Genomic DNA, 72,089 nt, shown 5'->3' with positions numbered 1-72,089 from the left:
TCTTAAAGAGAGAGGCAGAGAGAGGGAGGGGGAGTTCATTAGCAATGAAACAGTGCAATTTATAACAGAGTTTTATATGAATCATTTTATAAATAAAATGATAGGATTTGGGAGAAATTTTTGAATCAGAAGACTGAAAATAAAAACCACTTCATTTTTTTTTTCTTTTTTGGGGGGACAATTGCCACTCTAAAATTTGGAGAAATTGGCCAAGAGAGGCAATAAGAGACGCTTCTTTAAAGAAGTGGGGTAAACACTGAGAATCGTTCTCAAGAACCTTCTAGAGGATGGGGAGGTACCTGTTGCAAATTTAAAACTTCTAGATGCCCTTGTCTGAGGCAGCTGTAATCATTCATGGATTTGCTTCCAGAAGCCTCACCAGGTTCTCACTTTAAAGATTAGTGGACAATTCCCTCTGTGTCTAGAGCCTGACTTCCAAAGGCAGCGACTCATAGGCCTCCTCTCTGCCCAAGGAAACTGGTAACGGGTGGACTCTCACTACCTTTAGTTTCTTATCACCAGAACAGGGAAGAAGAAGCAAAGTTGAGGACCAGTGCTGAAGACTGCAGCTCAGGAGCTCAGACCAACTGCCAACAGGAGATTTTGCTGTCATAGTGATGCATGCAATTCCATCTCTGTGGAGACAGAGGCCAGGAGATCACCGCAAATCCTTGGCCAGCTTGATTTACAGAATGCATAGCACAAAGAATGAGCCCTGGTGTAAACTGTAGACATTTTCTGATAACGATGGGTCAATGTAGCTCTACCTATTGTAATAAACATAGCATTTGGGGCACAGGTGCTGTAATGGAGAAGGCATTGATGCAATTATGGGTACATGGAGAATATGAAAAGTCCATGTATTGTTCTCTCAATTTTGCTGAGTAGGTTTTTAACCATGCTTTAAAATAAGGTATATTGAAAGTTTTGAGGCAACAGTTTTCTTTAATTCAGTCCAGTAATAATAACACTGACATAGTCAATTATATCACATGGGAGAAACAGAATGTTCCTTTAGGAGAAGGTAGGCCTTCTCCTACCTGTAGAGTGTCATGGTGGGTTCAGATATCATCTGTCTCTACATATTGAAAACTTGAGAAAAAGTGAACTGAATGCTATTGCCAGACTGAAAATGAGAGAGCGGGCCAAGATAAGGTACTCTGTTAAACTCCTGCATCGCTGGTGGGAGTGAAAGCTGGTACAGCCCCTTTGGATGTCAGTGTGGTGATATCTCAGAAAATTGGGAAACAACCTTCCTCCAAACCCAATACTACCACTTTTGAGTATATATGCTCAATCATACCACAAGGACATGTGCTCAACTATTTTCATAGTGGCATTGTTTGTCATAGCCAGAACCTGGAAAGAACCTAAATGACCCTTGACTGAAGAATGAATAAGGAAAACATGGTACATTTATACAATGGAGTACTCTACAGTAGAAAAACATAACAACATCCTGAAATTTGCAGGCAAATGGATGGAGCTAGAAAACATCATATTGAGTGAGGTAACCCAGAGACAGAAAGGCAATTACCATATGTACTCACTCATAAGTGTTTTTTAAACATAAAGCAAAAAAATAAAAACAGCCTACAAATTACAATCCCAAAGAACCTAGACAGCAATGAGGACCCTAAGAGAGACATACATGGATCTAATCTACATGGGAAGTAGAATTGGGAGCATGGGGACCATGGGAGAGGGTTGAAGGGGAGGGAAGAGGTTAGGAGGGGGGCAGAGAAAAATGTAGAACTCAATAAAATATACTCTGTTAAAACCATGGAAGGCAGAAAAAAATGGGAATAAAAGAAACAGAAAGCTGCAAAAAAAACAAAAAAGAATTATGAGTATATAATATAAAGATACCATTGAATCATATGAATCAATTGAAATGTGGATGTCATAAAGGAGATTGTGAGAATAGATAAGAACTAAATGAGTATTGTCTACAAAACGCAGGCAGGTTAAAAGTGAAGGAGTAGAAAACAGTAGACTAGGTCAACTAAAATCTAAGTTAACTAAATCAAAGTTGTGTAGTTGCCTTCAGTGAGGACAAACAGACCTAAAGAGAAGATTGTCAGTATAAGGAGCGGCATTGGCAAATGATCGGAGTCAGGATTTGAGTTTCTAGAAGCCTAACAACTCCTTTGGGTAGGTTCCTAACATCAGAGTTTCCAAAGATACAAGGCAGAAACTGTTATGAAGAAAAAAAAATTATGAAGAAAAACAGGGGTCAATCTTGTGCAAGGCCATTGATCATCTATTCCACAATATAATCTCCATCATCGGGGAGGTGACCAGCAGTGAGATACCACATCACCCTGGGAAAAGAGATGAATCCAGAGCATGTGGTGCCTCGGGAATCAAATTCCTTTTTGCTAGCATGCAGAGTGACACAGACACTTGGGACAGCAATTTCTTGTAGCTAAGCACAGCTCAGTACTCAAGCAGATACTACACTTCTGGGCATATGCATGATTGTCCACTCAAAAAACATTCACTCAAGTGTTTTTAGCAGCTTTATCCACAGCTGTTCTAGACTAGAAATCATCAAGATGCCCTTCAATCGACGAAGCTCTGGGCATATTTGGGTTCACTCATCTGATGGAATATTGCGCACAGATGAAAAGTTACCAATTAAGGAACAAAAATATAGAACCTTCAATATGTAGTGCTAAATTTTTTCTTAACATACAAAAAATATTTCTGCCTGAAGAAAGGGATGAGCATAGACAGGAGACTGTGAAATGAAATTTGAAGCCACAATTATTAAAACACAAAGTGTTACTGAGAGTATAAATGGCCCCCCCAAAAATCAACACTACAATGGTCACAATTAACACAAATTCCAACAATAACTTCAAATATTAACGATCCAGTTTTCTGATCAAAAAGCAAAGGCTGGCTGAATGGAGCAAGAAACTAAATTAATCCATCTATCTTTTTAAAAATAAGAAACACATCTGAGCTTTAAAGGGAAATACTCTTCGAGTAAAAGGGTGACAAATGTGCCCTAATAAATGGAGCAAGGAAGCAAACAGCTGTCACTATCCTACTCTCTGACCAAGCAGATGTCAAACTAAAATTAAATCAGAAGAGATGAAGACAGACACTTTTTAATTAAGGGAGTAGTTAACCAAGACATAACTAATCTAAATGCACTTGGGCCAAAGTATAGTGTACACAGTGTCATGGAATGTACTATTTTATTTAAACATACACATTAATATCAACTCATTAACTGCAGGGGATTTCAGTACCCCACTTTATCCATCAGGAAAGCCACTCAGACAAAAAAAAAACAAGCATCAGAATTAAATATTATCACATATCAAACAGACCTAATAGATATCTACAACAAAAACAAAACAACAAAAAATACAAATGCTTCTCAGCAGAATGTGGAAGCTATTCTTAAATAGACCACACGCTGGAACCCAGAAGTCTTTACAAATTCAAAAGACTGAAATACATCTTTATAATTTTATGCTCTATCTGACCACAATTCTATAAGATCTAAATTTGATAGCAGACAAATCTCTAAGAAACACACAAACTAATGAAGATTAAACAACTTATTACATGTGTGTGTGTGTGTCACAAATACAACTTGATCAGTCTGTATAATGTTACCTGTATTATATATCTTTTCAGGAATGAACATTTGGTACTGGATAACCAATTGATGTGCTCTTCTCTGAGGAAGACTGCTTCTCTGGCTCGCAGTATCTTTAACTACCTGTAGTTCTCTGTGTAGGCCACGTGATAAGTCTTACACCTGGTGCTCCTTTCCTCCTCTACCCGGACATTCTGTATGTCTTTCCATCCATTTGTTCTTTGCCACTGCAGACCTTGGTAAGAATGATCCCTAGTACCTATGTGACAAGGTCAATATTACACTGCCTTGACATCTCCTCCACCAAAGAAATCAGTTCACTAATTTTAAATTGAGCCTCAAGCAAATTCTTTGGATAGGGTGGAATGCAGTCTCCCCTTTTGTCAAGCTATCTCAAGAATGGTCTCTAGCCCAGTTGCTCATAGTGTTTCCCTCTGAAACTTCTTGAGGTGGCCCTCAGAGTTCACATAGCTCTCAGCACGGCTGTCTTCTAAGCTCCTACTAGGCTATTATATTAAGTATATGACAGCATTATTAATTTTAAGCAAAATAAGTGAAAACATAAATGTGGTCACTTAAATAATTTTAATGTAATTAGGCAACATGAATTACATTTACAAGTTTAAACTGTGAATTAAAGGCTTGATGCCCAGTCTGGAGCTGTTAGCAGGTAATGGAGCCTATAGGAACCAGGACCTGACGGAAGGAAGTTGAGTGACTGGGAGTGTGTTGTAAAGGGAACACTGGGAGTCATGTCCTGTCAAAACAGTCCAGAAATGGAGTCCTGTGAGGAGAATTTCGAGTGCTTGTGAGAATACTCCAAGAAAACAAGAGTCTTGAGACCCAAGTTTCTTCAAAACATGGAAGTGTTCTTGGAGTGTGTGTTCATGCTCCTCCCAGGCGTAGCAAATAGGAGTGAGTTTACTTTAGATTACTCATTAGTGCTTGCTGTTGCTATTCAATTAATGTTTAAACTATCCTTTATATGGCTCTGTGTAAAAACGTACTTCTGCTGCGTGAAGCTTGTCATGTGATTGTATACAGGTCAGACTCATGAGAACTTTACTCTTGAGACCTTTCTTAACCCTCAGAATGTGAACTGTCTAGGGCTCTGAATACACATGCCTATTTCGTGAGACCTTAGTTTGCCTCATTTGCCTGATCTGTTTTCCCAGATCCCACACTGCCTCTAGAGTGGTGACAAAGTCTCTCCTTTCTATTTTTCTTCCAGTTTACAAGATCAATGTCTTCTACCATAAGCTTCTGTCATAATGATCCACCTTATCACAGGCCAAATATGTCATAGGAGAAGAAGCCATGGATGGTGTGCTGGCTGGTCTTAGGTCACCTCGACACAAGCTAGAGTTAGCTGAAAGGAGGGAATCTCAATTGAGAAAATGCCTCTATAAGATCAAGCTGTAATGCATTTTCTTAATTAGTGATTGATAGATGAGGGCCCAGCCCATTGTTCATAGCCCCACACTGGGCTGCTGGTCCTGGGTTCTCTAAAAAAGGAGGCTGAACATGTTACGGGGAGCAAGCCACTAAGCAGAATTCCTCATAGCCTCTGCATCAGTGCCCACTGTAGATTCCTACCCTGCTTGGGTTCCTGTCCTGGCTTCCTTTAGTGATGGCCTACAATGGAGAAGGATAAACTCAATAAACTGTTCATCTCAACTTTTATTTTGGTCATTGGACTTTGTCACAGTAACAGAAACATTAAGGCAGATGACCTAAAAAGGAAAGAAAGCAAACATTCATTTTGACTCACTTGTGGGAAGGTGCATGCACAGGCAACGCACACATTTTTAAAGAAGAAAAAGGAAGAAGAAGATGAGGAGGAGGTATATGAAGAATGAGCTGAAACAACAGCAAAGCAGCCTGTCAGCTCCATGAAGGGCTGGCTAAATCAGAACAATCATCTGTACTTTGTCTTCATTTAAAAACCAGCCTCGAAACAATTGCTCCATACACTATTCTTAGAGGAAGAAGACAAAAAGTCTGTAAGTAGATGTGGTCTAGAAACACATGATTGATGTGTTTCTAGGAGGCAAGTCTCTGACCAAAAGTCCAGCTTGGTAAAGTAATGAGTTAACTGGGCTATTTACAGGAATATAGGTGAAGGGGATACTTACAGGAGTAGAAATGACCAAAGACACCAAAGCCCACCCAGCACAGGTGACAGTCCATAAACCTGGGAACCTGGAGCTCCCTTCAGAAGCTCAGTAGTTTGAGAATGTCCTTTTAGGTAGTTCGGTTTTTGTCTGCGATAATTAATATTAAGATAAATCTTAAAATTGCTGTGTCTGAGAGCCAAAAAACAATGCCTCTGACATGTAAGTCCTTCCCTTGTATCGGCTGTACACAGTCAGCCCACTTCCCTCTTCCTGAAATAGCTGGACTGTTCTTAAAACCTATCCAGCCTTGCAAAATTCTCTTACTACTTCAGCTATTCTTGCAAGACAATGAATGGGTTATGCTTAGCTACATGCTAAGTTCTGCTTTTGTATAAAATGCTTGCATGCTCATCAGGATAACTGATATATCTGTGTACATCTGCTATGAAAAGTAAGCTTTGCCTGCATGCAGGCAGGATATGAGTTAACTTGATCCTCAAAACTATAACTTTGTGGTTTTGCCTTTATAAGCCCTGGATTGATTTGACCAGATGCTGCATCTTGGCTAGATGCAGGCTCTCAGATGCAGTCCTGGTACCAGGTGCCTGGTTCCAGTATCTAATAAAAGCCTCTTCTTATTAAATTTATTCATGGTCATGGTGAATCTCTGAGCAAGTCCAGACCCATAACATTTGGAGGTCATACTGAGATTTGTCTTGTTGGTCCCCGGGGACTCCTAGCCTGAAGTTTACAGGTAAAATGGAGAACCCAGTGCTTAGGGGCCACCAAGCATTCAGTTCAACCAGATTCACCATTTTTTCAGGTCATGGGTCCCTGTGGTCTCCCAGCCTGGGGCCAAGAGATTGAAGACCTCAGTGCTTAGGGGAACCACTGGCAGGTACCCAATGCCTAGACTTCACAAAGGAGCCATGAGTCCCTGAGGGCTTCTGGCCTGGGAGCTGACACATAGATCTGAGAAGTTCCATGTAGGGTTAAAGGTCTGAACTAACTTCCTGGCTCACTCATTTTGAAAACCCACCCAAAACTCACAAATCCCTGAGCTCAAAAATGTATCAATCCCTGATCTTAATATCCCACCAATACCTGGGCTTGTCCCCAAATCAAGACTTGAAATCCCACGAATCCCTACCCTAAAAATTTCTATCCTGGAAAACTCTACCTCCCAAGAAACCCTTTATAAACCTGTCTCTTGCTCAGTTCCCTGACGCTTGTCCCACGAGTAGAGGCAGCCACCATCTTTGTGTCTCTCCCAGTAAATCTTTTGTGTGAAGTTTGTGGTGTGGTATGACTTTGTGGTATTCCTTGACTCCTGACTTCCAGGATGCTTTTCTCCTCAGTGCTGTTAACCCAGAGTTTGGGGAAGCCATCATGGGGTTTCTGGCCTGGGGTTGAGTTGTCAGAGAAGCCCAGTGCTTGGGGAGCTACCAATAGGTTCTCAATGCCAGAATTGTGAAAGGGGCACCGGAAAACCTCTGGAGGGGAGGGTAAGGACCCTGTCTGCTGAGCACTGATTTCTGAGACTCATGGGAAAGGTTGGATGTAGCATTAATTTCTGAGTCAGTTAGGAACAGGGCCAGCCCTTGTTTGGCCGGGTAGGGAAGGAAATAGGAGTTAGTTTGTCTGGGTGGCTGCCAAAGTGTATGTCTGCTTCATGTTGTATGGGATGTTAATTGTAACTTCTTGGTTTTGAAAGAGACATTAAAACAATGGGTCAAGATCTTTGATTCAGAAGATCTCACCAGTGTGTATCCTGTAGTGTGGGCTTCATTTTTTTTCTGTCTCCGTTTCTTGTACGTGTCCATGCTCCTCTGTGTCCTGCGATGCGGGCTTTATTTTTGCTCTCTCCATCTCTCGTACCCATTTGTACTCCAGTTAATCTTTTCCAGTTACTGAGGTCATGGGAGCCAGACCCAGCAAGTGAGGAAAGGGGGGGAGCAAGTGTGGCAGGCCCATCTGGCTAGTACTTCTCTCAGCTCCCTCCTTCTCCCATCTATAGTCAGGGCTGAAACCTCCTGTGCCACTGGGCTGGGGCTATGCATGCACCCCTCCCCTCACCCCAGGCAAGCTGCCCCATAGACACTATAACACACACCGCAACTTCCTGTGGGTCTAAACACTCCTGCCTTACTGGTGCCCAAATCCATGGCTCCTGGGCATCTCACAATGGGACTTGGCAATGCTTTGTTGTTGTTTTTAAACAGTTGGATTTCCCTGGTCAGCACCAGTTCTAAGTAGGTCACTGAATGCCAGCAGAAGAGGCTTCATGGAAAATGGGGGCCACTGCCCCCATGGTCACTGTTCAATAGACAGGGTTCAGAAGTTCTTATCTCTGAGCTGTCTTTGTTCTCAGTTTACTCTGTTCCTTTCCCCTGGGCACTGGATTGATATGGACAATGCTGAAAAATGTTTTGTGCTGTTCTACTTTATTGAAAAGTGGCTCTGGAGTTGGGTATGGCTCCCTCCCCTAGACTTAAACATGTTTGTTTAAAAAGTTTTCTCTAAGCTCTCTGTCCCATGTCAGCTGGGCCACCTGGCTTTGAGACAGGGAAAGCTAAGAATAGAATTCTTGTTTTATTTGGCCCTCTAAGACTTTTGCTAAAATATATGCTTTATCTCAAGATTTCCAAGGCTATTGTGTAACTTTTCATACCTCAAGATTTGCAAGTTTATCAGATACGGCTAAAGATATATAAAATCTATAACAAAAGGATAACATAAAACGTATAACAAAATGGTTGATAATTAAAAATCTACACATGGGTAATCTTAATTTACTACAACATATTGTGTATGTAACAGTTATGGAGAAACTAGGAGCTATTCTCCAGACAGGGGAGTGGTTAAATAGAACTGGTATGCAGGAGACAGAGATTTCCGTGTCCTTCTGCAAAATGGTGATCGTGTTGCTCAGTCTGTGGAGAAGGCTGTGGCCCAGAAAAGGGAAGGGATAGTCTAGAACCAGCAGAAAGGAATGGGTTAGTTGCTTGGGATTCAGGTTGACTGTGCACTCAGGCATGACATGATACTCCCTGACGGCTGATGGCCCCTGAATAGGACTTTTTCTTTGGAATAATGGTCCCGGTGGGGCTTTCACAATGGGGAATTTCACCCTGGCATTCACCAGAAATTGGGCTGAGTGGCTTCCTACCTACTGATGCTTTAACCAAAGGCTCCTGAAGGACTAGGAGAGTGGAGCTCTAGCCCTTTAGACTGGCTTCTTGTGGCTGCATCTGTATAAGCCTGTCTCCTTTTAGGAGCAGCTGGGACAGTTTTTCAATGTCCTTTTTTTTTTACAGGGAACTTTATCTAGTAAGCACATTGATATTTATCTAGTGGGGGCTTCCCTATTTCCCCCTTATTTTTCTTGTTGGGCTTCCCCTTTTTCCCTTTGGACTATACCATCCTAAGTTCCAAACTGGTGAATGGAATGGTGCCAGCCTGTCTTCATGTTGTGCAGTGTTTGGTCCGGGAAGCCCACTTTTGTTTGAGAGCATTTCTCTTACTGAGTAATCTTTTGGACTACTTCTAGAGCTGAGAAATCTTTATGCCTGTGAAACCCTTGAGTTTCTGAGTTTTTTTTTTCTGAATGTCTGTGAAATAGAAGTCAAATTTCAAACTTGGGTATTGTCTGGGGCTAGAGGGTCAAAAGGAAAGTATGTTTGAAAAGTTTTCTTTAAGTATTAGTATGTCTAGCAGAAGTGTTAGGGTTCCATTTTGGTCAGGTGGGAAAGAAAGTCTCCTTCATTTTGAGTTGGTTTTTTTCTTGCATTCCAAAAACATGGCCAAGAAGACCTTTAGGACTATTGTCCTGAATATGTTACTGTTCCCCAGAGGTGACCAGAGTTTAAAAACAATTGTTAGTCATCAGTCCAAGTGGGTTGGAGGGTTAGTAAAATGGACTCTCTGTTTTCAACATGATTCACTCTGTCAATGGAACTTTTCACTAAGGTTTTAAATTGGTTTATTAAGTTTTTCATTTCCAGCCATACTCAGCTTGACTTTCTTAAACAATTCAACTTTATTTTTGTGCTTTTGATTGACTTCCATGTCATGTAACAGATGAACTTAAAATAACTCCTGATAAACAACCCACAGTAAATAACTGCAGGTACAACAGTAAAACATGGCAGCTTTACTGGGAATGAGCTTCATTTCAGGTGAAAATGAAATTTTTTTTGCTTTTCGTAGCTTTTGGATGTATGCATGCTCAAGAGACATACTCCACAAATACTGAAATACATTCTTCGCTACTCCTATGAGCTGTGTGATTATTTTAGATCCTAGAAACATCAATAATGCCTCTTCAAGTCTAAGTTCATGACTTCATTTGCATATGCAACATGACATTTCCCGTTATTGAATATTCAATAGCTACCAGTAGAATTAGACCCAATTAGACCTGCATCTGTAAAGTTTGAAATGTATTCCTCCCATGCAAACAAATAAACAGGAAAAATTGCTACTCTGTACACAAAACAAGAAAGGAAATAATAACCACGTTTAGTCTAATCCATGTGTTTCAAGTCAGCTTCCTGTACTATCCTCAGATATCTCTATTATTTTTACATTTTGAGCCAGAGTCTTTATCTAGTCCAGCTGGACCTGTGCTCACAATTCACCTACATCAGCCTTCTGAGTGTTGGATTACAATCATGTGGCCCCACGCCAACCTGTTTCTCTTCATTCTGTCATCACTTTCGTATTTGGGTCTTCCTCAATGTCACTGATTCAAACTTACCATGCATATACTCACACATACCTACACATACATCTGTAAACCTACATACTTACCTGCTATATACACACACACGTCTATACACCTACACACATGTGCACATATATGCACAAACATAAGTACCTGTACTGCTTTCAAACTTCCCTTCAGGATAGTTAGATGTATTCTACTGTTTTCAAAAGATATAGAAGTGATTTTGCTGTCTAGAAAGTCCGCAGATGCACAGATTAAAAGATGCAAACTGCTAGGCTGTGGGCTCCTTTGTGTTCACTACTCATGGCTCATCGCCTGTGTTTCTATCTCATGGAGTTCCTTCCTGAGCGGGCTGGCATGTCCTCCTTCAACTGTTTCCTGATTCCCAGCGCATGCTCTGTCCTGGCTCCATGTTTCAAGTCCAGTCACGTGGTAATCCTTATTTTCTTCTTTATAGCCCAGCTCAAAGGTTATTCATTCTGCAGCAGCTCCTCTGATTCCTTCAATATTTGAGGCCTCCTTCCTGCTCTGTTCTAGACTCAACATGCTATAAAGCAGGATGCCCACCTCTCTCCACTTCTCAGCACACAGCATGAGATGCCTTTTCTCCTCCCTATAGTGCAGTGTCCACCATGGCGTCTGTATATGGAAGTGCTCATTCGGTGAACGTCGTGGTTGAATGGAAAAATACAGCGCTTACTAATTTTGTTTTCAATGTAGACAATACATAAAGGTCAGAAGCCCTAACTTGACTACTTACCACGTCTTTGAATATAAGCACCACACACATGCATTTTCTGAGTGTGGGGTATGATGGTTGGTGGTCCCCTTTCACTGCCTTGGGCAGTCTTCATAAGAACTCAAGGGACGTCAGTTTCCATGACCCCCACTGAACCTTACAGTTTAGGCCTGAATTCAAAACTGGACCTGCTCAGATTCTTCTTCCCCACTCCTGAGCCTCACTTCACTAATGAGATAAAAGCAGAAGACAAACTTTAGGGACCTAGAAGCATAAATGAGGGCCAGGCCTGTTGCATTTTGGAAGAGTGCTTTTTAAGGTTTATGGACACTGAAATAAACATGGAGGTAGACAGTTCTCATGGCATTCTTGTCCTGACTACTCGCTCCTTCTGTGGAGGAAACCTGAGCTGCAAAGGCAACAGCAAGGAGACAAAATGGGCAAAGCTCTTCATGGCACACAGACATGCTGGCGAGCCTCTCTCTCTTTCACACACACAGACACACACACATACACACACATCATGGCAGACATGCTGGAGAGCCAGTCATCTCTCATAGCGAGATTAGTTCTTAGAATCACCAGAAGATCTCCTCAGCCCGAACGGAAGCTTTTCCTTGGGGAACCTCTTGGCGGTAGTTACTTACACACCTTATTTCTCAGGAGTCCACTGTAGAGTGACTGGACCAATTTTCAATTAAATTGCTCTGATTTTAGAGTCATGGGAGAATGGATGCCATTTGTTTTAAAAGGAACAGTTTCCTACCTCATGAATACCTGTCACCCTATGAAATTTAGTAGTATTTGTGGCTCTGTACATCAAAAAGTAAATTGCAGTGTGTAAAGTTAACAAATTCTCGGTGTGGATGCTGCCAGCTCCCTCGTTTCTGAAAATGTCTGGCAGCGACAGACTGTAGAAGTGAGGAGTCGAAGGCTGCAGATTCCACGGCAGACTAAGGAGGCATCTAGCACAGGCAGTCGTGTGCCCCCTAGTGATGGTGGAGGCCTCCGTCCCAGCTTCCTCTACGTTTATGTGTTCCGGCACGTGATTGTGGATGTTCAGATGTGAAATGTAACACAGACCATAGCCGTAGTCACTATGCCAATACAGTGATTCTGTTGGTTGTATTTCCACAGCTTATGTTGTGTCTGCTGGTGACATCGTGTGCACATGTTGTGTGATTTCACTAGGAGGCTGTGTGCTCCTTCCGAGCGAGTGCCATTGCGTTAGTTAGGAGAGCATCACAACCACGCTTTGACGTCGTCAGGTGTCGTTTTCATAGTTAGGGTCTCGTGATATTATTCCAGTTCATCTCATGAGCTCCAACGATCCTCCTGCCTCAGCCTCCTAAATAATTGGTACTCCAGGTACCTGCCTCCATGCCTAGCTTTATTTTCTATTTTTTTTAAATGTTTGAATGAACAAATAATGATATTTTTGGTCACGTAAAAAATCTCTTTGCCTGCCTGGCACTTCATGTCTCCTCCTTCTAAAAGTGCTACTTCCCTTACATTACAGGGGGCCACCCCTTCTCTATGCTCAGCTCACGTGGTTTGCTGGGATCAAAATGAAGTGCATGGAAAGATGACTTTGACTCTAGCTTCATGATCCAGCAAAATTGTCTAGTTCCTTCATTTGGTCGTGATTCACAGATAGGTTTATAAAGCAAGGTATGTTCAATGACATGAATCTTAAGAATTTTGCTGGGCTCACTGGGGAAAAAAATCAGTTTGGAACTGGGGATGATGGAAAGGTCAATCTGGAATTCCTAGCAGAAATAATAAAGCTACAAGGGCAAGAACGGAGTCAATGGAGAAGCTAGGATGCTGTGAAGAGATGTCATAGACAGGGTGGATTCAGATCATTCCTTACAGTCCTGGAGACTGCGAGATCAGCGGTCAGGTTTCACCTGTGGTGAGCATCCTCTTCCTGGATTTCTTGCTGTCTCCTCACATGGAGAGGCCAGAGAAGAAAGCACGTCCTCTCATGCCTTTCTTTTAAAAGGGTCATTAATCCTATCAGGAGAACTTCATCTTCACAAGCTACCTCTGAGAGCCACCCCCCTGCAAATCCCCTCTTGGAGGGTCACAGGTTCCAGAGTGTGCAAAGACAGACATAGATAATACACAGTCCCGAATAAAGAAGAATGGCCAGGGAATGGAGCCCCAGGTTAACAGTGGGGGGCTCGTTCCAGCTCTTCCTGAACTCCCATGTGGGAGCTTATACATTCCCAATTATTGAGCCAGTTTGAGTAGATTTTGTGACTTTGACTTAAGTACCATTTCTACTAAGGTTTGACTTTGAATGTATTTTAGAATAGACTCCAGTGAAGCTCTGGGATGCTGGAGGAGACAGATGGCATTCACCACTCTCACAGACGCTTAATGCCTAAGAACTGATGGATACTCAACTGCTTAAATAAAGAGATGACAGACAGCAAGGAAAGGTGACAGACAGATAACAGATCATTTAACCATGTTCCCTCAGACTTATCATCTGACATGTGGCTCCGAGGGCCCAGGCTGTCTTTCTGAGTATAGCTTGGTACCCTCGTGCCTTCGGTTGTTGAATTACCTCAGAGCTCTGCACACAGAGACTCTTTATATCCAAATCAACAGGTGACCTCTTCATTCTACTCCTAGAAACAGGAAGGTAGCTATTTCCCAGCACCTACATCAACTGAACTTTTGAGAAAGTCGACTTTCATACCAAATTCTCTATTGAGGGGAAAGAATGTTTTGTTGTATGTAATAAAATAGTCATTTTGTGTTAAAACTCCAGGAATAATTTCATTTTTATTATTTTGTGAGGAGACAGAATACAGAACAAAGCACTGAAGGTCTCAGTGACATTTCAGGCCTTTGCCTCAAAGTTAACTACCTATTATGGGCTGTGACTGTAAGTCCTCCTAATAATTTTACTGAGGGACTGACTGAGGAGACAAGAAGCAAGGCTGAGGAAAAGAATTCAAGCTTTCTTTAAATAAGACAAGGGAATTTGGGGTCAGGGAAGCCAGTCAAACTTGCCTGAAGAAGCAATAATCAATATTTTTTTAAAAAGGTACAAGGAAAACCAGAACCTCTCTTCATTTGTCATTTGTTTAATAAAGCTGAGTTTTATTAAATATATTTTAAAATTTTAAGCATCTGAGTTAAGAGAAAGAGGGGTGCCCCAAAACATCCAAATCAGTCATTAGACCATTTGGGAAATACACAACAGTTTTGGGTGTAGACCTACAAATATAGAGTTTTATTAGGATAGACTCAAAACAGGACTCAGAGATACTCATTTTTTTTTTGCAATAGCCTAGCTAAAGAGATAGGGAAGAGGCTAAAATCTTAGTTATTGTAAAGTGCAGATGACAAAGACATTGATATTTCACATCAGTGGCTTCAGAGTTATAGTAAAATATGATATGAGCATGAAAGAATGAACAGCATCTTCACTGAGGACCTGCCAGAGACTGGCACTGGGCTAAGAGATAAGCAATGTGACCTCATGCAGTCCTCAAGGCAACCTTGTAAAGCAATGGCTACCATTGCCCACATTGTACAAAATAAGAAAATTTTGCAGGGGTTGGAAGGAAGATGCCATATATACAGAGGTATGTTTCTAGCTGAAGGCATCCCTCCAGGAAGCAACTAAACAGGCTTTTCACTGAGTTAATCGAATCGAGAATTCTGCAAGGTCTTAAGAATTCTTGGTATTGCTTTTCTCTCTGAGCAGAGAGTAAAACTCAATATAAAAAGTTCAAACCAAATTACCTGGACATGACAGCAAGAGAAGATGCCTGCAGATCTCCTAAATGAGAACATAATAGAGTACAGACACAGCTCATCCCAGGCTCCGTTTTCACAAGTATAATGCAATTTAAGGCTGCATTCCCTAGCTCTAGTCTAGATTCACAGCTCGATCCAGTTTCTTCTTCTTATCTTCCCTGACTTCTTTCTCCGGCTCCCTGACTCGTGTCTTTCACTTTGAGATGGAGTGGTGGGTAAAGTCATGATGCAGTTTCTGCTCAGCACTCCCCCTTCATCCTAAAATGTGATCTGTGATCATCCACTCACTGAGATGTCTCTGCACCCAGCAAAGTGGCCTGGGCAAGGGTGCCAGTTCCAAGTGTGCGTGGAATCTGATCCATTCAGAGCCGTTCTTGCTGCATGGACAGTCAGTAGATGACCTAGATCTGTCGCTCGCAAACTTATGAAAGACTACAGCCTTTAAAATATTAAGCAGGATCAATGAGAGAAGTGGCCTGGCTAAATACTAAGTCATCCAAACTAACACTATTCAGACTAGTGTGTGGTAAAGTGGACTGAACAATAGAACAGAATACAGAGATAAGAAACGACCTAAATATAGCATGTAATTAAAATATAGTAAGCTGACCAAAATTAATAGATGGTAGATGAATTGTTTTATGAGCACCTTCCAGAAAAATGGGTAGCCGCATAAGACAGTAAAATTGGGACTAATTTTTCAGTCTTATGATAGGATGAATAGATATCCTAAATAGATAAAATATTTAGTTACAAAAATTTAAATGTCCTGAAAGGGATAATTAAAAAAATACTTTAGATTATGTGAGGCTGTTCCTATCAGGGCAGATAACTAAAAAGTTAAAAGGAAAACGTTCAATAAGTTTGCCTTTGTATGATTTTTAATTACAGAAAGTATCAAATCCAAATTTTAAGGACACATTGTATAACAGAAACATATCTTGACCTTAGCTAGTCAGTAAAGGAACAGTTTTGTTAAAGTATAAAACTTCTGTAATTAATGAGGAAAAGAGCATTAATCTAGCTAAAAATGAACAGGAAACATGACTCAGTAATCCACAGACAGGGAAATGAAGGTCGTGTTTGTTCCTCTGCGTTACCGTGACAGCATGTCTAACTGAAACATCCTCTGGAAACATTTATGGTTTTGGTTTTTAAGCTTTAGTCCATCACGCTGTGGAAACACAGGTAGAAGCTGTGACCTTGGGAGTTTGCACAAATGTGTTGTAACTGTCAACTTCGTGAGGTCTAGAGTCGTCTTGGGGATGGGCCTTTGAGCACACCTGGGAGATAACGTTGATAATGTCAATTGTTATGGGAAAACCCGACCACTGAGGGCAGCACCGTTTCACAGGGTCCTGGGCTGCATTCAAATGGAAGTGACCGGAGCAACAGCTTTTACTGAATTCCATTTCTTGACTGCAGATGCTGTGTGACCACACCTGCCCCAAACTTCTGCTCCTGTGACTTCCCCCATGATGGAACTTAAAGTAAAAGCCAGAATAAACCTTTCCTTCTTGAGTGCTTTTGTCAGGGTATTCTGTCATAGTTTCAGAAAAGGAACCAGGATAGAGTCCAACCAAAAACAGAGAAAACAGGATCACCCCCAGAGACCCACCGCTGATGATCTACTTCCAGGAGCTAGGAATCACCTCCTGAAGGCCCCACGGGCTGGGGGTCAGACACCAAAACATAAGCTCATGGGAGATATGTCAGATTCAAACCATAGCAATTATGATACCTTACCACATGTTTATCATTTATATGATATTTATATTACAGTTCTCTATAATGGGTTTTTATTATTTGCAAATAAGCAACATATTGTGTCTGTAAGAATATGAGAAAAAAACATCATGTCAAACACCACTGTAAGAGGGCAGATTGCCCTGTGGGGTGGCAACAGGCCATCAAAATTAAAAGCGATGTAACTTTTGACTCAGCAGTTTTTCTTCTAGGACTGTATCTAGGCATCTCATCTCCTTATGTGCTTAAATGAATTATCTTCAGCATATCTTGTTGTGGTTTGAATGAGAATGGCCCCGTAGACTCGTGTTTGACTACTTGATCCCCAGTCAGTAGATCCATTTGGGAAGAATAAAGAGGTGTGGCCTTGTGGAGAAGGTGTGTCACTAGAGGTGGGCTTTGGGATTTTAAATACCGCATCCTTCCCAGTGTCACTCTCTGCCTTCTGACTGTGTCTCAGGATGTGAGCCCTCAGCTACTGCTCCGGTGCTGTTCCTGCACGACAGTCATGGACTCCAACCTCCTGGAACTGTAAGCTCCAAACCAATGCTTGGGTTTGCCAGTGGCCTCCATCATGGTGTGTGGTTTTATCACAAGTGCAAAGTAACAAAGACAGTTACTCTGTCAGTGGTAAAAAGCTCGGTGCAAATCAAAAGAAATAGGTATAAAACATAGTTTCATAGATTTATAGAGCTGAATGTGGGGGAAGAATGAAGGAGCATCCACAGAGGCAGGGGGACATTTCACCATGGACCATGCATGTGTTTTGCAGTTTCGACCACTTGGAGGTATAAGCGCTGATACTATACAGACATGGCAGCACTGAAAAAATAGATTTTATAGCTAGTCACGTTAAAGAAGTGTTGATGTAATAGCTATAGAATAAGCCGATCTTCAGTGAAGTTAAAGTTATGTTAATGTTTTAAGAACAATCTTTGTATTATAAAGTGAATTTTTCAATCTGTATCCCATAAGCATTTTGATTAGAAGTTGAATTAGGATCTTTAGTAAGGGATACAAATGATAATATAAGCTCTGTATTGTCTATTTTAGAGGCATTTGGAAACCATGTAATGGCAAGATGTTGAGTTGATTGGGGGAAAAGACGGGAGACTCCTGGTCTTGCTCCAGGTAGAGTAAGAAGTCACTCTGGTACATGTGTCTTAGAGGCCTAGATAGGCTTTCGGTCTGCAGAGAGCATCAGGGGTGCCCCGAGGGTCCTGTTAGGGGACTCCCCATGCTTATAGACCTACTATGATGAGAACACAGAGAGAGCTTGGGAAGACTTCAGCCTGGATCCAGACAAACCGTGGATTAGCTGACATCCTTCAGTTCCTCTCAGTGCCCCGGGAGCTTGATTTCCAAACCGAGCTGATGCCACGATGACAAGATTTATGTATGTTTATAGCTCACTCATTAATCCAGAGTTAAAGCCATGTCTGGATTTTGTGATCTGTTTTAACTCCTATTTGACTATAAGATCGCAGTGGACACATACAACACTTTCCATTCATGGCTTAGCAAACATAGAAAATCACAGGGTAAACTGGACTGCAGGATTCTGCAGCTACAGATATGGTATAGGTTGGCAGAGTTTGAGGAGTTGGCTGTCTCAGCAATGATGGGCTTACTAAAAGAAGCACCCATGTTCGTTTGTCTGTCTGATGTCAACACCATCTTGTCCTTTCACGCTCTGCTGAGATTGCTGGGGGACAGAGGCCTGAAAATACTCAGCCCCCCTTGTCAGCCCAGTTCCTCTGGTTAGCTGCTGTCAGCAGAAAGCATTGGGGGGAGATTAGACAGAAGTGGAAGGAGGAGAAATCATTTTTCTTCCTATGTTTGATGCGGTGGCTCTTCAAACAATGACAACTACGGAGGAAATCTGCCAGCTCCCAGTCCATCAGACAAAGTACTTCCAGCAGTGAGAGCAGAAGGGAGTATTCCGTCATCACCATCCACGCAGGCAGCTGCCCATCCACGCAGGCATCCTCCTCGTCCACTCAGGCAGCCTCCCCATCCACGCAGGCAGCCTCCCCGTCCACGCAGGCAGCTCCTCTGGTGATTAGGTCTTCCGAAAGCTCCATCCACTTCCAAGCTCCCTCCTGAGCAGCCACGCTGCTTCCAGGGGTGTCCACAGAAGCTCAGACGCCTTGGGGAGACACTGTGAGCACCACATTTGATCCTCCAGCCTGGTGGGCAGCTGCTTCCCAGAGCCACCTCCCACATTCTGATCCCTGCTGCCACTTTGTGATCAGTGTCCTGCATTAGATTTCCACCCACTGAAGAGCTTCTCCAGACCGACTCACAGAACAGGGCAGTTTTAGCAGATTCGTGGACTCGGGAAATTTGAGATTTAAGAAACTTTGTTTTTGTTTTTAAAGACCAGATCAGTTCCTACTGAGAAAGGTCATATGTAATTAACAAACATGGAAACGGTGGAAACCTGGCTCAAAACCAAGATAGGCCAGAGCCCCTTTGTTCTCAGAAGGGACCCCAGTAAAGAATCTCGCCTCTGCCTTCCTGTAGAAGCTGTATTTCAGGACAACCAAATGCATACTGATAAAAAAAAGTACATTTTAATAAAGGTATCACAGCAAATTTGAAAATTGCACTTTTACAGTTCTGAATGAGATAATGGATCTAGGCAAGAGGCAACAGTGACCCCAGAAAGGATCGGGTGAGCTGCTAATGGGAGGTTATAATGGACGCATCCGAGCCGACACCACCTGAGCCTGCCCATTAATCATAATGTTGCTAAATCTAGAACGCACAGATATACCACCTGATGGGAAACTAGAGAAATTAAGCAATGAGATATTCCTGAATAAAGGATTGATCTAAAAGCCTGAAGACATAACTATTCCTTTAAAGAGACAAAAGAGTATAATAATTTGCATTAAGAGAATAATAAATCAGGATATAAAAATTTCTGTACTATCTTCCTCAAAATAAATAATAGCAGGGTGTGTGTGTGTGTGTGTGTGTGTGTGTGTGTGTGTGTGTGTGTGAGAGAGAGAGAGAGAGAGAGAGAGAGAGAGAGAGAGAGAGAGAGAATGCATTTAAAGAAAAAAAATTGACAAAACAACCAGACCATTCCAAGTGTGTGGTCTTTGTCTATAGAGGAAAAGTGTGGGGATGGGGAAAGGGGTGGGGAAGGGGCTGATGGTGGAGCTGGGGCCAGGGCTAGGCTGGGGCAGGGCCTGGGGCTAGGGCAGAAGCTGGGGCAGGGGGTGGGCTGCCTTGTGCACAGGAACACCGCTAAATAAAAGCGTATCAGGCCCCATCACACCCAGACAAAGTATGATTTCATCCTCTAATTTGTTTTAAGTGATCCATTATTTCTTTTCCATACAATAAAGGAAGGGAATTGCTGGGTTGGTATAGATGAAACCACCATAGCAACTGGTTGTAATTGTAGCTGTCTGAACCATACAGGGCTTCTTTGTAAGAAATTTCTCTAATTACATTTTAAATAACCTTTTTTATAAAATGCTTTTTAAACCAAGACACTTGTTTCTTTTTATAGTTAACTAAATATCTGACTCCCGTATAGTTCGCAACATATTTAAAATCATAGCAGATATTGAAAGACGCCAATTAGCTTGCGTTTTGAGTTCAAGCTGTGAAGGACTACACTTTTCTTCCCCATAGATAATTCATGAGGGGAACATTTGGCACGGCCACGGTAAAGTCAGATAACCCTCAGAGGACAGGAAGTGGCACACAGCACAGCCGTGGCCCCAGGTGTCTGGAGTCTTGGTTGCTGACACTAGGGACCATGGGTTAGTGATGTCTGTCATCTGTTTCAAGGCAATGAGCTCCTTGAAGACGAGGTATATATGTCTTTATCATAATCTGCCTAGAAAATGCTTGCATCTTATTGAGAATACATAGTGAGCAAGGAGAACACTCGAAGAAAAGGACTGTAGGTAAGATCCCAACGGAAAGAGCCAGCTGGGATCTGCACCAGCATCAGACAGATGTGTGTTATTGGGTGTTAATGGAAGGCTGGGGGAGGAGTCCCCTCTGTGACTCTCAAGAGCCTCTCTCTCCTGTTTTGTTTTGTTTCATTTTCTTCTCAGAGGAAGGAGATGGATAGCTGGACCATGGCTGTGATTTACTGCTCTGAAGCAAAGTACTGCCAGGCGCAAATCCTTTCCCAAAGAAAGATTGCATATCTGCAATGGGGTAGGAGAGTGTAGCTACCACAGACCTCCGCTTTGACACTGGTTTAAATTCTGCATGCTTCCTGCTATGATGTGTGTGTGTGTGTGTCTGTGTGTGTGTGTGTGTGTGTGTGTGTGTGTGTGTGTTATAGCTTATCTTACTGAGTTCCCGCTGCACTGCTGGCAAACTCTTAGCTCATCCAGTCCCTACAGCCATTGCATCATTACCAGGGCCAGGATGATTTGAAGTAATAGGAATTGGGGGAGGGTTCTACTTATATAGATATTCTATGTGATATAGAATAAGTGAGCAGCATTCTTTTTATTTCATTTTCATTCATAAGAGTCAGTTATTGTTGAATCCCCAAATGGTAGACCCTATCAGTCCACCTCAATGAAATGCTAAACCATTTATGTGTTTCAAATGCAGCCAAGGCAGTGCTCATATGCAAATTAGGGATCAGCTACTGAATAATATGCAAAGCAAGTCAGTCGTTATGAGAAGGAATGCTAGGGGCAGGGAAGATAGTTTGGTGGGCAAGAATTCTTTCTTCACAAAAAATGAAGACCTGGGTTCAGGTCCCAGCATCGCATAAATGGCCGGAGCAGCTGCTTAGACCTGTCAGCCCAGCACTGGAGAGAGCGTCAGAGAAGTGAGGATCATTGACATTTGCTGGACAGGCAGCCTAGTGAAAGTCAAAAGGAGCGAGATAACCTCCAGCTTCAGTAAGAAGTGCTGGCTTGGGGAATAAGAGCAGCAGTGATGCAAGAGGACTCCCATTGCACTGCGCTGGACTCTGCATGTTAGCTCATGCACACACATGTGTATGCACACGCATGCATATGCACACTCACATACATGCACGTGCACACTCACACACATGAAAGGATCCATTTTAATTTATATTGAAAAGAAACAAAGGGTGTTTGCATTATTGCTAATTTTTGTTATAAAAGCACAAACAACCAAATTTGTAGTATTTTATATAAATGAAATGGGGAAAATCTACGGCTTGAAACTAGGTCTAGGGATGACTCTTATTGGCTACTTACATAATCTTTGAAGTCATCTGGCATCTTGAGCCCAAATTCTCATACCTGTAAAGTGAGAACTTGGGCCAATGTTAAATCAAGTAATCTTTAAAATTCCTCTCAGCTCATCATATGAGTTTAGGCCACAACATGTATATCTATAAATTATATCAGCATTTAAAAGGGTACATAGGCATGCCAAGGATCATACTGGCAATAATTCTGAGACTTCTGGGAAACTTTCATTGTGTGAAATGATATAATAAGAGAGTGAGATCCACCTTGGTAAGCGTTAGGGAGACAAAGGGATTTATAATGTTAAGTTTCTATATAATTCTGAATATATTATTGTTTTTGAATTAAAACATACTCTTTTTTGAAAAATAAAAGATGCTGAATATTCACTACCAAGTAAGTAAGTTAAAGTAATCCCGCTCTCTTAGTTGTTTTACCAGCGTGAATATCTCTAAATAATAAACGTATATTAATCACCCTGCTCTGTGTTGCAGTCAACTGCTCCTTTTCCTCTTCTAAGTTGGCAACTGTTTGCTTTTGTCATTAACCAGAAAAACTGTGATCATTTGACTGTAGATATGTGTATGCATGCGTGTATGTGTGTGTGTCTGCATTTTTAATCTCCAGGTTACATTTTGAAAGTCAGGATTGCAAACTCACATATTTGTTTCTGTTGTTAATATATGGTCTCAAGAAATTGCTGTCAGAATCCTCAGAGCCTGCAGAGGTGACGCTGGGGTGTGAGTTGATGACATTCATTTTTGCCCGCCACCTTTCCCAGTGTGTCATAACTTCACCTTCAAAGTCTTGGGGCACACCTTGCTTGACTTTCAATTCCTGAAAAGTTGTGGGGTTAATGCAGCTGTGGTATTGGGAGAAAGTATGATTCCATGTAGTTGCTGTTAACACTTTGATATGTGGCTTTTGCGAAACTTCATCCTGTCAGAAAGGCATCAGCAGATGTGTTGGTGAGATTCCATAGGAGCAACTGATGAGCCTGAGGACACCTTTGATATCAATAGGGAATATAAATCTCTATTTCAAATGTGTTTTATGATGAATGGAGAGTCATAGAACAGCAAATATTTGGTATAACTTGAAAAGCTTAGAAACTGGGGTGAGAGCGATGGCTCAGAGCTGTACACTGCTCTCGCAGAGGACCCGAGTTAAGTGCAAACATGGGGTGGCCCACAACCACCTGTAACTCCATCTCAAAGGGGATAGGATATCTTCTTCTTGTCTCCATGGGAACCTGTACTCTTTTACACATACCCCAACACACACACACACACACACACACACAGAGTTATCTAAGTAAATTTTATTCTACCATGCTCAGAAACAGGTGTTTGAACATGAGCAGAAGTAGCTGCTTACTTTTTTAAGTCACTGAAATTGGTATGTTTGTGTCATGACTGGAAATAGTGTTTATGGGATACTTCATTATTAAAAGGTTTGCATAAGGAAAACCACAGTAACGGAAAGAAGAAACAATATGAAGTGTGGTGAAGAGTCGGGGAACTAGCCTAGCCACATGTTTTTCCTCCTTTGTTCCTCTGTCCATGGAAGGTTACCTCTAAGGCCCACCTCCCTCCTTTGTCAGGAAGTAGAAGAGAACATGACAGAGTCTGACTCCTCGTGGGACTGTTCCAGCTCCAGGAGGACACTGGTGAGGCATGTCACTTTGACTGTGGTGAACGGATGGATGTATAATCAGGTATAAATGGTTTCTCCTCATTATTATTATTATCAGGAGGAGTAGCTCATCGCTGAGTCTTGCAGCTGTCACCACAGAAGAGTTTGAAAAAAGTCAAATTCTCTTTTTCTGGAGTCTGTTCACAGAATATGTCCTTTGTGGACTCTGTAAAACGATTTCTAAAATTTCTCCACACTTTTCAAATATCTTTGAAAGAATGACATGGAAACTTATACCTCTTCTCCTGATTCAAAATTCTTTGGTTGGGTTAAATATCTGCTTTTCCTAACTATTGTTACTAACTCTACCTCAAAGCCCACAAACCTGAGTCTTCCAGTCCCATGTTCCTCCCTGCCTGTGGAGGTTTGTGTCATTGATGCCACGTCCACAGTTGGGCTTCTACTGGTAGAATCCTGTATGACTTCATTAAGACTATTTCTAGAAGTAGCTTCCTAGTGGCGTTTGTGTCTGCACTACTACGAACTATATCCAAATTGCCAAACACAAGTCCACGTCACCTACATAGTTGATTTCATTTAAGTCACAGGACCATCCTGATGGTGGATGCCGCTCATTCATTCCTGGATGTCCAGACTCGAAATGACCATTCAGAAACTATATTATTTGCAATACAGTTTGGTCAATAGCTTAAGCATATTCCTAGCTAGCTCTTGTATCCTAAACTAACCAATGTCCATTAATCTGTGCGTCGCCACGAGGTTGTGGCCTACAGACAAGTTCCGGTGGGCTCTGGCAGTGGCGTCTGTCCCCTGTGGCAGCTACATGGCTTCTCCCTGTCTCTGCCTACTCTCTTTCTACATCTCTGTTTGGATTTTCCACCTGGCTTTACTCTGTTAAGCCATTGGCCAAAAGCAGCTTTATTCATTAACCAATAAAAGCAACACATAAATGGAAGGACCTCCCACACTACCATCCGATAATGCTGATGTTGTTTTCTTATTTCCTGTAAGGACACTGTGACTTCTGAAGAGTGGTTTATACACAGAGCAGCATTTGACAATGAGGTCTGTGTGTACCATGTTCTAGGGCACACCTGCTTGTTTCTTCTTTTCTATGTTCCACACTTTTCTCCAAACCATCTAATCTCAAAGCAACTCTCTGTGTTTGGGTTTTTTGTTCTCACCCGTGACATCTTCAAAAGAGCCTATGTACTTGTCACAGCTGTGTTGTTATGTATCAACACTAATAAACAAATCCAAAAAATGTCCTATCAGATTTGATAAACTTGGTCTGAGTTCTGAACCTCATTGCTGTCTTTTAGGTAGCCATTACTTCCTGGCAGCTACTTCCTGCAAACAGAAAATATATATAATTTTACTTTTCAGTGATGGATTTGTGGTGTGGTGGAATTAATAAGAATGGTGTGTTTTGCAGCTTTTGTGCTTCAAATGACATTTCTTAGTTGGCCCAGCAGGCTTCTGCTTACGTGGACAGAGTTCAGGAAGATTGGTAGAAGCAAGTATTTCCAAATCGAATTTTCTTCACAGTTTCTGCTCAGCATAAACCAATGCTATGTGATGAGTGCCTTTGACATGTTGAGGAATAATTAAATTTAATTATCGAGTACAGAAGAGAAATGGAAAACATTTGTGCAGCCTGTGGAGCTGACTACAACTCTTTTTCTACTCTCAGAAGAGGGAAGAGAATTCCAATGGAATTCCTTGATGCTCCACAGAAAACCTTCCTGAATTAGACAGGTTCTGCTGACGTGACAACTTCCATTTACATCAACAAGGATGAAAGTGGGAATTTGAAATCCTTTTTTTCTTTTGAAAACGCAAATGAATAATTTGATTTATTTAACATCAAGATATTCTGAAGGGACTGGGAAAATGGTTCACGGGGCACAGCACTTACCTCGCAGGAATAAGAGCCTGAGTTCCACCCCATATAAAAAACCCAGGCATGGTAGCATGTTCAAATCCTAATTCTGAGGAGGCAGTGGCAGGAGGATTCCTGGGGATGGCTAGCTAGCCAAGTCTAGCTTTCTTGGTGAGTATCAGGCTAGAGGGAAACCTAGTGCATGGTTATAATTAAGTCTATAACTTAGGATTTAGGGTGTAGCCTAGAGGTAGAGCACTTGCCTGGTATGTGCAGGCCTTATTTTCAATCTCTTGATCATGAAAATAGGCAGACGAACCAATACTTTTAATGTGCATTCTGAGAATAATACAGGATGTGACTGTGGCCTTGTTGTCTGATTTATTGGCTTATCTCTACCTAAGATTCTTCTTCCTCTCCATTCCCTATATCCTTCTTGTGATTTGGAGACACCAGAGGCATGATGCAGGAAGATCTGGAGTGATTGGGTTTGCACTGGAATTTAAATACCAACTGGGGTACTCAACTAACCACCTGAACTAGAATACCACCGCACATCTAAGCCTAAACGCCCTCAAGGTTCTTTGCCAAAGGAATGATCATCAGTAATTATCTGACCATTAAGTGAGGAAGATAAATGCAACAAAGCCCGTGAAAACCTTTGAATAACTCCGCATGTTTCTAGTCTTGTGATGAGAGTCATCTGTCTTGAATGAAGGCTTTCCTAAGCAGTTGAGACAAACTGGGAAGCAGATAGGTCTAGGGTACAAGTCAGTGGCTGTTTTTTTTCTTCTAGATGATGAGAAAGAGGAGTATCTGAATCAAAGTTTGATGGGGCTAATGAGGAGGAAATCAGACAGGAAGTACTTGAGGTTTTTCTTTAGAATGTCTCCTAGTCTTCTCCCATCCTTTCTCTGGAGCAATCCAGAAACAAAAGAGGGAAACAGGAAGGTGATGCCCAGGAGTCTCTTCTACCCTGAGAAGGAAAGCTGGGCCCATTTCTCATTGCTGTTGGTTCTTCATTCGTGAACTTCTTGGTCCCAAACTATATAGTATCAGTTGTCATTGGCTCTTAATATTCTACGCTTCCTTTTTTTCAATGAATTTCATACTGTTCAAAAACCTGTAATGAAAGTCTGTGAGGTGGTTCATTAAAAACATCTTCGTTTGAACATTCACTCCCCAGTTGGCAGTGTTGTATTGGAAGGTACTGAACCTTTAGAAAGTACAACCTTTTGAGGGGTTGGCTTTAGGAGTTAATAGCCTTGCCCTCCTTCCTGTTTCCTTTCCCTGTTTCCCATGTGCAGATGAAAATGTGATCGTACACCTTCCTGATCCTGTTGCTACTCCATGCCTTCTTCATCACAATGGACTCTATCCTTCTGAAATTGCAAGACAAAACAAATTCTTTCTTTGTTAAGTTACTTTTGGTCATGGTATCTAATCACAGCAACAGAAACAACACTAATACAGGTTGCCTTCAAATTATATTGGCACCACCATTTGTGTACAACTGGGTAGGACTGTTGGTTGTTTCCCCTCTTTGAAAGCTTTCAAGATGCTCTTTGATACCGTGAAAGCTGGTCCTCAGGTGAGGTCTAACTTAGGGGCTCAAGGTCTTATGCCTGAGTTCCATGATGTTTTCAGTGATATGGACTTGCCTTCTACCTCTGCAGAGAAACCAAAGGTAAAATAAATAGCTTGTGATGTGTTGGAGCTTTCTTGGAATGTCTATGATGCCTTTGAATGATAGCAATGGCAAGCATGGAAAGATAGTCCTACGGGTGCATTGCTGGCACACATACCTTGGACTCTCTAACTGCTTTTTAAGACCTACTCAAAGAGGGCAAAATCATGTCTGGGATGGGAAACCTAGTCAGCTAGTTCAGAGATAGTGAAGTTGTGAAGGAGAACCTGTAACTGTCACTTTTCTAGACCAGCACAATCCATAACTACACTCTACTATTTATCTTTATGCCCATAGGTAAGTACAGATCTCACCCCTCATTAAGGCAAATTTGTAATAGCTGGAGAACCTTACAGAAAACCACAACCAGCCCAATACAGAGGTTCAGAGCCCAATCCTAATGGATGTGTCTACAACACAACTCCTGAACCTAAGGCTCAGGGATTATTCCAGATGCAGCAACAGTAAAATTGGAAGATCCAGGGAAACAGGGAGCTTGCTATGAGATCGTGTCTCCTAGAAATGTCAGAAGCTACACCCATAAAGTCTCACCAACAGCCTAAACATGAGCTAAACAAGGACAACAGTAGTCATGCCAAAGTGGATGGGAGACAGGGAGTCTAGGAGGCCTCAACCACAAACAAAGATCATGAGACAATTAAGAAATCCTGAGAACAGAAGAAACTGTGTTGTAGAATATTAAGATCTGTTATATTTGTTTATGCTGCGGAACATTTGTTTAATGATGCAAAGATGTGTTGCGATCTTTTATGTTGAATTTGTTTAACTCGGTAAAGCTGTGTTACGTTGTTGGTATAAAATATCTGATTGGTCTAATAAAGAACTGAATGGCCAATAGCAAGGCAGGAAAAAGGATAATTGGGGCTGGCAGATAGTGAGATAAATAAGAGGAGAAATCTGTGGAGAGAGAGAGAGATCAAGAAGGAGCAAGAGAACAAGGAGAGGAGAACACTAGGGGCCAGTCACCCAGCCACCCAGTGATGGAGTAAGAGCAAAAGTAAGATATACAGAAGTAAGAAAAGGAAAAGCCCAGAGGCAAAAGGTAGATGGGATAATTTAAGAAAATCTGGCAAGAAGCAAGACAAGACAAAGCCAGGCATTCTTAAGAAAGAATAAGCATCTGTGTATTTAATTGGGAACTGGGTGGTGGTCCCCCAAAAGTAAAGAAATAAAAAACAGCCACCAACAAAATTGTCTTCCCTAGGAAAAAACACACCAATTGGTTATTCATATCAAATCTCCAGCCCTGGAAATATATACATACCTATAGTTTTGTATAGACTGAAAAGGTTTTTAGTCTATGTATGTATCTTACAACAATGAAAACAAGACCATGAATTTGGAAGAGAGAAAAGAGGCATATGTGGGAGCTTATGAAAGGAGGAAAGGAGAAATGATGTAATTATGATCTTAAAAATAAAAAAACCTACTAGTTCAAAAAGGAATCTACAACTATTCTTTGAGAGATTTCCTCTCATTTTAATGCCATTTGTACATGTCAGGGTTTTCTAGAGTTACAGAACTTTAAGATCTCTCTTTCTTATCTATCTATCTATCTATCTATCTATCTATCTATCTATCATCTAGCTAGTGTGTGTATGCATCTCTTATTTTTAAGATTATAATTAGATCATTTCTACTTTTCTTTTCCTCCCTCCATATATACATGTATATATATACACACATAAATGCTCACATATATACATACATGCATATATATATATGTGTATGTGTGTGTGTGTGTGTGTGTGTGTATACAGAAAGGTGATTTATTGGAATGATTTATAGGCTTTGGTTCAGCTAAACCAACAAATGCTGTCTGTGAGTGGAAAGTCCAAGAATCCAGTAGTTGCTTAGTCCATGAGGCTCACGATATCTCATCTGCTCTTCAGTATATGGTGGGATCCCAAAGAAGTGGGCTCTAATGCCAGTAAAGGAATGGATTTGCCAGTAATGTGAGAGTAATCAGGCAAAGAGCAAAACCTTTCTTCTATGCCCTTATAGAGACTTCCAGAAGGTGCAGCCCAGACTAGAGGTGGGTTTTACCAGCTCGAAAGGTCTGGATTAAAGGTGTGTCTTCCTATTTCAAATACCCAGATTAGAAGTGGATCTTCTTACCTCAGATTAGGTAAAAATCCCTCCATACTTAAGTTTTGTAGTTAAATTGATAAGCAAGAATAGTCATGATGCTATTGTTAGAGCTCCTGCTTTTACCTCTACTATAAACACTTAGCAATGCTACCATTTCTTCCTAGATAAATTGTTTTTTTAGCATTATTAAAAACAAAAAGTTAACTTGCTATTGTGTATTTCATATTTAGTGTTCTTTATTTCTATGTCTATCTTTGGTTCAGACTGATTTTACATTCTTTTTGCTATTGTCTCTTAGTCTTTGAGAATTTCTTTCTTTCCAATACTTTTTTAAAAAGAGACTTTAGATTATAATTACAGACTAAGGATTTGTATCAGGCTAGTTTATTTCCTGTCTATCACTATAAGAAAAATAATCTCATTCTATTTTCCTTTGACTGGCATTGGTTTTAAGAAGTCTGTTGTAATTCTTATTTTCCGAGATCTTAGCCTAACTGACTCTGATGTGATATTTTTGTTCCTTTTTTCTGTGTGTTTCACATACAGAAACATACAGGGCTGTGCATTTGCAGTGGAACAGTAGAGACTGAAGTAAGAAGATTCTGACTTCTGGAAGTAGGCACTATTTCCTTCTCTTTGATATGATGTAAGATGTTGTTTCTTCATGAGAGGGCTCACTGAATAACCACACAATCAAGTTAGTACACAGGAAACTGAGAAGATCATAAGAGAAAGTGAGCTGTTTGTTTAGTTGTTTAGAGAATTAGAGGAACAGGAACCAGAGAAGTATATCACTGAATATCACCTTCATGATGATTTTTTGTCTATGTTTAAATTTATTTATGTTTTGCTTCTCTAATAAAATGAATTCATAAGTAGTTCAAAGTAAGCAATCTCCTTATCAAGTACCTAGCACATTGCTTCATGATGGATTCTCTCTTTTGAAAATAGATTCGTCTCTTACACGATACAACCCAATCAGTTTTCTCTCCTTCCACTTCTCCTAGTTACTCCCACCTTCTCTCCCCTGCCAATCCACTGCCTTGCCATTCCTTTTCAGAAAGGAGCAAGCCTCTAATAGATGATGACTAAACGTTACAAAACAAAATACAAGAAAGCAACTTGAAGGTTGCGCAAGGCAAACCAGTAGGAGGAAAAGAGTCTTAAGAGCAGGCAAAAGGGGCAGAGGTACACCCATTCACTCTGTTAGGAGTCCCACACAAAAACCAAGCTAACATATATGCAGAGGATCTGGTACAGACCTTTGTAAGCTTCATGCTTGCCGCTTCAGTCTCTGTGAGCCCATAGGGACCCCACTTAGTTGATTTGGTGGGCCATGAACTCCTGGTGTCCTCCATTATCTCTGATGCCTATCCTCTTTCCATCCCATCTTCTGTGGGGTTCCCCAATCTCTAAGGGGAGGGACCTGATAGAGATCTCCTTTTTAGACTCTCTCTGATTAATGTTTCTTTGTGGGTCTCTGCACCTGCTTCCATATGCTGCTGGAGGAAGCCTCTCTGATGACTACTGGACAGGGCACCAAACTGTGAGTATACATGAATATCATTAGGAATCATTTCACTGATTTTCCCCCAAGTCATGTTAGTTTCTACCCTAGGTCTTTGGGCAAGAGACTCCAGTTATTGGCCATCCAGGCAGTATAGGACATGGACTCCTTATCATGGCATGAACCTTAAGTTAAACCAAACACTGGTTGGCCCCTGCCACAGGTTCTGTGCCACCACTGCCCCAGCACATCTTTAAAGCAAGATAGATTTTAGGTGGAGGGTTTTGTGACGGACGTGGTGTCCAAGTTTCTCTTCCCGTACCTACAGAGTAGCTTCTCCTGACAGAGAGTAGAACATAGGTGTGCAGGCTCCATGCAGGCACCAAATTGACCTCTCTGTGTTAAACAAACTGTAAGGAGGTTGTCCTCAGCAGTGGGGTAATCCCTATCAGTTTTCAGAGCGCTGCCCTCTGTCCTGATATCAGCCTGGGTTGTTTAGGAATATGCATGGGAGCCCCTCAGTCAAAAACTCAACCTTATTCAACCTAGTCCCAAATGGTCAGTTCAGACCCCCTATTCTCCATTACTAGGCTCCTCACTAGGGTCACCCTCATAGACTCTAGGAATTTTCTGTTGCTCTAGGTTTCCACGCTGCCCTCCCACAGTTCCCCCAATTCCAGCTGACTCCACTTGTACTCTCTAACTCTGTCCTTCCCACCTGATTGTTCATCCTCCCATTCTCACCTGGCCTCAACCCATCCACAGAAAGTATTCTCTATCCCTTTCCCAGGGTTATCCACACTTCTCCCCTATTGCCCTCTTCTTTACCTAACTAACTTGCGTCTGTGGATTGTAGTTTGATTATCATGTACCTAAAAGCTAATATTAACTTATCAGTGAATATATACCATATTTGCCCTTCTGGGTCTGGGTTACCTCACTCAGGATGATTGTTCTAGTTAGTTCCACCCATTCGCCTGCAGATTTTATTTATTTTTTTAAACCATTAAGTAATACTCCATTGTGCAAATGTACCATATTTTCTTTTTCCATTCTTCAGCTGAGAGACATTTAGGCTGTTTCCAGTTTCTGTCTATTATGAATAAAGCCACAATGAACACAGCTGAGCAAGTGTCCTTGTGGTAGGATGGAGTTTCATTTGGGTATATGTCTAAGAGTATAGCTGGGTCTTAAGTTAGATTGATTCCCGATTTTCTGAGGAACTTCCATATTGATTTCCTTGTGGCTGTACAAGTTTGCATTCCCACCAGAGTGTTCCCCTTGCTCCACATCCTCACCAACATGTCACTTGTGTTTTTGATCTTAGTCATTCTTACTGATTTAAGATGAAGTCTCAGAGTTGTTTTGATTTGCATTTCCTTGTTGGCTGAGGATATTGAACACTAATTTGTTTCTCAATCATTTGAGTTTCCTTAGTTGGAAATTCTCTTTAGACCTGTACCCTAGTTTTTAATCAGAATATTCAGGTTTTTAATACTTAGTTTATTGCGTTCTTCATATAGTTTAGATATTAGGCCTCTATCCAATGTAGAGTTGATAAAAATATTTTCCAATTCTGTAGGCTGCCTCTTTGATTGACATTGTCCTTTGTTTAACAGAAGCTTTTCAGCTTATTGAGCTCCCATTTATTAATTGTTGATCTTAGTGCCTGTTCTACTGGTGTTCTGTTCAGAAAGTTGTCTCCTGTGCCAATGAATTCAAAGTTATCCCATTGAATTCTATCTTTCTCTTCTATCAGGTTCAGTGTGTCCGGCTTTATGTTGAGGTCTTTGATCCACTTGAGTTCTGTGCAGGGCAATAAATATGGACCTATTTGCATTCTTTTACATGCAGACATTCTATTGACCAGCACCATTTGTTCAAGATTCTTTTTTTTCCCAGTGTGTTTTTCTGGCTTCTTTATCAAAAATGAGTTGTCTATATTTCTGTGAATTTATATCTGGGTCTTCAATGCGATTTCATCGATCAATGTGTCTGTTTTTATGGCAATATCATGTGGTTTTTATTACAACAGTTCTGGAGTACAACTTGAAATGACGGATGGTGAAACTTCCAACAATTCTGTTATTGTTAAGGATTATTTAGATATCCTGAGTTTTATTTTACCATGTGGACTTAAGAATTGTCTATTACAAGGTCTATAAGATTGTGTTGGGATTTTGATAGGGATTTCATCGAATCTGTAGATTGTTTTTGGTAAGATGGTCATTTTTACTTTGTTAATCCTGTCAATTCATAAGTGTGGGGGAGCTTTCCTTCCTTTTGTACCTTCATAGTTTCTTTCTTCAAAGACTTGAAGGTTTTATCATACAAGACTTTCACATGTTTGATTAGAGTTACCTCAAGATATTTTACATTATTTGAAGCTATTGTGAAAGTGTGGTTTCCCTAATTTCTTTCCCAGTCCATTTGCCATTTGTATATAGGATTTTTTTTAAGTTAATCTTGTATCCAGCCACTTTTTTGAAAGTGTTTTATCAGCTGTAGGAGTTCCCTAGTGGAATTTTTAGGGTCACTTATGTATACTACTACATCATTTACAAATAAAGATAATTTGACATTTTTTTCCATTTGTATCCCTTTAGAGCTCCTTTTGTTGTCTTATTGCTCTATCTAGAACTTTGAGTACTATGTTGAATAGATATGGAGAGAGTGGACAGCCTTGTCTTGTTTTTTATTTTGGTGGAATTGCTTTGAGTTTCTCTCCATTTAATTTGATGTTGGCAGTCTATGTGCTGTATATTGCTTTTTTAATGTTAGATATGTACTATATACTCCTAATCTCTCCAAGACTTTTACCATGAAAGGGTGTTGGGTTTTGTGAAAGGCTTGTCCAGCATCTAATGAGATGATCCTTTTTATCTTTCAGTTTGTCTCTAAGGTGAATTTTCTTATGTTGAGCGATCCCAACATCACTGGGATGAAGCCTACTTGATCATCGTGGATGATCTTTTGATGTGTTTTTGGATTTTGTTGCAAGTATTTTATTGAGTATGTTTATGTCTATGTCCATCAGGGAAACTGGTCTGTAATTCTTTTGTTGTTGTTGTTGAAGCTTTATGTGGTTTGGATATCAGGGTAACTCTAGTTTTATATAATGGATTGGGTAATGTTCCTTCTGTTTCTATTTTGTGGAATAATTTAAGTATTGGCATTAATTCTTCTTTGAAAGTTTGGCAGAATTCAGTGCCAAAACCATCTGGCCCTGGCAAATATATGCAAACTTTTAATGATAGCTTCTATTTCACTAGGGATTAAAGGTCTATTTGAAATATTTATCTGATTTTGATTTAACTTTGGTAAGAGTTACATGTTGAGAAAATTAACCATTTCTTTTAGATTTTCCAATTTGATGGAAAGCATGGTTTTTAAAGTATGTACTTATGAGTCTCTGAATTTCCTCAGTATCTGTTGTTATATCTTTCTATATCTGTAGCACATCTGTCCAGGAGTCTTCATTTAGAAGTCAGGTGTAATTATAATAGAACTGCCTTTGTATTTTTCTTGGTCTTTTTCCATTGCAACATTTAATATTCTTTCTTTTTTCTGCATGTCTAGTGTTTTGATTATTATTTTGCAAGGGGACCTTCCTTTCTATTTGGTGTTCTGTAAGCTTCTTGTACCTTTATAGGCATGTCCTCCTCTAGGTTAGGGAACTTTCTTTTGTGACTTTGTTGAAAATATTTTGTGAGCCCTAAAGCTGAGATTCTTCTCCTTTCTCATCCTATTAGTTTTGGGTTTGGTATTTTCATAGTGTTCCATATTCCCTGAATGTTTGATGGTAGGAATTTTTAAGATTTAACATTTTCTTTGACCAATGTAGCTGTTTCTTCTATTGTATTTTTAATGCTTGAGATCCTCATTTCCATCTCTTGTATTTTGTTAGTAAAGCTTGACTCTGTAGTTCCTGTTTGATTTCCTAGATTTTTCATCTTCAGAATTCCCTCAGTTTTGTGTTTTCTCTGTCGCTTGTATTTCTGTGTTCAGGTCTAAACAGTTTTGTTTATTTTTTCTCAATATTTGTTTTTATTTCTTGGCTTTCTATAAGGAATTTATTCATTTTTCCTCTTTAAGGAAATAAATCTTCATATAGTTGGTTTTAAGGTCACTTTTTTGTGCTTCAGCTATGTTGGAATATTCAGGGCTTGCTGTGGTAGAATAGCTGGTTTCTGGGTGTTGATTGATTTCTTATGATGGCATCTAGACATCTGGGTTTGTGATGATTATAGGTTTGGGTGCTGATTTCTGGGTTTGTCTTTGTTGGTTGTGAGTTTTGTTTTTTGGTTTCGGATTCCTCTCTGGATTTTCAGAGAGTGTTGGTTGAGTGTTGCCTGTTTTACTGGCCTGTTCAGCTGGTATATTCAAGGGAGGACGCTTGGGTAGATGGTCTGAGGGATCCAAAGGAGGCATGGGCAGGGGGAGTGGAAGCTGCCCCTGGTGTTCTGTTCCCAGCACTAGGGGCAAACCTAGGAATTGGGTCTGAGGTAACAGAGAGTGGGGAAGGTCCATGTCAGCCTACCTGGTCTTTGGCAGTTGTGGCCTGTCATTGAGCAAGGGGTGTTAGCTCATTATGGATTCACGATAAACCAATCAGTACAAAATAAAATTCACTTAAAGTACTTGAAGATTGAGTGAAGAAATGAATGACATCCTGTATCGGCTATTATCTTAGTAACTTTCTGTCACTGTGACAAAGCAACTTGAGAAGGAGTGGATTGTGTCAGCTCTCAGCTTTAGAGCATCGCTTTGGGAATCACAGGGGCTGGAGGTTAGAGGTCACCTCGTGTCTGCAGCTGGGAAGCAGGGAGCCATGAATGGCTGTGCTCAGCTCACTAGGATTTAAACTCAGGAGGGATACCTTCCACTGTCAGGCTCTGTCTTCCCAGCTGGGTTAGCCTGATGAGTATCTGATGAGGGAGAATTGTCTGTATTCTGTCAATCATGTTATAAATAAAACACTGATTGGCCAGGTAGGAAGTATAGGCGGGAAAACCAGACAGGAAGTAGAAATGATGTAATGAGAACAGGGGAATTCTGGGAAGGAAGAAGTTGATTCTGCCTACTCCTGCCCAGACCACCAAACAGCAGGATGTGATCTGCCCCACTGAAAAAAGGTACTGAGCCATATGGCTAACATAGATGAGAAAAATGAATTAATCAAGATGTGAGAGTTAGCCAGTGAGAGGTTAGAGCTAATGGGCCAATCAGCTTATAATTTATGGAGACCTATGTGTGATTTTCTTTGGGGCTAAACAGATGGGGGTACCAGGCAGGACAGAAAACACAAACAAACAGGCCCAGCCTTCATGTTACAAGTATCATCTCCCTCAGGTATTGTAGGAGGCTGAATAATTCCTCACCGGCGTGGCTTAATATGTTTTCTTAAATGACTCCAGATCCTGTCAAATTGACAATGAACTCTAATTATTACTGATGGCGTCTCAGAACCATCTTGCTGTCTTAGTCATTTTGTGCTGCTGTAGACAGAGCAATTTATAAATAAGAGTTTGTTCGCCTCACAGTTCTCATGACTGGAAGGCTCTGGGTTAAGAGATCACATCTGATGGGTACTTTCTAGCTGCATTGCATGGTGGGTGTCCTTCCCAGCTGCCTTGCATGGTGGGTGTCCTTTCCAGCGGCATTGCATGGTGGGTGTTGTTTCCAGCAGCATTGCATGGTGGGTGTCCTTTCCAGCTGCATTGCATTGTGGGTGTTTTTTCCAGCGGCATTGCATGGTGGGTGTCCTTTCCAGCTGCATTGCATGGTGGGTGTCCTTTCCAGCTGCATGACCTGGTGGGTGTCCTTTCCAGCTGCATTGCATTGTGGGTGTTTTTTCCAGCAGCATTGCATGGTGGCTGTCCTTTCCAGCTGCCTTGCATGGTGGGTGTCCTTTCCAGCTGCATTGCATGGTGGGAGTCCTTTCCAACTACATTCCATGGTGGGTGTCCTTTCCAGCTGCATGACCTGGTGGGTGTCCTTTCCAGCTGCATTGCATTGTGGGTGTTTTTTCCAGCAGCATTGCATGGTGGCTGTCCTTTCCAGCTGCCTTGCATGGTGGGTGTCCTTTCCAGCTGCATTGCATGGTGGGAGTCCTTTCCAACTACATTCCATGGTGGGTGTCCTTTCCAGCTGCATGACCTGGTGGATGTCTTTCCAGCTGCATTACATGGTGGAAGTGTAACATGTTGAGACTGCATGTGAGGCAGAGAAGGGGAAACTCAGCCTTTATCAGGAGCCACTACTCTCACCCCACAGTGATGCTGTTAAACTCCCCCTGAAGCACCACCTCTCAGCAATGATGCATCCACGAGAAAACATTCAACTCATGAAAATGGGAGGCCAATTGCTTACAGTGTTTTAGCATCAAGTCATTGTCTTTTGTGTTCCTCACAATGATTGTTGTATTGGGTGGCTGGACAACTGGTGATTGATATTGTGAATACATAAATGAGAAAAATTGGGCAACCACCTGTGAGAAGCTCAAAAATCTATCAGGATCTAAACCCAATACATTCCTAAGAGACACAATATAGTGATCTATTTGGAGGACACAGTAGGGGTTCTTCCCAAGAAATTACAGGAAGCTTCACAGAACTCACCTGACAGAGAAGCAGGCAGGAGGCAAAGTGAGCGTGGTGTCTTTGGGAGTGAATGCCTTGATCGGAGGTCAACAGAAACGAAGGGCTGAAACTGAGGAACGCTGGGGAAATTGAGATACCAGAGAGGCTCAAGGTCCAAGGTAAATGGCATGCTAGAGATCCTAGACGTTACAGGGCTAGAGATGAGAGCTGGGCTTCTTTAGAAGTCATCAGTGAACAAGTTTGAGTAGAAAGTGCTCTGTGGAGATAGTGGAGGCAAACGGCTGTCTGCTCTGTCCTCATAGCTGATAGGAGCAATACTCTAATGGCTACCACCCAAAGATGCCCTCAGTTCCATTAGCTACACATTTGTATTGAGTTATACTTTTGTGGTATTTTTAGAAATGAATGCTCCTCCATTATCAAATCAGGAAATGTGTCCTTATTTTATAATTTCACATCAAAACTGCCTCTGCAATTACCCTTAATAAGAGTTAAATCCATTACCCCAATTTGCAAAGATCCCAAAGAGCTTCCTCACAAATCACATTAGTGTTGTCAGACATGTGGCCTGTAATCTATAGGAGCCCGAGGAAGGCGTGAGGAGAAAAGAAAGACCCAAACGAAGCTCACACTGCAGACAACCTCAGTGAGAGGCCAAATCTGATTGTGTAGAACACGGAGGCAACTCTCTGACAGTCAACCAGAAAACCCTGTGATAAAACCCTTGACAAAATCTTACTTCCACGGTTGATTTATTACCTATTTTCCCATTTCTGTTTTCTACTCGATCATCTTCTGCTATGTTTGCAATGAATTTGTAGTCTGTCTGGAAAGACGAAGCTTATTCTGCCTTGCAATCCATCTTGGGGGCTGAAGCTTATTCAGGATGGATGACTTCTAGAAAGGCCACGATTCCTTCTTGAAAACTTATGCCCCACCCTTGGAGGCAGCCAATCAAGGTGATGTTAAGTTGATATTAAATACTTCAGGGAACACATAATGGATAATTAATCAAGACACTATAGAGATCACAATACATTGTAGTTGTGGACATTTATCAATGCCTCTTTGTAACTTGAATAATAAAAACTTAGTGACAGATATTGGGATTCAACCTGAAAATCAGAAAAGCAAAGCAGCCACGCCACTAGAGAAGTCTTAGCTCTACTAAGGCTTAGTGACCCCAGACTAAGCAGCCTAAACCTCTCTCTCCTCTCATTTTATATCCTGGATTTTTTTCTGCATTGATCTTCTGTAGCCCAGGGTAGCCTTGAACTCACAGAGATCCATCTGCCTCTGTCTCTCAAATCCTGGGATTAAAAGTATGTGCCACCATTACCTGACTTTCAGTGGCTTTAGCTTTGCTTCTGGTCTTCAGGCAAGATTTAATTAACAAAATACAAATAATATACCATTCTACCTCTGGGTTCCAATTACACTCTTCTGGTGTACTGGGTACAGCTTTGAGTAAGACAGTCCTTGTCATCACGAAGATGGTATTGTAGAAAGACAACACAGTATGCTTTAATCAACCTAAGTGCTGTGACCTTGGCCTTGGGATCAGCCACCAGTCCAGTTTTTCTCAAACATGAGACTGTAAAACATTGCTTTAACAACATAGCAGGGACTGACAGAGTAGATATAGATAGAATCCAAACTCCAGCTTGTATATTCTACACATATGGTGCATATTACTGATGCATGGTCCACATTTAATACTATGATAACTCATGACTTCTCTATTAGCTATCTAGAAAACTGGTCGAGGAAAATTTTGTTTAAAAAAAACAATGGAGAAAAGAATATTTTAATCAACTGAACTTGAAAAGGACAGTGTAGTATATTATTTTCTGAGATTCATAATACAAATTACCATGTAAAAGTTCTGGAAATTTCTGTAGTAAAGAAAACTTGAGCTTTGTTTTATCCATTTTATTGTAAATGACAGCGAAACACCCACCTTCTTCTTTGTGGCATAAAAACTATCTAAAGCTGAAGGCTTCTATCCCAATATGGTATGATGGACCACGCCCTCCTGAAGGGTTGTTGTGAACACCTTCAGAAAATTGCTTCGCTCAACTGCCAATTGAGATGAAACTAGCACACAGGTTATACCATGAAAGACCTAATTAATGATGCCCCCATTCAGCAGGAAGCAGTTTGGAGAGAAAAAACTGCGCCCATGTTCCCAAATATGGTTTATAAACATTCTTTTACATTTAAAGGGGGATATGATATAGGTATGAATAATTTACATTGATAAGGATTTTGCTTTAGTGATTTAAATTTAAGGTCAATTTTGTTATATGTATATGTGTTTCTGATCTTGATTAAGGTATTGTGATTGTGTAGTTCATGTAACGTATATAGGTTGTTAATGGATAATCATTAATAATAGTCAAGTTTGTAGTCATTTTAGTTAGATTTTCTAGATATATAGATATATATTTCAGTTAGATAGGTATTCTTCATATCTTTCAAAGACAATGAAATATGCTATTTAATGTTTTAATAACTTAGGGTTTTTCATGACAATGAGACATGTCTGCTCCTGGCAGCACCAATATACTTCAAGAAGAAGATGGGCATTGAAGAGGATCCTTATGGCGTTTGATAGCCATTTGGGTAAGAAACTGCTCTTGCCTGGACTGTTGCATAAACTGGACACAAAGAACCCACAGAGAGAGGACTATTGAACTTGCCTAAAGGTGAGATGATCTTTCAGGGTTCCTGATTCATGAAAGAGTCTGCAAGACATTCTTCAGGACAAGCAGATAGTAACTGCCTTTGAAATTTCCTGCTTCATGGAAATGTCTGCTGGATACTATGGGCCTGAAGGCTGAAGATGGATGCCCCAACGGTACAGAGGAACTTTGGGTGACTGTCCAGGCAGTGAGATGTCTCTGTCATTTCTAGAGTTTGAAAGTTGCTTATTTCTTGTTTGCTTAGGTAATATTGTATCTTTCTGGAGTCTTTGATGGAGTTGAAGAATAGTTAGTTATAGTTATAGTTTTCCTTAGTTATGACAAAGATTATTGTAATTTTTACTTGATAACTGTTTTGTTATATGTAATTTTGCTATGTTAAGTTAAAGCCTTCCTTTTTTTTTGCTTAAACAGAAAAAGGGGAAATGATGGAGGAAGGTCATTGGTCAAAAAATAAAGAAACTTCTTGGCCCTCATAGGTTAAAACATAGGTGGGAGGAGTAAACAGAACAGAATGCTGGGAGGAAGAGGAAGTGAGCTCAGAGGCCATGCTCCCCTCTCCCGGGCAGACGCGATCGATGAAGCTCTGACCCAGGATGGATGTAGGCTAGAATCTTCTTGGTAAGCGCACCTTGGGGTGCTACACACACTATTAGAAATGGGCTGGTCCAGGTGCGAGAGTTAGCTGAGAAGAGGCTAGATATAATGGGCCAAGCAGTGTTTAAAAGAATACAGTTTCCGTGTAATTATTTCGGGAAGCAGCTAGCCGTGCGGGCAGCCCAGTGCCAGGAACATAGCCCGCCGCTCTGCTCAATCAACCTCGCTGCTCTTATTACAACATAAAGCTGTGTATGAGCCCCCCTCCCATACCACTACCGGGGGACGCGTACTCTTCCAACACTGTGGGAGGCTGCAGGATGTTGACTGTTCTCAACCCCTCATCCATAAGGACTGTGGACCCCAAGCCACAAGGCAAGCTGAAAGGAAGAAAACTTAACAAAGCCTTTTGGCCAAGGTTGTACTCGAACCTGGAGCTTTCCGGAGTGACTACACAAAGACACGGGAGGATTGCCTGGTTTTATGCTTGGGTTAGATGGTTCAGAAGTACAAATGGACAAAAGGTTCCAGTGAGTGAGAAGAGAGGCTAGGAACCCAGCACGGACTCTCTGGTCAAATTCTTCTCTCCATGGGTAGCATTGTTCCACACAAGTATTAGGCAGATTCTTCTAGAATGAAGTTCTTGAAAGAGAAGGCTTATTGAGCAGGGTGAGCTTATCATGTGAGGATTGTATTCTAGGCTCCAGTTCAGGAAAGAGAAAGGCTGCTTTTTGTGATTTGCCTCAGGGAGAAAGTAGGGCTGGAAGATCAGCAGGATGCTATTCTGAGACGCCATGCTTGGGTGTTGTGCTTTGAGCCATAACAGAACTACTATACTCGTCTTTTACTTAGCTGGCATTTAGTAGTTTGGGGTTTGGAATTTTAAGTAAGACTCAGGGCTGACCACTTTATGTGGCATTACCCGTTAGGGGCTCATCCGTGGGAGAGTTCTCGCTCATCAGTCACTAGGTGCTGCTGATTCCTTGTCTATGGGTGGAGTCTTCTGAGACTCCCCTTTTCTATATTAGCATGTCTGTTGGGGTTGTGATCATTCAGGTCTCCTTTAGGCAGCCATATTTTTGGGGTATCATGGGTGTAGCTTCCCTGTCATTTCTAGGAGACATAATAATGACAGAAAATCCTGGTCCCCTGGCTCTCACAATCATTCATCCACCTGCTTCATAATGTTGCCTGAACCTTAGGTGTGGGAGTTTTGTAGATGTACAACCCCTTGGAGCTGAGCATTGCACTATCTGAATTATGACCAGTGGTATTTTCTGTAATGGTCTCCTTTTGCTGAGTGGTCATCCCTGAAATCATATGCTCAAAAACAACACTAAATGTGTCCAGCAGGTTGTGTATGTACACACACACACACACACACACACACACACACACACCCCAATAGATTTCCAAGAGAATGAGGCCTTCAGTTTGAAAGGGAGTAATGGGGAAATTGTGGGAGGGGTTAGACAGAGGAAAGGGAAGTGGAAGCAACAAATATATTTTATTTAAAATTTAAGAATTAAGGCTTACAAACAGAATCAGTCTTAGTTAAACTAAAATCAGTTATAGTTTACAATGGTATATGAGAGAAAACCTTGAATAAAAGAAAACCTTATTGCCAAAAAAAAAAAAACATTTGAAGATTCTATACCTTTCGTGTTTACTGTCTTTTACAAGATACGGAAGAGAAGGGTCATGAATATTAATATTTCGGGGACAATAAACGCACAATGAATGAAAGATTGCTGGGAAATAGATAATTGTGGCCAATAGCTCATGTAATTTTAAAAGTCTTCATCTTGTTTCTTGTTATAACCCTCATGGTTTATTTTTCACATTCCACAGACAAACAGCAAGGCAGTCTCTGGGATGATGAACTAACTCCAGAGATGAAGAACCCTCTTCAGAAGAAGCAACGGCCAGATTAGCAGTCAGTCGTCCATGCTGTACACTGTGGTACCACGAGGAATTGCTCTCACTCAGAGAACCCGTACGTGAGCTCTGGAGCCTTGGGTCAATCATAACTCTTTGTAGTTAATAAGTTCTTCAAAAACTTTAGACAGGTGGACTTATTATATGACATATTGTATGGGTTCTTTCAGGACTTGAGAAGCTGTGGACCATAGCTTACTTCTTCTGGGCAGCTCTGATAGGAAAGTGTGCCTCTCGTAGCTTCTCGCCCAAAGGTCTGTTAAGCTATGTGTTTCACCTTGTGTAACCCATGGTCTCGCGGTATCTTGAGACTGAGGTGGGGAGATACAACTCCTGAGGAAAGTATGCTAGCTACTTTTGTGTTCTGCCCTCAAACACTTAGTAGTTCATTTTGGCTCATCGACTCAGAGGGTTCAACACATGCTTACATGGCTCTGTCTACTCAGCAGAATGTCATGGTGTCCAAAGTGTGTGGTGGAGGAAGGTAAGTCAGTCCCTTCATGGCAGATAGAAAGTGGAGAATAAAAGGAGTTAGAAGTGACCAGGGTATTCCCCAAAGACTCCCTGTGACTATGCCCCACTTGAAATTTCTGGAACCTGTCTTGGGATCTCAATTGGCACTTGGGTTTGTGTGAAGATTGTCTCATATTAACCATGGTACGAAGGGGCTATGGAGGCATAGGGTTCAAACCTCTCTCTCCTCTATATGCTCCAAGCAAAGCTGGTCTCTGAAAACCCCTTGCCTCTGGGGAGAGGCTCACACCAGATATTACAGTTTATTGCTGAGATTCCTCCCAAGCCACTTTAAAGACCTGATCTCAGAGTGCTGGTGTTTGGAGGTTGGTGGGGGCCTTTAAAGGGTAGGGTTTGCTGGGCAGTGGTGGCACACGCCTTTAATCCCAGCACTCGGGAGGCAGAGGCAGGCGGATCTCTGTGAGTTCGAGACCAGCCTGGTCTACAAGAGCTAGTTCCAGGACAGGCTCCAAAACCACAGAGAAACCCTGTCTCGAAAAAAAAAATAAAGGGTAGGGTTGGAAAAGGATTCTGGTCACTGTGGATGTGGTCTTAAGAGGGATGTGGGGCCCCAGCACCCTCTTCTTCTTCCCTTGTGTGACTGTGAATGAGGGGGTCATTCCCATCACCGTGTGCTCCCCTGTGCTCTCCTACCTCATTTCAGTCCCTAGAACAATGGGGCCGAACAATCTTAAAAGCTCCAAAGCCATGAGCCAGAATCATACTTTGCCTTTATAAGTTGATCATCTCAGGGATTTACTATGGTGACATGAACACGATGAACACTGGGTTATAGATGAAAATTTTCCACCTCAAGAAACCATTATTTTCTTTGTCCTTGACTAGTGATCTGACAGGCCCTGAACAACAAAACTGTAAATCACGCCTTGCTGTCACTGCTTTGAGTTAGAGAAAGCAAATGCAGTCCCCGCCTACAGCTGCCAGTAATTGGCAGCCATCAAGATCAAAACTTCTTTCTTGACGCTTGTGAGAGACAACGAACACCACGCAGGGTTTCTTTTGGTTTCTGTCTTTTTAAGTCAGTTTTCTTGCTGGGTCTATTATGTCAATAAGGCATCCAAGATCAGTCGTTCATCTGAATGTGGCTTCTCACTCTGGGTTCTGTGCCCACTTTGCTACCTTGGCTCCTGCAGTTCTACACTAGAACGATGTACCACGTGGCTGGCACAGTGATGCTCTTCTGAAGGATGGACCCTTAAGCCTGCTTACAGAGGCTGATGCACCGCTGGGTGAAGAATTTCAACACCCGAAGTCATGGAAGAATCAATCAGCACGGTTTTATGCTTTAAGCGCATTTTGTCTGAATTTTCATACATAAAGCCTTCAAAAGGAAGAATTGTATGCAGTGCATGTCTAGTGGGCACACACGTCATTGTCCCCTTTGCCAAATGTTTCTGAAGTTAACCTCCTAAAAAGTCACTTTGAAGGTGATTGTCTTCAAAACATCCTACTTAGTGATTACTTTGGGGCTTTGGGATCCCGAAAAGATTAAAATCAGTCCCCTCTACCCACGAACCTCATATTTTCTCCAAGCTATAACCATCAGTAGAATTTATTATGAGAAAAAAAGTCAAATTGTAGGGTATTAGGTTCAGACCCAAGTAATAAGGATACACTATCATGAGAAACCCTTACCTATATAAGGATACACTACCATTAGATTCCCTTACCTATAGATCATTATCTGGAAGTGTAGGCTAATGGCTACTTCTGGCAACAAGGGAGCTTGGACAATTGACTGCAGCCAGGGGAAACAAGAGGCTTCTAGACAGCTAAAGATCAATGCCCATATTGATTACTATTTTTCATGGACCATAACAAGCGTCAAGGTGGAGTCACAGATGTGACAGAGAATGGTGTTAGTGCATTATAGGCTAGTGTGGGGACATACACAGGAAATTGGAGGAGTGATTCCCATCCAAACCAAGCAAGAGAATGATTTCAGAGGAGGGGATGCTTGGAAAACAATAGGCGTGATCAGTGTAGGGTCTGTGTAATGGTGGGACAGATGGGGAGAGAGGATAGCATTTTAGTCAGAACAATGGTTGAAAGACCAGAAGCTCCCTGTGACCACGATTAGTCAACATGCACAGTGACCTTGCACAGCCCTAGTTATTACAGCTACAAAACAGCCCCTAGAGTTACAGTTCAGAGAACTTTGTGGGAAAAGGAAAGACTGTGAAAGCCAAAGGCATAGGACCCATCGCTAGTTAGAGTTTTCTAGACACGTCAGGGAAACTGTACTTGAGAAATCTAAACAATATGGTGGCCTGAACAAGACCCTGCATAGTGATCATACCACGTGACACGCTGTCTCAGTTACAGTTTCTATTACTGTGAAGAGACACCGTGACCACAGCAACTCTTATAAAGGAAAACATTTAACGACCCTTTCAGAGGTTTAGTCCGTTATCATGACGGGACATGGCAGCATGCAGGTAGACACAGTGTTAGAGAAGGGGCTGAGAGTGGAGAAGGAGCTACATGTCAATCCCACAGGCAATATGAAGTGAATGAGGTACTAGGCGTGGCTTGTGCATATATGAGACCTCAAACCCCACCTCCACAGTGACACACTGACTCCAAAAAAGTCACAGCTCCCAATAGTGCCACTCCCTAGGAGATTATGGGGCCAATTATACTCAAACTAACATACGTACCTATGGTGATGGGGGAATTTCACAAAGCCCCACTCTCGGATGAAGAACTACAGGCAAGTAATGGATGCCGAGAGAGGGAAAATCAGTTTTCTCCAGAGAAAAGACCAGGATAGGTTGTCCAATTCTTTGTGGTGTCCTTAAACACATGGACTTATGAGCAACACTGAATGGATTCATTAGCTTCTCTCTATTTCTCTCTAAAACAAAAATAAATATAGAAGAGGTCAGGAATCTAGGAGGGAGTGTCACAGAGTGAGTTAGACGATGGAGAGGGAGGGGTGGAAATGGTGTAAACGTAGTATAGTCAAGTATGAAAGTCTTAAAAAGTTCAAAACCCATTCAGGGAGGGAGACAGAGAGAGGGAGAGACAGAGAGAGGGAGAGACAGAGATGGGGAGAGAAAGAGATGGGGAGAGAAAGAGATGGGGAGAGGAAGAGGAGGAGAAGGAGGAGGAAGAGAAGAAGAAGGAGAAGAAGAAGAAGAAGAAGATGATGATGACGATGAAGAAGATGATGATGAAGAAGAAGAAGAAGAAGAAGAAGAAGAAGAAGAAGAAGAAGAAGAAGAAGAAGAAGAAGAAGAAAAAGAAGAGTGATATTTCTGATGAATAATAATAGTTCAAACTCTGATGATACACTAGCTCAATTTATAAAAATGACATCTAATAAAATATTATTTTAAAGATTTTTACTTTCAGAATAGCCTTTGTTAATGGAAAATATTTGTTTTTTTAATTTTTTTAAAAAAAACTTTTATTGATTTTTTCACATCATGCATTCTAACCATACTCATCTCCTGGTCTCCTTACATCTGCCTTCTGCTCTTGCAATCTCTCCTCAAATAAAACCAAATTTAATAAAAAACAAAAACAAAAAAACCCAAACCAAACAACACAACAAAAAGAAAACAAAGAAGAACCTCATCATGGAAGCTGCCATGTGGTGGTCCATTGGGCCACACGGTTTACCCTTTAGTCCACCTGTCTTTACTGGCAAGTACTCATTGTTGGTCTGGCTTGAGGCTCCTGGCTTCTGCTACCCCACTGATAATGGCCTCTCCTGGGACTCTTCTTGGACATCCGGCTGTCCTGGCTTGAGGATCCTGCAGTTCTGGATTTGTGGGTTTGTCTTCTCCACATGCTCCAACAGTTCATAGATGAGGTGGGCTAACTCAGCCCTAGTTCTGGGCCTGCATGGTAGCTGGGCTGGTCAACTCGCTAACTTTACCTCATGGTCACCACCTGAGTGAGCTCTTCAGCACTGCCTCAGGCAGCCCACTCAATGCAGCCTGAAGCAGGGAGCAGTTCTCTCAGGCCTTCAGATCCAGCTCCCTCACGCTCACACCACCCCGGCCAACTCTACTGCCGTGCCCACTAGAGCTACAGGGTCCTCTCTCCCAATTGCTTTTGGGGGCATATGAGGGAGGGGTCAGTTCTCCTGCTCTCACACCCACAGGGACAGCTCATCTGCATCACTGACAGCAGGATCATCTCTAGTCTGCTGCTCAGATGAGGTGCATGCCCATGGTGAGGGATGGGGCCATCTTTCCCAAGTACAGGACAAGCTCTTCTCTGAAGGAGAGTGAGCTCTCCTGTTGCAATATCCAGCAAAGGCAGGACCAGCTATCCCAGGGCCAGTGAAGGATGGTTCTAGCTCCGCACAGCATGGCTCCATGACTCCTGTGTTAACATGGGCTACAGACATCATCACAGGCTTTAACAGCAGCAGGATCACAAACCCAGACTTGGCCCTCAGCAGCGGCTTGAGCCCAGATATCACATGGCCCTGGTGATAGCATAGGCCACCCAGATCAGTATGGCCTCAGTGGCAACATGTCCCTTAGACAGGAACTTGGCCCCAGATGGCAACCCAGACTCCAGGCATTAGCATGGCCTTCGATGGCATCAGCAACTGTGGATATCAACACAGACTCTGGCTGTGGCAGGCCGTGAACCCAGACATTGCTCTCACAATAGCCCTGGCCCAGACAATACCGTGGACACAGGCGACAGCACTGACCGCTCAGTTCGTCTTGGCGCTAGTGGCAGTAAAGACCTCAGGCACCAACATGGTCACCCACTGTGGCCTAGACCCTGGGCAACCATGTGGATGTCACTATGGCCCCAAACTACTCAGATCGGCATGGCTCCCACAGCAGTGTGATCCTTGGATACCAACATGGCCCCTGGTGGCAGCCCAGGCTACAGACTTCTGTGTGACCTTCAGGAGCCACAGACATCTACAAAGGCCCCCTCAGGTGCTTCAGGGCCTTGGTTCAAAGCCTGGCCCTTGGCAATAGAGTAGGCCCAGACATCCACGGGGCTCTCTCTCTCTCTGTCTCTCTCTCTCTCTCTGTCTCTCTCTCTCTCTCTGTCTCTCTCTCTCTCTCTGTCTCTCTCTCTCTCTCCCATTTACTTACCCTGTACTTAGCCACCACAATGGTGCCCGACTGCCTGGTGATTGGCCATTTCTTTCCTCGACCAGCTCAGGCTTGGAAAGTTTGATTGCCAGAAAATATTCTTGTTATGAGACTTTGTTTTAATTTTCATTTGTGACTGATACTTAAAAACATTAGTTATACCTAACAATGGTATAACTAACTACTGTGTAGTGCTCACTGTGCATATGCATTACATGGTATTTAATTTATGTTAAACATATTTATCTATCAAAATATTTATCATTTATTTGCAAATCTTTTAAAATATTTTCATTTATGTTTTTGAAATTTCTGGATGTAATTGTGATTGTGGTCACTACTGTATAATTGTACCCAGGACCTGCTGCTTCCTTCTGACTCCAACTTGGGCCCATTGATCACCCATCCCTTTCCCCGCTGTCTCCAGCCTCTGGTAATCACCATTCTGTTCTCAATTTTATAGCATTATTTTTTCAGATTTTTATCTGTTATTGAGATGTTGTGACATTTGTCCTGTGCCTGACCTATTTCACTTAAAATAATGTCCTCCAGTTCAATTCATATTGTGTCAAGTGCCAAGATTTCTTTCTTCTATCTGAATATTTTCCTTCCTATACATGAACCATATTTCATTCTTCTTCCGTAAGTTGATGGATGGAGGCTGTTTCTCTGTCCTGGTATTGAAAACAATGGTACATGACAGTGTGTCTCTCACTTGCTGATTTATTCAGCCACTGGATGGAATGTATGTAAACATCTCTCACATCTATTTGTCCAAAGATGCATTTGTTGACTTTCTGTCTGGGCAACTTGACCACTGTTTAAGATGGAGTGTAAATGTCTCTAAGAATTATAAATTAAAAACTATCTTTCCATTAGGTTTATTAGAATTTGCCTTTTATATTTGGAGTTAAAATGAGGCATACACATTTAGACTTGCTATTTGCTTTCACTGAGCTGATTCTTTTTAAAAAATTTTTATTTATTCTTTTCTCATATATTACATCCTAACCATAGTTTCTTCTTCCTCTATTCCCCCCGTGACAACCCTCACCTTCCTTTTCCCCCAGATCCACTCCTCCTCTATTTCCCTTTAGAAGAATGCAGGCCTCTATTCTCATCCCTATATAATGTTCCCAACTGCTTTGCTCTCTACTCTTAAATGTACTTTCGTTGGTCTGACAAATGATGGATATTCCCAGAAGAAAAGAAGCCCTTTTCTTTTTGTGCATCTGGGAGCTCTGTGCATCACCACGTCAGAGGTTACTCACAAATATCTAGGAGATGCTGAATCCCTGAAAGTAATTAATCGGTCTGTCACTTTCTCCTTTTAGTCCAGGCAACCCATTCAGTTATTGGTCCTTGGCTTCATCACTCGAAGAGGAAAGGAAGAACTCCTATTAGCAAAAGCAACTTAGTGACCACCTTATTGCAATATGGTTTAAAGTCAAAATAACTTGTCCGTATTCATTGACTACTGTATATGAAAGATTTTATTGTTGGTATTTAAAAAATACTCCTTTTTTCCTCTGGCTGAAATCCAGTGTGTTTTATGGATTCTGCTTATTTGAAACTTCCATAACATCCTGAAGCAATAGAATCTGATGAATAAAAGACCACCTGGCTCCCCAGACTGTATGGTTTCCATCCTATTTGAATGGGGCTTTATTTTCAGTCACAAGATATACCTAAAAATGGATTTATGATGAATATGGAAAGTGTGATGGATCGTGCCAAAGCGGCAGTGGAGAATACTAATTCTGTCCTCCAGAAGAGCCTTTGGAGTTTAGTTTCTCTCTCCTTGTTGTTCCTGTGTTTGTAGGAACTTGAAATTGGTCTAGGTTCCAAGTACTTTACTGCTTTCTCTCTCTCTCTCTCTCTCTCTCTCTCTCTCTCTCTCTCTCTCTCTCTCTCTCCCTCCCTCCCTCCCTTCCCCCCTCCTTCCCTCCCCCCTCTCCTGTTTGGTCTTGAAACTGAAAGTCAAGGTAACTGGTACTACCGGATATGGAAGACTTCTGAACACTTTTTCAGCTCCTTCCTTATTGGGGCTCCCATGTAAATAGTGCAGTCAGAGTAGAAGACAAAAACAAAACAATAACCAATGTCACACGCAGACACAATTGTATCAGCTCTGAACATAGGAATAAGTAGCAGCAATTCCCAGTTAGTAGTATGCAGGGAGAGAAGGCAAACTGGTAACTCTTCCTAGAAATGCTAACTGTGAGAAAGGATTAAGGGGTGTATAATTGCGTTTTCTAGATGACCATACCACATCATTTAATGGTCTTCTAGGTATGCAGAGCACATGGTTACTAGCAATTCTCGGTGGCACAGTAAAGAAGTCATGTGTGTGGGGTTTTTTTGTGTATATATATATATATATATACATATATGTGTGTATATGCATGTATATACATGTATACATATATTTGTAGAGAGAGACTATATATACACAGGATATATATGCATGTGGAATGTGCAGAATAAAATATGCAGAAAACTAAATACAAGAGCTACAGACAGACTGAGAAATGTATGCTGCATAGGGGTTAAAATTTACAAAAGCATTGCTATTGAGAAATTATTTCCAAGATAGCTAACAACATTTGACTAAATTCTGGACAAAATTAAGGTATTGCATTCTACAAACTTGATACGTAGCAAAGATTTTTAAAATTGTATTTTCATAAGAAATAAGCACCTATCCTAAAGTAACACTCGAGTTTGGTTACATGACTAATTAGCAGATATTTAAAAGCATGTCAACATGAGAGAGCACTCATGTGACTCATGTGGAACTTCCCATTTCACAGCAGGAAGTTTTCTTGTGTCACACTGCCGGAAATGTCGTGTCTCATATTAATTTTCTAAACACTGAAGAGCAACAGCTTGACCCTGTGGAAGACAGTATGGCGGTTAAAACAGAGCTGCCACGTTGTCCAGCAATTCCACGGAGAAGATACACAGCAGAACTGACAGCAAGATGCTCAGAAATGGCGTTGTCCTCACATTCACGGCATTGTTTGCCATAGCGGAATTTGGCGGTTACTCATGGTTCTACCAATAGGTGACGTCACAAGTGAAATGTGGCATCTACATGCAATGAAATATTGTCCAAACTCGAAGATGCAGGAACGTTGACATAGACTGCAATTCGGTTGAACCCTGAGGACATTAGCCTATGGGAAGTAAGCCGGGTACTAGCAAACAAATAAATATGATTGCACTGAAATGAGGTATGTAGAGCTTGGATCCCCAGCACCAGTGTGGAGGAGTAAATGGGAGTTCCAGTGCATCTGCAATTCCGATTCTGTAGGGGTGGAGACAGGAGCTTCCATGGGACTAAGCAGCCTAGGTTCCGGGTTCAATAAAGACCACATCATTAAAAACAAGATGGAGAGCTATTGAGACATCGACCTCTAGCCTTCATTTGCATGCGCACTTAATCCCTGACACACATGTGAACATGTATATACATACAAAGAATAAAACATTTTTACCAAATAAATACATTAGAACAAAGTCATATAAATTAAAATAAAAAAAATAAGTAATACAAATACCAAGGATGAAAAACAAAGAAAAAGCAATGTGTTGGTTAGTTTTATACCAACTTGACACAAATAGGGTCCTCTGGAAAGAGGGAATCTCAATTGGAAAAATGTCCCCATCAAATGAGCCTATAAGCAAGACTGTGGGGCATTTCTTGATTGATGACAGATAAGGGAGGGCCAGGTTATTGTGGGCAGTGCCATTCTGGGCAGTTAGTACTAGGATAGTGTTGGAACCCGCAGAAGTGGATCCATATTGACTAAAGGACAGAGAGTTCAGACCTATTCTTGCCCCTTCAAGGTTATACAACAGGAGATTTCACTTAAGGTATGGTTACTAACAGAATGTTTTGACCTATGGGGTGTGGGTACTTGGTATTTTGGGTATTGAGAAGGTTGTTAGTTTGTTCATTCCTTATATCATGGTAAAGAAGCCTCTTGCCCCCCCCCCCCCACTTTGTATTGGGGTGTATAAAGGTTATGAGAAATAAATGCGGGACAATCTCAGTATTTATAAGATGACTCTGTCAGTTGTCGCTTGTCTATCATTTTCTTAATCCTCATGCTTCCCTCCAAGTGCGGATGAATAAGCTGAGAGGAACCTGGCAGATGTCGCCCAGATGGGGAACATGGCAGGATCTATATAAGAAAGCAGGCTAAGGAAGCCCCTCGTGAAGAACTCTCCAGCAAACAGTGATTCTCCATGGTTTCTGTTTCAGTTCCTGCCCCACGGTGCTGCATGAGTTCTTGCTCGGACTTCCTTTCATGGTGGACTGCAACCTGTATGCCAAAACAAACCTTTTCTTCCTCAAGCTGTTTTTTGGTCATGGTCTTTATCACAACGATAAGAAGCTAGGACAGAAATTGCTGCCAGGATCATGTGGTGTTGTTCCGACATCCCGGACCATGCTGTTTTGATTATGGAAGGAATTTGGAACATTGGGTTTAAAATGCCTTTGAGTACTCAAAGCTTAATGAGTTAGTCTGTGTGGAGAACGTGCGTGCTGAGACAAACGCACGGTTTGTGGAGTTGGAGGGAGAAGTCTGAGTCCCTTAAGGAATCGATCAGATTTGAACTGAAAGTCTCTAGTTCTGGTTAACTTGGAATGAAGAATCAACTGTGATTTACCAGAGGCCGGTACCTGATGTGAACTTTCTGCTTTACTGGGACTTCAATGTGATCAGCTAAGGTTTTAAAAAATCAACTGCGAGAGACGTTCTTGCCCAGAGTCGCCGCGATTCCTGCTTCAACAGTGCTTGAATGGAACCTGCGCTGGACCCCTCCTACCCCAGCCCCCTGCTCCAAGCCAGAACCCTCTGCAACCTTGTCGCTCCACCGCCCCAGCGTCGCCAGCCGATGCCATGACTACCGCGTCTCCCTCGGAAGTGTGCCAAAACTAGCTTCAGGACTCGGAGGCTGCCATCAACCGCCAGATCAACCTGGAACGGCATGCCTCCTACGTCTACTTGTCTATGTCTTGCTACTTCAACCACGATGGTGTGGCTCTGAGGAACTTTGCCAAATACTTTCTCCACCAATCTCATGAGGAGAGGGAACACGCTGAGAAACTGATGAAGCAGCAGAATGAACGAGGCGGTGGAATCTTCCTGCAGGAGATCAAGAAACCAGACCGTGATGACTGGGAGAACGGGCTGAATGCAATGGAGTGTGCACTGCACCTGGAAAAGAGTGTGAATCAGTCACTACTGGAACTGCACAAACTGGCTACTGACGAAAATGACCCCCACTTGTGTGACTTCATTGAGACGTGTTACCTGAATGAGCAGGTGAAATCCATCAAGGAACTGGGTGGCCACGTGACCAACTTGCGCAAGATGGGAGCCCCTGAAGCTGGCATGGCAGAATATCTGTTTGACAAGCACACCCTGGGACTCAGTAATCAGAACTAAGCTGACTTCCCCAAAGGCACAAGTGACTTTACTGGTCACTGAGGCAGTGCGTGCATGTCGGTCTGCCTTTATCTTTTCTAAAAGTCGCACCAAAACATCCGCTTAAGTTCTTTCATTTGTACCATTTCTTTAAATAAAGAATTTTTGTACCCTCCCCCCCCAAAAAAAACAACTGCAATTAAGAAAAGGTCAGCATCACTGGCAAGAAACTTGGAGAGCTTTCTTCAGGGTCAGCTCACAGGGGCTGAGGTTTAGAGGACCCAAGATTGTATTGCATACTGTCAGCCAAACTTGGTAAATGTTAGCATTTCCCAGGTAATGGTTTTGCTAGCATAAAAGCTGTAGGGTTGAAGGGGTCTTGGAGAACAGTTGATGCTTGGCACCACGTGGCAGGGGTGGAGTCCCTGATAAGAGGCCAGGAGGCCACTTGTGATGGTACAGCCTTTGGAGACCTCTGCATTTTGGAGACACAGAAACTGTAGGACAGCCACTAAGGACAGAATCCTCTGTGAAGTGAAACTGGCCTGTGCCTATGAGAGGAGCTATGGAAGCTGATAGTGACACAGATGGAGAAGTAGAGCTGCCCAAGCTCTTTGGAGCCCAGAAGATCCTGATGAGTTCCAGATATTGGGCACTAGGTTATTTAAGCTGTTGAAGTTTTGGTTTTGTATTGCTTTCATAGTACCTATAGAAAGTAATATTAAACCATAATGAATCACAAAGAATTTTTTTCGGTCAACTCCCCCTCCCAGTATGTTGAAAAATGAGATATATTATTCCTATTCTAACAAGACAAAGTCAAAAGAACTATAAAAATTTTTTTTTTATTATTCACACACACAGAATGTGAAGTTTTGAATAAATTGAGTAGCCTACAACCAAGGTGATAGGTCAAGAGTCTGACAACCGGGGTCAAAGGACAGAAGGAAGAGATACTCAAGGTGGCAAGAAAAATTTAGCTAGGTATATATTGTGTGATATTTTGATTGTATTGTGACAACTGTAACTCTTACTTATTAACTGTTTTGTTATATATAGTTTTACTATGTTAAGGTTAAAAACCTTCCTTTTAATTAGACAAAAAGTGGAAAATGTTGTGGAATAATCCGTCTGTACACTGAATTTGTATTACTCTCATTGGTTAATAAAGAACTGAGTTACTGGTAGCCAGGCAGGAAGTATAGGCATGACATCCAAACTAAGGATGCTGGGATAAAGAAGGTCGGCATCAAGGGGATGTCAGAAGACAGAGGAAACAGGACATGTAGAAAATGACCTAATAAGCCATGAGTCACATGGGAAAGTATAGATAGGAAATATGGAAAGTACAGATAGTTAATTTAAATGTAAGAGTTAGCTAGTAATAAGCCTGAGCTATTGGCTGAGTTATTGAGAGCTGATAGATGGGACAAGAATGTCTGCCTACAGATATGACTTTTGGAAAATTATTACAAAAGCCAACCATGGAAAATGAACACACAGATTCCTCAGGATCCACAGACAGGGGAGAGCTTGACTAACTCACAAGGTCTTCTCACACATCTATAGCTATGGCTTATGAGACAAGCTGTGTAAAAAAAATTCAGAGAAAGCTGTTATGGGCAGCAGTCCTGGAACACAGGTCTGCTCTTCTCTGTGAGGAAGGCACAAGCTCTCCTTATATCCTATATACCTTTAGGGCAGAAATTTTAACCCTCGAGGGAGAAAACCCAACACTGTTATCTCTGGAACACAAGTGAATGTTCATGGCATCTGGGAAGAAGACAGAGGTAAGAAACAAGAACAACCAAAGCAAAGCCAGGTGGTAGTGGCTCACAACTGTAATCCCAGCACTCGGGAGGCAGAAAGAGGCACCTTATGCATATTTTGCTGTCCTGGTTCCCAGATGTTGTAGCTGGGTAGAACTGCTTAACACTTTTCCTCCCTTGGCAGCTTGCCTAGTATCTTCTGGAACCAGGGAATCTAAACGGTGGGAGAGAGGTCTTTAGGTTAGATCTAGCTTGAATCATCCTAGCCCTGTGTCCTGAGTGTTTGGTGTTTTGACTGAGAGGCAGTCAGGCTACATCAGTTATCTCCACCATTTTGAGAGTCACTTGGACTACACTGATTAACTGTTCGTATCCATATGCACATGAATAGGGAAGTTAGCTTTTTCATTTACTCGACTTCTTCTTTCCAAAAAAAGATATAATACAAAAGGTTTACTGGAACGTTGCTCTGGCTTTAAAGGAATCCATACACCTGTTCTAATTAGGAAACGGGCCACTGGCAGAACCCATCAGTTTGTTGCCATTGTGCCAGCTAGACTCTTTCTGTGTCTTTAGGCATCTTGGCTGTGCTCAGGAAAGCCAGGTGTTAGTCAGTTTTTCTGTACTTTGATTTGCTGGTAGAACACAGTAACTGTTTCTTAAGGTGTCAAGGGAAGGTATCCTGTTATCATTGCTGTTGCTTTTAGATGAGCGTTATAGTCTATAGACCTTTCAATAAAAATTTTCAGGAGTGGTAAATGGGCCAGTAGGGTGTGTTATTTAGAAGTTAAAGACAGGTAAGCAATGGAAATGAACACCCAAGAAATATTTAAGGCAAACTGTTACAGGTGAATCCTTCTGCACAGACAATCTGTATCTGTAAGCATGCTCAGAGCTAAGCAAGCAAGAAAAAAGAGTCAAGCCAATCAGTATGGAATACAAGAAGTAAGTAAGTTTTTAAATAGTTAAAATCATGAGAAAATATTTTAAAGAAGAACTAAAGTCAAAATGATGAATCATTTTAAGAGCCAAGCTTTGGAACAGCACACTACATTAAACTGAATATATATACATATATATGTATGGCAATTAAAAACAGATAACTTCTGTCCTAATTCTGAAAGAAAGAAAATGCAAAACTGTTATGGCAACATGTGTATAAAATAAATAAGATGGTAATCAGAATTACAGAAATGACTTCATACAACTTCATGCTAATCAGGTTGAGAGTTTGAAGTAAAGAAAAAATTATAAGATATTTAAAACAAGTTTAATCTGAAGAAATCCTAACTAACAAAGAGCAAAAAAAACGAAGTGGTGAGGTTGTTTTTAATGTCATATGACAAGGATCCCAAATATGGAAAACCAAGCAAAAGCATTGAAATAACAGAGAGAATACTGTCTTAATAGAGAGACTGGGTATGAGTTCTCCAATAAAATCCCAAAGAGCAGGCTACTGTTTCTTTAAGTTATCATTAAAAGTGATTAATTGGTTACATCAAATTAGCTTCCCAGTGAAAGCGTGAGGACTTACCTCAGACTTCTCAGGCATAATTATAGATGTCTGAAGACAGTGGCATGAAATTTTCAAAATGCAGAGCCACAGAATTATGCCTGAAGACAGTGGCATGAAATTTTCAAAATGCTAAGCCACGGAACTATGCCTGTCAGATAAAGTATTGTTTAACAATGAGCAAATGCTGAATTTTTCAAAACCTATGGAAGTTTGCCATTCATAAACATTCACTTGAAAAATTATTACATGAAACTTGAATGGGAGTTAATTATTTAAAGAGTAAAATAAATGAAAATTTTGTAGATTCAGTAAATATAGGAAAGAAAAAAGTAGCAAATTATGACCAAAACATGATAGAAATAAACACAAATATGTGTGTAATCAAATAATGAGGAATTAATTTATCAATTCAAATAAATAGTCTTAGATTTGAAGGAAAACAAAATAAAACAGCATGTAGACATTTGATGTTTATAAAGTTACACCTCAATTATAATAACCTAAACAAATGACATGTGCCATGTTTTGGGTGGAAATTTAAAATTCTGCATACTTAGAGGTTTCTATTATTTTTCTTTTTGAGACAGGGTTTCTCTGTGTAATAGCCCTACGTGTCATGGAACTTGCTTCGTAGATCAGGCTGGCCTCGAACTCACTGAGATCCATCTGCCTCTGCCTCACAGGTGCTGAAATTAAAGGTGTGCACCACCACCACCCAGACTTTTTAAGTGTCATAGTAGATGGATATAAATTTCATACAATTCCATTGATAAAAGTACAAATTATAAACTAACCTAAAATGGGAAAGGCCAAGAACTGGCAAGACAAGAAAACATACTTAGGCACAAAAATACATGAATCACCCGAGTCTCAAAAAGCATCCTATTGAAGTAATACTGAACTCATTAGTTGCAGAAAACCAGTACTCCACCGTGGGAAAAGAAAATGGAGACAATAGAAAATGCTTGGAAATTAAGCATGTAATTGATATATGTAAAAATAATATGAGGTTGAATGCTGAAGACTTGCACAGCAATGTAGACTAATCAGGGGAAATAGGATGTGTGAGAGTCATTACCCAATTATTAAACATCACCAAAGAGAAATCAGGGAGGATTTAGAAAGTGATTGCATCACAAATACAGTTGTTAAGATTTTAGAACTGTGGTATTTGCACTGAGGAGAGATGTCCATCTTTTGTTGTTGGAGATAGATGGACAGAGGATTGAAGTCGAAACACGCCCTCCTGACAAGTGTTTGAAATTCGTGTGCAAAGGGAAGTTCCTAAACATGCCAAGAGAAACCGTGGTCTGCAGGAGCACTCGGGTTCACACGGCTGTACACGAAACGCCTACATGTGTCTAAGTCAGTTTTCTCCTGTGTATTTCCGGTCAAGTATGAGAACGAAGCCGGAACCTTTGGTGATCCTCCCTGGGATTCTTCAAAAGGATGTACTCCTGAGTTCCATGCTCGTGCTCTCTCTCCTTCTGCTCCTGATTTGGACCTTGAGATTTCAGTCCTGTGCTCCAATTTGGGTCTCTGTCTCTGTCTCCTTTCATCGCTTGCTGAAGGTTAATATTCAGGAGGATGCCTATATGTTTTTCTTTGGGTTCTCCTTATTTAGCTTCTCTAGGATCACTAATTATAAGCTCAATGTCCTTGGTTTATGGCTAGAAACCAAATATGAGTGAGTACATCCCATGTTCCTCTTTTTGGGTCTGGCTTACCTCACTCAGGATAGTGTTTTCTATTTCCATCCATTTGTATGCAAAATTCATGAAGTCCTTGTTTTTTATTGCTGAGTAGTACTCTAATATGTATAAATTCCATACTTTCTTCATCCATTCTTCCATTGAAGGGCATCTAGGTTGTTTCCAGGTTCTGGCTATCTCAGGACCGCGAGGGGTGCACCCACACACTGAGACAATGGGGATGTTCTATTGGGAACTCACCAAGGCCAGCTGGCCTGGGTCTGGAAAAGCCTGGGATAAAACCGGACTCTCTGAACATAGCAGACAATGAGGACTACTGAGAACTCAAGAACAATGGCAATGGGTTTCTGATCCTACTGCACGCACTGGCTTTGTGGGAGCCTAGGCAGTTTGGATGCTCAACTTACTAGACCTGGATGGAGGTGGGGGTTCCTTGGACTTCCCACAGGACAGGGAACCCTGATTGCTTTTCGGGCTGGGGGGAGACTTAATTGGGGGAGGGGGAGGGAAATGGGAGGCGGTGGCGGGGAAGAGACAGAAATCTTTAATAAATAAATAAATAAATTTTAAAAAAAAAGGACGTACTCATATAAAAACGGGAGAGGAACAGGAACTGGACACACGCTCAAGGAGGGCGAAATGCAGTTCAGCCTGTAGCTGAGAGGACAGAGCTGATTTCAGGGAACGGTGGCCAATGGCTGGATGGGCGCAATGCTCCCTCGGAGAGCTTAGGTGATGTGACAAAATCACGAGAGAGCCAAACAAACAGAAGAAAACTATGTGAACGGAACGAAAGAAGTGGCCATCTAAACTGGGGTAACAGGGCCGTTCAGCACAAATAGGACAACTGAGTCTGGAAATTGGACGTACTAGGAGGGTGAGCATTTGAGATCCCTGAAACCCACATAGTGAAGAGAGAGAACCCTGTGACTGTCACCTGTGAGCTGCAGTGTGTCCCCACCCATGTGACTGTCACCTGTGTGTCTCACCACTCAATATATACACTTCAGTACAAATGGATAGATTAAAAAAAAAATCAATCTGAAGCTACAGAGAAACCCTGTCTCAAAAAACCAAATAAATAAATAGATAGATAAATAAATAAATAAATAAATAAATAGATCTGAGCTTGGGAACTGTTAAGAAAGCTGAAAAGCTTAGTCAATTGGAAAGTCACCTTTGTTTTTTTAACTTTTAGAATCTTCTTATTCATAGGAAGGCCATGGATGAAATAATAACACTATAAAATTGCATGAATGTTTTTAAATGGCACTATTAAAGCAATAGGAGAGATGGTATCACTTGAGATGTGCTATTAGTTGAAAGTTGTGTGTCTTGTTATCAGGAGAGGTAGGGTAGTTTAATAATATTATTCTGCATGGAAATTGAAAATAATGCTACAACTATGATGAAAAGAGAGAGACAGAGCAGATGGAGGGAAAGAAGCAAGCTGGCCCCACCCCCACCTGCTCGTCCCATCCCCATTCATCCAAAAGAAAAGTCAATGACATCTGAAGCATGGAAATCTTGTCTCATTTACGGACAACAGTGTCACTAGGAAGATTAGAACATTGGTTAAGGAAGTGGTGTCTCACTTCCTCCTTAGAGCTCTCAGAACTCTATTTAACCTCACGTTTGTCTGTTCTGAAAACCTCTCATGTTCAAAATGGAGTGAAAATGAGATGGTCTTGACCAGACTACACAGGAATACACAGTCTGTGGTCTGAAATGAATTCAGAAGAAAGCCATAGTGGTCAACGCTACCCAGTCCCTCACCTGCCACAGTGCACAGGACGGGATACTGCACACTTTGAGGGAAGCACAGAAGAGCTGGCCCTGCGAGCCTGAGAACAGGAGAGGTGTTCTACCCCTGTGTTCCACATATGTCCCCTACAGCAGTCAGAAGAGAGAGGGTCCTGTACCTACTCTGGGCAAGACAGTGGGCTGGTGCTGGTGATGTGAGTGCGTGTGATCCTGACCTGAGGACCTGAGAGCAGGAGAACCAGCCCCACTGCTTGCTGCAGGCTGTGTTGGGTGAGCTAGCTGAGGCAGTGCAGGAGAGCTCGCTCAGGTGGTGAAGATCGAGGCCAGCTGGTGGGTTGACCAACCCAGCTACCGCCCAGGCCCTGAACCAGGGCTCTATGGATTAGCCCACCCCAACATTCACCACATCTATGAACTGTTAGAGCATGAAAAGAGGGTGAATTTACAGATCCAAAGCAGCAGGATCTCCATGACACAGGACAACAGCAGGGTATCCGAGAGAAGCCACAGGGAGAGCCCAGGATGGATGGAGTAGCTGGAGCCTGGGGTGATGAACTCAGGCCAGGGAACACTTGCAACTGAAGATGAAAGGACGGAAGGGGGCTTTGTTTTGTTCTGTTTGGTTGTTTTTTTTTTTTAATTTTATTGTTTTGGGGGGATTGCAAGGACAGAGGGTGGACGCAGGTGGATGAGATGGGTGAACTTAGGATGCGTGATGCAAAATCTGCAAAGAATCAATAAAAGTTCAAAAAAACCCAACTAAACAACAATTACCACAGACAAAATAACATCTGATGTGGTGGGAAACATAACCAAGAGGCCAGAAAGACAAATGATAATAATAGAACATTGCAAATCATATGAAAATTCTAAGTAGTGTTCCATGTACCATTTACAATTTTTAATTACATTAGTTTATTAGTTAATTAATTGCTCTGAGGGGGAGCAAAATGTGCTGCAGCTTGTGTGTGGAGATTAGAAGAGCATTTTCAGCAATTAGTTCTCTCTTTTTACAGTGTGGGTCCTTGGGACTTACTCATCAGCCTTGGAGACAATACAAGGTGTCTTGGTAGCCTTGATGGAAAGACATACTGTTCAGAAAGCTGAACAGCAAAGCTTGCGGACCTATCACTTAACACACAGCGGCAATGCCACCTATGCTGCCTCACGTGATAGTGTTTTATTGTTTTCATGGCTAAGTAGTATTCCTATGTGCATAGATCCCACATTTTACTGCCCTTTAACTAGTTAATTAAATAGGTTAATTTCCTCTATTGACTGTCATGAAGAGTGTTACAAGGAGCCTGGCCATGTTGTATCTCTTTCACTGATTGAATTTCCTTGGATACATACCAAAAAGTGGGATTATGATCATATGGTAGCTCTATTTTTAAGTTTTTGAAGAATATTCATATTGTCTTCATGATGACTGTACTAACTTACATTCCTAACAGCAGTGCAGACACATTTATTTTTAGCAAAGACCCACTAAACACATTCTTGTGACAATCAATTATAAGAGAATTTTGTCCAAGATTGCTACCATTATTTGATGTTACATTTCATATAGTTGCTGTGGAACAATCTTTTTATACATTGTGAACATTTGTTGTTCTTATTGGTCTAATAAAGAGCTGAGTGGCCAATAGCTATACAGGTAGAGGTTAGGCAGGACAAAGAAAGAGTTCTGGAAAGAAGGAGGGCAGAGTCATGGGGAGTCCCCAGCCAGACATGGAAGAAGCAGGAGATGAGCATGTTGTGCTGACGAAAAAGGCACCACCATGTGGTAGAGCCTAGATAAGACATATGGATTAATTTAAGTTGTAAGATTCAGACAGTAATAAGCCTGAGCTATTGGTCCAGCATTTATAATTAATAATAAGTCTCTATGTAGATATTTGGGAGCCAGCTGGTAGGAAGGAAAACTGCATACAAGTAGAACCTAGGTATAACTATATTATTTTTTGTTTTTATAACACATGATTGAGAAGAATTTTATCAGGAAAGATTAGAAACCTAAAATTTCAAGTTATGAGATGACTTTTAGAATGTCTGAAGTATTTCATTTTTTATTAGCAAAACATGTTATAAAATATAAGTTAAAACTTTTTGTTCCAAATAAAAGTCAAACATGAAATTCCCATGAATAGACTGGAGAATTAATCAGTATTGATTCAAAGCTGTGTTTAAAAAACAGACTTGTGCTGAGTGCTTGTATGCGCAGAATAATAAAAGAAAGTCACCTTCATTTCAAATTGGTTTAAAAATTTGGCCCGAATTAATTTTAAAGTTAAACTAGCATAAGAACAGCCAAGAGAAGTTGAAAGTTTTGAAAAGCAGAATTATGATAAAAATTATACTGCCAAATATAAAAGTATATTTTAGATCTGTGATAATTAGAAATCTGTTACTGGAACCTCACTAGGTATCAGAGAATAGATTAGAAATTCTCAATTATAGGCCGACTTCAGCATTCAATGTTATGTGTGAAGAAGCAGCATTTTAAAGAGGGACAAGAAGACCAGAGTCTGATTGAGTAGATGCATTCATTTCCTCTGCCTGCTAATCCTGTCCCAGGCTGACTGCACTAGGATTCATTTCTTGGGGCACTGCTGAGCCACCCCAACTCCAGTCACATGTGGATGCAATCAATACCTTCCTGCCCAGTGGCTCAAAAATGGCCACAGAAGGGACCAACTTTCATCCCCCTTCCCTCGTCATTTCCACACAAAAGCTCCTGTCAGTTTTGAATCCTCTGTTAGATATGCGTGGGATACCAAAGACAACAGCAAAATCTGCCCTTTTAATTTGTGTGTGTGTGTGGGGGGGGGTTCGAGACCGGGTTTCTCTGTAGCTTTTTTTTTTTCTGGTTTTTCTGGTTTTTCGAGACAGGGTTTCTCTGTGGTTTTGGAGCCTGTCCTGGAACTAGCTCTTGTAGACCAGGCTGGTCTCGAACTCACAAAGATCCGCCTGCCTCTGCCTCCCAAGTGCTGGGATTAAAGGCGTGCACCACCACCGCCCGGCTTTCTCTGTAGCTTTGGTGCCGGTCCCGGAACTAGCTCTTGTAGACCAGGCTGGCCTCGAACTCCCAGAGATCCACCTGCCTCTGCCTCCTGAGTGCTGGGATTAAAGGCGTGCGCCACTACCGCACGGCTCTGCCCTTTGAATTTGAGGTCCAAACAAACAGAATCCAAAGGAATAAAGAACAAAAGTTAAAAAAAAACCTCTGAATTTGCATCCTGTAATCTGTGGTCTTAGATGGATAAGAGAAAATCGTCACATGTAAAACACTGTACAAGACTAGCTCATGGAAGAAACACCCAACCAAGGAAGGGTTCTTAAAACTTCAAGCATGAGAAACAGGAAAGAGCAACAAACTCTCAAAGGAACTGGGTCATCTGTCAGGAAGTGCTGCGAAGGGCAAACATGAAAACAGATGAAGACAAAAGGCAGAAATGAATTTTCAGACATTCCCGTGGGAAAGATCACTGAATCCATGTGATCCAGTCCAGCACTTCTCCAGTACAGACATCTGTGTTTCTAGACAGAAGGACTTACTGATGATCTGTGGTACTTCCCAGCTCCACTGGTCGTGACTGGGACTCCTGCCATTAGTGACTTCCTGGCACTTATTACTTCAGGGTGTTAGCATCATCATGTCCATTAAACGGCTCAGTTTGTAACAGCCGTTTCTGCCACCAGTGCTGCCTCACAGATGACCACCAGCGCTCAACCCTCACTCACACGGGTGCCTCTCTCAGCAGCAGAATATTAGTGGCTTTGGTGGCAGCCATGTCCCTCACTGGACTATCATCACCTCTCAGGTGTGTTAAACCTGCATCCCAGAAGCCGCATATAACACATGATAGTTATGAGAGCTGTCCAGCACAATATCACAAACTTCCTTAAAGGATGCAGAGTTTTAAAGGGTCGACTTTGAAGATCATAGCATCATACCACGACGGCAGATAGTTGGGCATGCCTGCTAGATGGGCTTTAAGCCATCTGCTGTGACAAACCCAGCCTTAGCCTATTTATTCCTATTGCTTTTTCTTGTTACTGCACAGTCGCTTCTTTCTCTTTGTTTAACAGCCTCACAGGACATCGGTTTGACTGTTAATGAGTTTTGTTTCCCACAGTAGGTGGTTCGAGGAGTGTTCCTTGGTAGATGTATGTGTGTGTGTGTTTGTGTGTGTGTGTGTGTGTGTGTGTGATTGAAGAGGAATTCAATGAAGAAAGAGAAAGTAAGAAGACCAGAGACAAGGGAGCCTCACAACTTCAAGAGCTTCGATGGAAGGAAAACTAAGCATTAGAATGTGAACACCAGTGATGACAGTGAAAGATGTGGGCCCCTTTGCTGAAAGCAGAGAGGGTGTGCAGAGTGTAGAAGGAAGTATGAGCATGCTTGGGTCAGAAGATGCAAGGATGTTTGGAGAAGTGAATCAGCCTAGGAGGGGGCTAGAAAACAAGCAGAGTCCTGGCCACACGGGTTTTTCAAAACCCAGCAAACTGTGGACCAAATGATGGGGAGATGCAGGGGCCTTCTAGGAAAACAAAACAAAGCAACTAAACACACACACACACACACACACATACACACACACATTTAGAAGCTTGAAGTACCTCACCTTGTAGTTGCCTGCATTTGAATACTTGGTTCCAGATAGTGCTTTTGTTTCAGGAGGCTTAGAAGGTGCAGCATGACTGGAGGAGGTGCATGCTGGAGAAGGTGCAGCATGGCTGGAGGAGGTGCATGCTGGAGAAGGTGCAGCATGGCTGGAGGAGGTGAATGCTGGAGAAGGTGCAGCATGACTGCATGCTGGAGAAGGTGCAGCATGGCTGGAGAAGGTGCAGCATGACTGCATGCTGGAGAAGGTGCAGCATGGCTGGAGGAGGTGCATGCTGGAGGTGCATGTTGGAGGAGGTGCATGCTGGAGACGGTGCAGCATGACTACATGCTGGAGAAGGTGCAGCATGGCTGGAGGAGGTGCATGCTGGAGGAGCATGCTGGAAGAGGTGCATACTGGAGAAAGTGCAAGCTTAGAAGGTGCAGCATGACTGGAGGAGGTGCATGCTGGAGAAGGTGCAGCATGGCTGGAGAAGGTACATGCTGGAGGTGCATGCTGGAGAAGGTGCAGCATGACTGGAGGAGGTGCATGCTGGAGAAGGTGCAGCATGGCTGGAGAAGGTACATGCTGGAGGTGCATGCTGGAGAAGGTGCAGCATGGCTGGAGGAGGTGCATACTGGAGCTGGACTTGGATCTCTCTACTTCATGCCTGCAGTTCAAGACAGGAACTTTCGGCTCCTACTGCCATGCATGCTGTCTTCTCTTGATGCCCCCAATCCACCAGCACGGAGCCAAACGTCCTACAGCTTGAGCAACTTATACAAAACTCTGTGGAGTTGCATTGGTCATGGGGTTTTATTACAACAATAGAAGTGCAGTTGATGCACCAGGTAAGATCAGAGGGCCCATCTGGAGCAACTCAGGGGCATCTTCACTGTATCCTGCTGAAGGTGAACACTGTAACATGCTACCATTACCTTATTACCTTAAAAGGGGGTTTAGACCCTCCAATTTTTAATTCTTACCAATAACCTTGTATTATGCAGTTTTGCATATAAATATTTGTTCCAAATTTCAGGATACCTATGGATGAAATTGCTGATATTTTCTATTTCAGGTGGCGATATGCTATAGAAACTGGTTTGTGTTTAAATGAATTCCCCTAAACTAAAGGTGAGATGCAAGTTGAGGGAGCTCCTGGGACTGGCTCTCTTAAGGTAGAAATCCTTCTGTGGTCTGCTAGGCAGAGTTCTGTAGAGTCTCAGGTACAAGAAATCATGAGAGGATTATTTGGGACCAATGGACATAACAACTTCTAACATGCGTTCACAGTACTGGGGAGATACTGAGTTTATGATGTGTTTGAGATGCAAGGTTGAGGACCTAAGATTGATCTATAGTACCATGTAGAAACCCAGGCTTGGTGGTATATGTCTGTAGTGTCAGGACTTGGGAGGCAGGGACAGATGGATTCCTGGGGCTTGTAACTACTGGCTTTCAGGTTCAGTGAGAGACCCTGACCCAAAATGTAAGGTATAAACTACAGAGGAAGACATGAGACGTTGACTTCTGGCCTCCACATGCACAGGCTAGCATGTCGGTGAGTGCATCCATGTGCAATGCACACATGCACATAAGACACATTCGCGAGGAACTTTTGAAGCGGGCATAGTCTCCACACATTCTTTTCAGGCAAAGGAAGGAACAGGAAGCACTCTCCTTGAGATGAAGAAAGTGGAGAGGCCCCTTTGCTCTTCCCCTGTAACAATCTTTCCTTTATATCTAACACGCTGCCTCCCCCAGGCATAGCCACGCCCTGGCTGGAGCCACTTAGATAGTTTGTTTTGCTGTGCCCCTACAGGGTGGTTTGGGATGCTGTGTAACTTTCACTCACAGACCCGCTGAAGTGACTCAGCTCTCCCACTCAATTGACTCCAATTATTTATCACTGTGAAACACAGCGCCTTACAGAGCTGTTCTGAGGCAGGATCTGGCAGAGACACAGTGCCGTATATACTTGGCACACGTGGCTCAGAAGATGCAGGCTGAGGGCTGACAGAACAGGTCCCCACCTCAGTAATGTGGACACTACATGAAGGACTGAGAACTGTAGGATTCTAGAAGCATCTTGTCTTCTGCAGAGGAGATACCAACAACACTCTCCCTTCAGTTTTCAAAGGCAGAAATAGCTCCAGAAATGATCGCCGTCTACGTCTGAAGTAGGAGTACATGTGGAATGAGCATCTGAACGATCTTGCCTCTTCTCTGTGGCTGTGGATGGGACCTTTGAGGGGACACCTGCAGTCTGTGAAAACCCTGCATGGCTTCTCCAGACTGATGCCCTTGCTCCCAGGTGGCATCATCAGGAGAAACCATAGGGCCTTCCGTGACACCTCTTTACTCTTTCTGACATCTCTTTACTCCAGATTTCCAGAGCATTGCGTGGAGCACCGAGGAAACCTGCAGATCATGTGGGCCTCTGAGCTCAGCTGTGGCTAACTCTGAAAGGCGCCATCTAACCAGCCTGGGAAGAAGTGATGATTTACTCATCTGCAAAATGGGTGAACAATAATAAAATTTTGTAAGTTTGTTGGAAGAATTAATGGATTTTTTTCTTTCTAAAGTTACCCAGAATTTAAATCCAAGTGGTTGTTGATAATACACCAGCTGTAGTATAGCCTTCCAAATTCTACTAACTTCAAGCATTTCCTCTAATAAGCATGAGCTTTCTTTAGAGAATTAAGGAAGGATTAGATTGGTTCTGGAGAGTGTCTTTTGTGTCAGGAAGCAGTCGAGTTGTGCCCAAGAGTAAGGACATAACATGTCTTCTGTGTGTGTGTGTGTGTGTGTGTGTGTGTGTGTGTGTGTGTGAGAGAGAGAGAGAGAGAGAGAGAGAGAGAGAGAGAGAGAGAGAGACTGGACTGTGCGGAGAAGCAAAGGTAAACCTGTGGAGAATCGTCTTGAGTGGTTAATGAGGGTCAGATCACATCAGCCCCCACAGCCTTTGGAAGTGCCAACTGTCTGACAGCATTTTAACATCTGCCCTCATATAGATGAGGTGACCAGACCCCAAATTTCCCTTAAACATTTTGAATGATCCTTTCTGATGAAGGGGAAGTATGATGCAAACGTCTCCAATTGGTTATTTATATTATTCTGTCGTATACCCTAAGACGTGCAGTGTAATGCCTACCTTTGGTCTCTCCCAATTATAAGGCTTTCAGATAAATGACTCTCTCTAAGACCTTTATCATAAAGGGATGTTGAATTTTGTCAAATGCTTTTTCAGCATCTAATGAAATGATCATATGTTTTTTTTCAGTTTATTTATATGATGGATTACATTGATAGATTTTCCTATGTTGAACCAGCCCTGCATCCCTGGGATGAAGCCTACTTGATCATAATTGATAATTTTTCTAATGTGTTCTTGGATTCGGTTTGCCAGTATTTTATTGAGGATGTTCGCATCGATGTTCATGAGTGAGATTGGCCTGTAATTCTCTTTCTTGGTTGAGTCTTTGTGTGGTTTTGTTATCAGGGTAACTGTAGCTTCATAAAAGGAATTTGGCAATGACTTTTCTGTTTCTACATTGTGAAATACATTAAGGAGTATAGGTATTAGGTCTTCTTGGAAGTTCTGGTAGAATTCTGCATTGAAACCATCTGGACGTGGGCTTTTTTTGGTAGGAAGGTTTTTTTTTATAACAACTTCTAATTCTTTGCGACTAACAGGTCTATTTAGATTGTTCACCTGGTCCTGGTCTAACTTTGGTATATGATACTTATCAAAAAAGGTGTCCATTTCTTTAACATTTTCCAATTTTGTGGCATATAGATCTAATGATTTTCTGAATTTCCTCTGTGTCTGTGGTTATGTCTCCCTTTTCATTTCTGATCTTGTTAATTTGTGTATTCTCTCTCCGCCGTTTGATTAGTTTGGATAGGGGTTTATCAATCTTGTTGATTTTCTCCAAGAACCAGGTTTTTGTTTCATTGATTCTTTGGATTGTTTTCTGTGTTTCTATTTTGTTGATTTCAGCCCTTAGTTTGATTATTTCCAGTCTTCTACTCCTCCTAGGTGAGTCTGCTTCTTTTTTTCTAGAGCTTTCAGGTGGGCAGTTAAGTCTCCAATGTGTGCTTTCTCTGTTTTCTTTAAGTGGGCACTTAGTGCTATGAACTTTCTCTTAGGACTGCTTTCATAGTGTCCCATAGGTTTGAGTATTTTGAGTCTTTATTTTCATTGAATTCAAGAAAGACTTTAATTTCTTTCTTTATTTATTCCTTGATCCAGGTGTGGTTCAGTAGTTGCCTGTCCATTTTCCATGAGTTCGTAGGCTTTCTAGGGTAGCATTGTTGTTGAATTCTAACTTTAATCCATGGTGATCTGATAAGACACAGGTGGTTACTAATATTTTTTGTAACTGTGTAAGTTAGCTTTGTTACCGAGTATGTGGTCAATTTTCGAGAAGGCTCTATGAGCTGCAGAGAAGAAGGTATATTCTTTCCTATTTGGGTGGAATGATCTATAGATGTCTGTTAAGTCCATTTGATTCATTACCTCTCTTAATCCTCTTATTTCTCTGTTAGGTTTCTGTCTGATTGACCTGTCCATTGGTGAGAGAGAAGTGTTGAAATCTCCTACTATTAGTGTGTATGGTTTGATGACTGCCTTGAGTTTTAGTAATGTTTCTTTTACGTAAGTGGGTGCTTTAATATTAGGGGCATAGATATTCAGGATTGAGAGTTTGTCCTGATGAATTGTTCCTGTTATGAGTATAAAATGTCCCTCTCCATCTCTTCTGATTGATTTTAGTTTGAAGCCAACTTTGTTAGAAATTAGTATGGCCACACCTGCTTGTTTCTTAGGACCATTTGCTTGATAAATCTTTTCCCAGCCCTTTACTTTGAGTAGATGTCTGTCTTGTGGTTGAGGTGTGTTTCTTGTAAACAGCAGAATGTTGGATCCTGTCTTTGTATCCAATCTCTTAGCCTGTGCCTCTTTATAGGTGAGTTGAGTCCATTGATATTAAGTGATATTAATGACAAGTGGTTGTTAACTCCGGTCACTTTTTTAGTAGTAGAGTTTGTGTGTTTCCCTTCTTTGAGTTGTGCTGGTGAAGGGTCTCTAGATGTTTGAGTTATTGTGGTCATTGTTGGACTCCTTGGTTTGTGATTTTCCTTTTATTCCTTCTGTAAGGCTGGATTTGTGGCTATGTATTGTTTAAATTTGTTTTTATCCTGGAAAATTTTGTTTTCTCCATTTATAGTGAACGAAAGCTTGGCTGGGTATAGTAGTCTGGGCTTGCATCCATGTTTTCTTAGTTTCTGAAGTACATCTATCCAGGACCTTCTAGCTTTCATGGTTTCCATAGAGAAGCCAGGAGTAAGTCTGATAGGTTTACCTTTATAAGTAACTTGACCTTTTTCCTTTGCAGCTCTTAATATTCTTTCTTCATTCTGTATGTTTTGTGTTTTAATATTATATGGCGAGGAGATGTTTTTTTTTTTTGGTCCAGTCTATTTGGTGTTCTGTATGCTTCTTGAATCTTCAAAGGAATATCTTTCTTTAGGTTAGGAAAGTTTTCTTCTATAATTTTATTAAATATATTTTCTGGACCGTTGAGCTGTACTTCTTCTCCTTCTTCTACCCCTATAATCCTTAGGTTTGGTCTTTTTATTGTGTCCCAGATTTCCTGAATGTTTTGTGATGAGAATTTGTTGGTTTTGCTGTTTTCTTTGATCAGTGTGTTTATTTTCTCTATGGTATCTTCAGTGTCTGACATTCTTTCTTCTATCTCTTGTAATCTGTTGGTAATACTTGTCTCTGTAGTTCCTGTTCTTTTACCCAGAATTTCCATCTCCATCCTTCCCTCGGTTTGTGTTTTCTTCATTACTTCCATTTCATTCTTCAAGTCTTGAACCGCTTCCCTTACCTGTTTGATTGCTTTTTCTTGTTTCTCTTGGTTTTCTTGGGTATCTTTGAGTGATTTATTCACTTCCTCTACCTTTTTGTTTGTAATCTCTAATTGTTTATGGCAGTTTTTCACCTCTTGTTTAAGGTCCTTTATTAATTTCATATAATTCACTTTTGAGTCAATTTCTTCTAATTCTTCTGGAGTAGGGTGTACAATTCTTCTTGTTTCGGGATCCCTAGATTCTGGTGATGTCATGTTGCCTTTCAGGTTGTTGGAGGAATTCTTGCATTGGCGCCTTCCCATCTCTTCCTTCAAATGGAGTCAGGAGAGGCCTGGTGTCTTGGTCCAGACTTTGCTGTGACTGACTCTCTGGGTGTATCTCCTCAGTGTAGAAGCAGGAACCGTTCCCATCCAGATGAAACTCCTCAGCACCGAAACATGGACACCTGGTAATCCAATGACCCATGGACAAACTGGCAAACTTGGAGGGCAGGGTGGGGTTGAGTAGAAGACAGGAGACGCTGCAGGGCAAGCTGAAGGTGCCCACGCTCCCTTTGGGGGTCCTTGAGGCCTGCCCGGTAGGCAGGCACTCACCTCTCTGGGTGGGTAGCCTTAGTGTAGGAGCAGAAAACTGTTCCTGAGCAAAGGGCCTTGCAGATCATGCAGGCTTGGGTGGGGGGTCGTGTGTAAGAACGACAGCCCTGCAGAAGGAGCTGGGGGAGGGGGGGTTGTGCTCTCTTCCGGGACAATCCGTCCCTGGATAGCACACACTCACCCGTCCAGATGGAGCTCCTCAGCACCTAAATAGGGATGGCTGGTAGCCCAATGAGCCGGGGACAAAAGGAAGCTTAGAGAATTCTTGTACTGATGTACACTATCAGGTGTCCAGGAGAAAGTATCAGCAACAGTAAGGAGAAAAGCTGAATGTGTTTGACTTTTACTGCCTGCATACTATTGTTTGGTAACACGAGTCAGTTCTGAGAGTTTAGGACAGACCTTGTTCCAAAAGCAAATGTTCCCAGGCCGTCTTGTCCATTGCACATTTTCTTCCACACAGGAGGTTCTGGAAGAACTTTCTGGGAGAGATGCTCCCAGTATGTTGTCATTATCAACTGGAGAGTGTTTTCTGGAATAGCAAGAAGTCAATGTTCCAGTCCAAG

The 72,089-nt window shown here is 41.7% G+C and overlaps 1 pseudogene; it reads left to right on the top strand.

The window, feature by feature from the left end:
• Positions 1–53,154: 53,154 nt before the first annotated feature.
• LOC142836298 (ferritin heavy chain pseudogene) lies at positions 53,155–53,855 on the top strand (annotated as a pseudogene).
• The last annotated feature ends 18,234 nt before the right edge of the window (positions 53,856–72,089 follow it).

Source organism: Microtus pennsylvanicus, chromosome 16 (genome assembly GCF_037038515.1).
Source record: "Microtus pennsylvanicus isolate mMicPen1 chromosome 16, mMicPen1.hap1, whole genome shotgun sequence".
NCBI classification, from domain to species: domain Eukaryota; kingdom Metazoa; phylum Chordata; class Mammalia; order Rodentia; family Cricetidae; genus Microtus; species Microtus pennsylvanicus.
This window is presented reverse-complemented; position numbering and strand designations above follow the sequence as displayed.